The sequence below is a fragment of the Cervus canadensis genome, chromosome 4 (assembly GCF_019320065.1).
Source record: "Cervus canadensis isolate Bull #8, Minnesota chromosome 4, ASM1932006v1, whole genome shotgun sequence".
NCBI lineage: Eukaryota > Metazoa > Chordata > Mammalia > Artiodactyla > Cervidae > Cervus > Cervus canadensis.
In genome coordinates, this window is record NC_057389.1 from 68221532 (window position 1) to 68282479 (window position 60948).

General features: G+C 41.2%; 3 protein-coding genes, 1 non-coding gene and 1 pseudogene across 8 annotated transcripts; 2 read left to right on the top strand and 3 right to left on the bottom strand.

The window, feature by feature from the left end:
• Positions 1–821: 821 nt before the first annotated feature.
• On the top strand, positions 822–2202 carry LOC122439265 (annotated as a pseudogene).
• Positions 2203–7174: 4972 nt separating this feature from the next.
• Positions 7175–11161, bottom strand: PROP1 (PROP paired-like homeobox 1). Its single transcript, XM_043464355.1, has 4 exons — positions 10666–11161; positions 9262–9494; positions 7951–8310; positions 7175–7270 (listed from the first exon to the last, which is right to left on the bottom strand). Exons 1-3 carry the CDS (start codon positions 10772–10774, stop codon positions 7972–7974), a joined length of 681 nt encoding a protein of 226 aa, XP_043320290.1. The 5' UTR covers positions 10775–11161; the 3' UTR covers positions 7175–7270; positions 7951–7971.
• Positions 11162–32431: 21270 nt separating this feature from the next.
• Positions 32432–46759, bottom strand: LOC122440013 (small nuclear ribonucleoprotein E-like). The gene is made up of 3 exons (XM_043465712.1): positions 46755–46759; positions 33525–33527; positions 32432–32870 (listed from the first exon to the last, which is right to left on the bottom strand). Exon 3 carries the CDS (start codon positions 32867–32869, stop codon positions 32591–32593), a length of 279 nt encoding a protein of 92 aa, XP_043321647.1. The 5' UTR covers position 32870; positions 33525–33527; positions 46755–46759; the 3' UTR covers positions 32432–32590.
• LOC122441054 lies at positions 32919–33025 on the bottom strand. The gene has a single exon (XR_006269199.1). It is a non-coding gene; the product is annotated as a U6 spliceosomal RNA (small nuclear RNA).
• On the top strand, positions 35054–59799 carry ZNF354A (zinc finger protein 354A). 5 transcript variants are annotated; one of them, XM_043465708.1, is made up of 5 exons: positions 35054–35234; positions 36244–36331; positions 40427–40553; positions 41491–41586; positions 57667–59799. In XM_043465708.1, exons 2-5 carry the CDS (start codon positions 36299–36301, stop codon positions 59229–59231), a joined length of 1821 nt encoding a protein of 606 aa, XP_043321643.1. In that variant the 5' UTR covers positions 35054–35234; positions 36244–36298; the 3' UTR covers positions 59232–59799. The 5 variants fall into 5 exon arrangements, with proteins under 5 accessions (XP_043321643.1, XP_043321641.1, XP_043321644.1 ...); XM_043465706.1 differs by having other exon boundaries at positions 35069–35234; positions 35481–36331; XM_043465707.1 differs by lacking the exon at positions 35054–35234 and adding an exon at positions 35241–35666.
• The last annotated feature ends 1149 nt before the right edge of the window (positions 59800–60948 follow it).

Here is a 60948-nt window from a genome sequence, read left to right on the forward strand (position 1 = left end):
TCTGGGGCCCCCAAATCACTGTGGATGGTGACTGTGTTACTGAGTCCAGGCTTGCTCTGGACTTGCTCTGGCAAGACAGGCCAGTGAATCCAAGGGATGAGGTGTTGAGGCAAGGAAAATGACTTGAATCAAGAAGCTAGCAGACCAAGACAGCAGGTTAGTGCCTCAAAATAACCATCTTATTGGGGTCTGGATGCCAGGTTCTTTTATGCCAGAGAGAAAGAAGCAATGAGGAAGTAAAGTCAAAAGGCAGAATAGAGAGTGAGAGGCCGTGGGGAAGTAAACTGAAAGGGTCTTCAGTCTTCCAAAACATCTCCAAGAGAATGGCCAGCCTTTGGAAGGGGTGTGTTCATCTCTCCTGTTCACAGGTGGGCAGGTACAAACTATCTCTCCATGAGCTGAGCAGTGGCATTTTAGTTTACAGTCAAGCAGAGAGGCAGAGTCCTCCAGACAAGCCATTGATGGTGACCTGGAGAGAACTGTTTCTGTGTTGGGGGTGGGAGGGTTGGTATGGTGCGAGGGGAGGAGCCAGGTTATATAGAAGCTTGCAAAAAAGGGCATGTAATCCGAATATTAAAAGATTAATTAAGAAAAACTATAACTGGGAAGGGTTTTGAATTCATCCTGGCTTTGCTTCTGTGACTTTATCCCTTAGCTTGTCGCTTTTATTACTGTAGGCATACAAAACGGCCTACCTCAGGGAGATAGCCTGACCCTGCCTACCTGGGGTTTCCCAGGTGACTCTGTGGTAAAGAATCCACCTACCAGCTTTTTCTCAAGGACACAGGTGTTGTGAAAACCATCATTAAACCTAAGTGAAAATGGGAAAGGAAAAGACCCACATCAACATCACTGTCATTGGGCACGTAGATTCAGGGAAGTCTACCACGACTGGCCATCTGATCTACAGATGTGGCGGGATCGACAAGAGAACAATTGAAACGTTCGAGAAGGAGGCTGCCGAGATGGGAAAGGTTCTTCAAGTATGCCTGGGTCTTGGAGAAACTGAAAGCTAAACGTGAGCATGGTATCACCACTGATATATGCCTGTGGAAATCTGAGACCAGCAAGTACCATGCTACCATCTTTGATGCCCCAGGACACAGAGACTTCATCAAAAACATGATTACAGGCACATCCCAGGCTGACTGTGCTCTCCTGATTGTTGCTGCTGAGGTTGGTGAATTTGAAGCCAGTATCTCCAAGAACGGGCAGACCCACGAGCATGCCCTTCTGGCTTATACTCTGGGTGTGAAACAACTAATTGTTGGAGTTAACAAAATGGATTCCATGGAGCCACCCTACAGCCAGAAGAGATACAAGGAAATTGTCAAGGAAGTCAGCGCCTACATTAAGAAAATGGGCTACAACCCTGACACAGTAGCATTTGTGCCAATTTCTGGCTGGAATGGTGACAACATGCTGGAGCCAAGTGTTAACATGTGTGGTTCAAGGGATGGAAATTCACCCATAAGGACAGCATTGCTAGTGGAACCACCCTGCTTGAAGCTCTGGATTGCATCCTCCCACCAATTCAACCAGCTGACAAATCCTTGTGTTTGCCCTCCCAGGATGTGTATAAAATTGGTGGTATTGGTACTGTCCTTGTGGGTCGAGTGGAGACTGGTGTTCTCAAACCTGGCATGGTGGTCACCTTTGCTCCAGTCAATGTAACAACCAAAGTGAAGTCTGTAGAAATGCACCATGAAGCATTGAGAGAAGCCCTTCCTGGGGACAATGTGGGCTTCAATGTCAAGGACGTGTCTGTCAAAGATGTTCATCGTGACAAAGTGGCTGGTGACAGCAAAAAGGGACCCACCAATGGAAGCAGCTGGCTTCACAGCTCAGATGATTATTTTGAACCATCCAGGCCAAATCAGTGCTGGGTATGCACCTGTGCTGGATTGTCACACAGCTCACATTGCTTGCAAGTTTGCTGAGCTGAAGGAGAAGATTGACCATCATTCTGGGAAAAAGCCGGAAGATGGCCCTAATTCTTGAAATCTGGTGTTGCTGCCATCATTGATATGGTTCCTGGTAAGCCCATGTGTGTCAAGACCTTCTCTAACTATCCTCTCCCGGGCTGTTTTGCTGTGCGTGACATGAGAGATGGTCGCTGTGGGTGTCATCAAAGCAGTGGACAAGAAGGCAGCTGGAGCTGGCAAAGTCACCAATTCTACCCAGAAAGCTCAGGTTAAATGAGTATTATCCCCAATACCTGCCACCCCAGTCTTAATCAGTGGTGGAAGAACAGTCTCAGAACTGTTTGTCTCAATTGGCCATTTAAGTTTAATAGTAAAATACTGGTTAATTATAACAATGCATCTTCCTTCAGAAGGAAAGGAGAATGTTTTGTGCACTGTATGTTTTGTGTGTGGCAGTTTATTAGTTTTTAAAATCAGTGCTTTCTAAAGAAAACAACTTGATCAAAAATCTGTCACAGAATTTGAGACCCATTAAAAAATGTATGAGGAAAAAAAATCCACCTACCAAAGCAGGAAACACAGGAGATGTGGGTTCAGTCCCCGGGTTGGGAAGATCCCCTTGGAGAAGGATATGGCAACCCACTCCAGTATTCTTGCCTGGAAAATCCCATGGACAGAGGAGACTGGCAGACTGCAGTCCATGGGGTCTCAAACAGTCAGAGGCAACTGAGCATGCCTGTTCAACTCAGCCCACCAGTGAACAAAATAAAACTAACATATCCCCCTGCCTGAGGCTTGCAGCTCTAGAAGATACTTGCAAGAATTGAATGGTCTTTTTACTTTGTTTCCTCACCTCCTCTATCTCTGATCCATAAAAGAACCTGGCATCCAGGCCCCAACAAGGTGGGTTTTTTGAGCCTTATTTTGAGCCACTAGCCTGCCGTCTTCTTGGTCAACCAGTTCCCAGAATAAAGTGCCTTCTTTATCTCAACACCTCGTCCCTAGGATTTATTGGTCTATCCTGGGGTGAGCAAAGCAAACTTGGACTCAGTAACAAAACCAGATCTCTCGTGTTAAGGGATTTAGCACTCTGATGCTTAAGCTGAAGCTCCAATACTTTGGCCACATAATGCGAAGAGCCGACTCATTAGCAAAGACCCTGATGCTGGGAAAGATTGAGGGCAGGAGGAGAAGGGGACAGCAGAGGATGAGATGTTTGAATGGCATCACCAATTCAATGGACATGAGTTTGAGTAAGCTCTGGGAGATGGTGAAGGACAGGGAAGTCTGGCATGCTGCAGTCACAGAGAGTTGGACACAACTAAACGTATGGGAAAATGCAAGTGTCCAGGTTTACTGAAATCATTTCTTTCATATGTATCTCAGCTATCTGGAACCAAGTCCTGCTTTTTGATTGTTCTCATCCTTAATTCCTCATTTACCATAAGGGGTAGTGGGCATGGCAGTTGGCTGCCTCTTATGTTTCTCACACCCTACCCTAGGTCCTCAGCCCTGGCTGATGGCTGCCAGATAGCTGGTATTGTTTCACCTGGGCTCAGAAATTTACATTTGGAAGGCTGGAATCCCTGATGACTGTGGCATGGCTTTTTTATTAGTATAGCAGAAAATATTTTATTTCACAAAAATATTTCATTTCACAACCAGCAAGAGGCGAAAAGTGAGGGGGACCCCAGGTACATGCCAATGCTTGTATGATCCTGGAAAGCTACCAAGAGACCCAACTCTGGAGTACAGAACCAAGAATAGATTTTAAAACCATCAGTTCAGTTCAGTTCAGTTCAGTTGCTCAGTCCTGTCTGACTCTGTGACCCCATGGACTGTAGCACACCAGGCTTCCCTGTCCATCATCAACTCCCGGAGCTTGCTCAAACTCGTGTCCATCAAGTCAGTGATGCCATCCAACTATCTCATCCTCTCTCAGCCCCTTATCCTCCCACCTTCTATCTTTCCCAGCATCAGGGTCTTTTCCATTGAGTCAGTTCTTTGCATCAGGTGGCCAAAGTATTGGAGTTTCAGCTTCAGCATCAGTCCTTCCAATGAATATTCAGGACTGATTTCCTTTAGGATGGACTGGTTGGGTCTCCAAGGGCCTCTCAAGAGTCTTCTCCAATACCACAGTTCAAAAGTATCAATTCTTCAGCGCTCAGCTTTCTTTACAGTCCAACTCTCATTTCCATACATGACCACTTTACTGACTAGATGGACCTTTGTCAGTAAAGTAAGGTCCCTGCTTTTTGGCATGCTGTCATAGCTCTTCTTCCAAGGAGCAAGCACCTTTTAATTTCATGGCTGCAGTCACCATCTGCAGTGATTTTGGAGTCCAAGAAAATAAAGTCTGTCACTGTTTCCATTGTTTCCCTATTTATTTTCCATGAAGTAATGGGACCGGGTGCCATGATCTTAGTTTTTTGAATGTTTCTTATAGACATGTACATAAATCCCATCCCCTAGAGGGTCAGTTGACTTCCCTCCTCAACCAGGAGACAATTTTGCCTCCATTTACACATTGATTTCACTATTTCTTATCTATAATTATGTTTGTTCTTTGTCCTATGAATTGGCTTTGACATCTTTGTTATTCTTTGCCTTATTAACAATGAGTCAAATAAAATTTTCATATCTATGAGAGTCATGATTTTACCTTTTTTTTTTGAGAATTATCTTTTAATGAGACAACTGCAGCGACGTTTGTGGTGATAAAACAAAACAAAGTATCAAATCAACTGTGAGTCTCAAATGACAGGTGAGTGGTTAAGTGGCTCATAAAACTGCCAGTTAATGGAATGAAAACAGTAAAATCTATGTGATCCACTTGAAAGATGTTTTTATATCTATATCCACTTGTGGTAGGATCTCATTTTTATTTTTAAAAAGGAAAAAATTAGTGTGTGTATATCTATGTATTTTTCTATGAGTAAATTAAGTTGTGGACAGAAACACACTACTAATGTTGTTTATCTCATGTTGAGTTGAGTTTGCTTAACATGAGGCTTTGTGATTAATCCAGTTAATATATATAAATATATATTCAAGGTAATATATATTCATATATATAATATATATGTCTTATATATATATAAATCTTTCGAGTTAACTGTTACAAACAGCATACTTAACTTTTGTAATTTATAAAACTCCTACTAAGGTTCTTTTTATGGTATATGGGATCCAGAAAAATGGTACTGATGAAACTATTTGCAGGACAAGAATAGAGACTCAGACATAGAGAACAGACTTATGGACACAGATGGGGAAAGAGGGTGGGACAAATTGAGAGACTAGCTTTGAAATATATAAATTACCATATGTAAAATAGATAGATGATGGGAAGTTGCTGTACAGCACAGGGAGATCAATCTGGTGTCTGTGACAAACTCGAGGGGTGTGGTGGGCTAGGAGGTGGGAGGGAGGTTTAAGAGGGAAGGAACATATGTACACCTATGGCTGGTTCATGTTGATGTCTGGCAGAGCCCAACACAACATTTTAAAGCACTTATCCTCCAGTTAAAAATAAATAAGTAAATAAAAAGATTTGTTTTATGAAAAAATACCCAGAAGTTTCCTGAGGGACATAAGAAAAGGCTGGAAAAAAATGACAAGATTCACCTTGTATTTGAATAAGAAAATTTAACATTTTAGAGATATCAATAATCTTTACAATGTTTGATAATTAAGACGCTATGTAACTGATACCAGAATAGAGAAGCTAATTGGTGGAAAAGAATTAGGAGTCTACAACTGCCCCATATGAGAACTTAGTATGTGGAAAAACATTTTTACAAACCTGTGTTAGACTATTAAATAAATTATTTTGGAAAAACCAGTTAGCTGATTGAGGGGAAGTTAGATGACTATTTTACTGCACAAACTAAAATAAATTTAAGATGATTCAAGGCATAATATTTTGATCCAAATAATGAGGAAAATATGGGTGAAGCCAGGAAAAATAAGGGGAGATCTCTCACCTGTGGTTCCTGAAACACTAATAAAAGATGACTAGATCAGTACACAAATATACAAATAACTCAGAGAAGCAATGCAGAAGAGAAAAAAAAAGTAAATTGTCAATAAACATGAAACTATATTCAATTTTCACTAGCAATTGATTAATGAAAACTGAAAAAAAATAACCAGCAAGGAAACATCACTGTCAGGGAACAAATTTTCCAAAATGATCAATATCAATCATTTTTGATACTGATACTGATATTTTGAGAGGCATGCAAATCAGTATTATCTTTCTGGAAGGCAGTCTGGCCCAAGGGGGATAATTACATGGAAATGGAATTGTACATCACAGAGGTTTTGACATTTTTTGTGTAATATCAATACATATAAAAAACTGTAAAAAAAAAAATCCCTAGAGGCTTGTTTACTCAGAATTCTTCTATGGACCTACCAATAAGTGAGGTAGGCCTACATTTAAATAAATTATGAGTATAATAAGTACCTTATAAGCAATAAGGTATGTAAATGACATCACCAACTAGACCACACCATGTTTCTGTTGGGAGAGCTCAGACTAAAGCAATTCACCGGGAATGACCTCTTATGAGCCTCAAGACTCATGGATTGCTAATGGAAAAGTTTGCCCTTAATCAAATTGTTCCTTCTCTATCAGAAGCTGAAACTGACCCTCTCTAAAACTGAGTTCCTTTTTGTGAGTTTGTGATTAATCTCTCTATTCAAAACTTTATTTACTTTTATTCTGGCCTCAGTCATGTGTCAACCAAACACTAATCAATCAGAATCAGACAACTAAAATTGATGTTGTTTATAACATTGTTAATGTACTAAAATTGCTGTTGTAGGTATTACTATTAACACACAAACTCAGGTTTGTTTCTCCAGAGCAGGATAAGCTCACAAATGCCCCAGGCATGGACCACCTGACTAGAGAATCATAAACTAGAGATATTCTTATTTCCACAACTATGATTAAGAGATGTCACAGAAATGTCACAAGATGATGATTAATCTCAACTTATTTGTTCTTCTCCTTTAAAAACACCCCAAACTCAAAGACCAAGTTGGAGTGGATCTGACTTGCCTTCCATTCTCTTGCTTGGAGCCCTGCAATAAAACCTTACTTTGCTATAAAAATTCACTGTCAGAGTTTGGCTTTCTGTGCCACAAGAGCCTTTGTTCAATAACAAAACCACATGCAATTGACTTAAAAGCTAGGTTGAAAGTAACATTGAAGACTGTTACAGGCTAAGTATGTGTTATATCAGTTATTATTTATTTATTGTTTATAACACATTGGATAGCTATTCTTGTATTATCAGATGTGCAAGGCCTGTTGGAAGTGGGAAAGACTGGACCTAAGGGAACCAAGAAGGAGGATTAATTAGAAAATGTGGGCCAGTAAAAGCAAAGTGTCTGCTGGAATAGAAAGGAGAGGAATAAATTCAGGAGCTATTTTCAGAATGCGTGCGTGCTAAGTCCCTTCAGTCATGTCTGACTCTGCAACCCCATGGACTGTAGCCCACCAGGCTCTTCTATCAATGGGTTTCTCCAGGCAAGAATACTGAAGTGGGTTGCCTTTCCCTTCTCCAGGATTTTCAGAATAGAATGAACAAACGTTAATGACAGCTTTGGGTGGTAGTGATGGGGAAGGGATGTATAAGTAGACTTATACGTCAAATGCCTTACTGAAATCAGCTAGAAACAACAGGGATAAAGGTTCTCAGCTGTGATCTCAATGAGTGAAACCCACAAAGTTCTATATCCTACAACCATTTCCATTCATCAGCAGCAACCGTTGCTTCCCTCAATTCCACCCTTCCACTAGTCACCTACACTGGGGTTTTTTACCTACATCTTCCAGTAGTTTCACCTCCTTAAATTTACTCAGTCACCTCAGTGAGACTTCATCATAATCTCCCATTCCTACATTCCCAATCTATGTACTGCCCCTCACCATATTTTTACTTCACCCTTAGAAGGAAAAGAAATCACCCAGTTTTCTCTGTTTTGTGAGGGTCACAGATTGGGAAATTACCTTGTCAGTACTTGTTTAACTTTAGTTCCAGGACTTTGGTGGCTCAAGGTTGAGGGGAAGCATGGGTGGGGGTGGAGGGCAGGGCAGATGACCAGCAGGGGTTGGGTGCAAGTTGGGGTACCAGTCTTCAGACTGGTAGGGTCGAGGAAAGGAACTACCTGTGGAGGGCTGAGATGGAAGAGCATGGTTGTAGGGGTGAGGGAAGCAGGTCATTGGGGGAGGTGGTGTTGGGTAGGAGTAGGGACAAGAAGGGGGCTCGGGCAAGAAACCAGAGAAGGTGGCAGGAGACAGGTGGGCCAGTGGCTGGAGCAGTGACCGCTCTTGCTTCCTCTGCTTAGCTCTGCGGTTCTGGAACCAGACCTGAAGAGGGGGAAGAAGAGCCACATCAGAGCCTCTCTCTCAAACAGGTGGCATTATCACATGCACCCTCTCTCCTTGAAGTCTGAAGGTACAGAGCATAAAATTCCTCCACATTCCCAGAGGAGGCAAAGCTCTTGCAAAAGGTATAACTGATCCAGGCCTAGTGACAAAGTGAGACCACACCATTCCTCCAGTCCATGTCTAAATTTGCCCTGCTTCAATTTTGGGTGAGTAAGAAATGTCAACTTCCAACAGGAAAGAGACAAACATGACAAAATGACATTTCCCTTCCCCAGAGAATGGGAAACTTCCTCTAGGGTTATTCGAGTTTAAGACTATGGATGAGTTTAATTGTCATAGACCAGGTTGGCTTTAGGATATAGTTTATTCTAAAATTAAGATTCCTAAGATATGGTTTCCCGGTGGCTCAGATGGTAAATGATCTGCCTGCATTGCAGAAGACCTGGGTTCAATCTCAGGGTCAAGAAGATCCACTGGAGAAGGAAATGGCAACCCACTCCAGTATTCTTGCCTGGAGAATGCCATGGATGGGCTACAGTCCATAGGGTTGCAAGGAGTCAGACACAGCTGAGCAACTAACACACATACTCAAGATATGGTTAGAAATAAGGGAATATCAGGCTGATCAAGTTTCAAGGCCATGGTTAGAGACAAGGTTACATATGTGTAGGAATGGTTAGGACTGAAATTCTACTATTCAGATCACTATTAAGGTTGGGGGTCGATACTGGGGGTTGATGTTGGAATTCAAGTTAGATTAGGTTAGTGCCAGGGTTAAACTCAAGTGACATTCCTGGTACAGATGAGGTTACCTTGCCTGTTGGATAAGACTCTGTTATAATGCCCTGAGAATTTATGCCCCAGTAGTTCCCAAGCACTGAATCTGCATTTCTTCCTGGGGGGTGGAGGCGCGGAATTCTGGGCCATCACCTGGATTCTGGCCTCACTGAGGCCCGTGTCCTGAGCGAGACTTTCTCGTGCCCAAATGTCAGGGTACTGGTTCCTCCCAAAAGCTGACTCCAGCTGTTCCAACTGCCCTGGACTGAAGGTGGTGCGGTGACGGCGCCGGGAGTGTGGCCGACCCCTCTGTCCTCCTTGTGGGGAAAGCTTTGGTCTTCCCACTCTTAGACTAGAGAGGTTCCGGTAAGGCCGAGTGTTCATGTCTGAGGAGGAGAGGGGAGGGAGAGGTTGCTGCCGCAGAGCCCCATCCATCCATCCCAGACCACATATGCTGGAATCCCCAGAGTCTACTCGAGCCCAGTGTGTTGCTCATACACTCTGCCCCAACCAGAAATTCTTCAGCTTTCAGAAGCAGCTGAATCTATCTCAGCCTTGGCTCCACTTTGTTTCTGAGTCCCCTAACTCAGGCTGCCATCTCCAGATGAGGTCCACACCTCAGATTTATTTGTCCTGGGCATTCACGCTCTTTCTGCCTCACTTCTGCACCCTATGCCCCCTTCCTATTACATTCCCCCAGATGTGCCTGCATATAACGCATGCCCCTCCACAGCCTTCCACCTCTCTGAGTATACATACCACCTTCCTGGATCTTACCCTATGTACCTTATGTTCACTTTGACACCCTAACAAATTGCCCAGGTCTCTAAGACCCCTATTACTTGCTCCCTGCTCTCATGGCTCACATGCAACTTAAAACTTTATATTGTTCCCGTCCTATACCCTTCACTTGGGAAGATGAAACATCCCTCCCCCTTCTGCTCAGATGCACCCTCCCCGTTCATGCATTTCATCTTCTCCCCTATCCCAGTCCTGGCCCGGCCACCAGGCTGCAGGAACCTGAGCTCGTGGGAAAGGCTTGCCTCTTCTCCCTACAGGCTTACTAAGCCCCCACACTAATTAGTCTGAGAGCCAGTCAGGGAAGAGAGAACAGGAGCAAAACGAAACACCTGGAAGGCACTCACTGAAAAAAAGATGTCTGGAGTGAAGATCCCATCCCCGTGGGGATCCAGGAGGTGGTCCCCACCTGGTGCTCAATGTCCACCTCAGCCCCCTGCTCTACTCAGATCCAAAGCTCTGGTCCCTCCAGCTCTCTTCCTCAGAGAAGGCTATGCAGTCGGTGAACTCCAAGGTCAGGAATGAGGAGACATATTTCAGCTCTGCCTCTGCCTCCTCCTCAGGGCAGGACCTCAGTGACCCGACTCTGTAAAGCGTAAAGTTGTACCTCCCCATGTCTTCTAAGGTTCCCTTATTTTTAACATTCTAGGATTCTGGTTTTCTATTTCTCCTCTTCATCTTCCTCATGGCAAACAGTTACCCCATGGAGCCCACACACCAGCTGCTTCCTCAGGAACACCACCCAAAAGATTCACTCACCCACTGAGGAGGTCACAGTCTCAGCGGCTGGGTAGCCCTCAGGCCACAGGCTGCTGCAAACTTGCTCCTTTGTTTGCTTACCCTGCTCACTTCTCCCTTCTGCATCCATGGCTCACAAAAGAGACTAAAGACAGTCCAGTCCTGTGTCCTCAAGTCTCTGATTCTGAATCAGTCTTTCTAAGTTTCTGTTCCCCTCTATGCCTGGTATCTTAATTGTTCTCCCTCTATTTATACCTCTTTCTGTATCTCCCTAGGTAAATATAAACATAGATATAGATAGATATCTCTGTCTTTCTCCCTCTCTCCTTTTTTTCTAACTTTTGTTTCTAATTTTCCATTCCCTCACTTAAGTATGATCTCATTCTGTCTGTCTTGCCCTCACTCTTTTTTCTCTGTTTTAGTCTCCACTTTTCTCTCCCTACCCTTTCTCTCTGGGATGCCGTTCTCTCCCTTTGCTCTCAGCTGCCTACTTTCCCAGCTTGCAATCCCACACTACCTCTTTTCTCCCTGAGTCTTGGAGGAGTGACCTCCTCCTCACCCCTGTGGGCCCATCCAATCACTGCCTGGTCACCAAAACCCCCATCATCAAGGGAGGATCACAAGCCGGATGAGAGAAGGTGCTCTGTTGGAGGGTCCAGGGACTGGGGCCAAGAGCTCATATTCCCAGAAGGCCAAATTCTTTTGTCCTTTTAAATCCCCTCCTGGGAGCAGACAAGGGAAGAAGGAGAAAATGCATTCTGCCTGAGACCCCTCCTCAGAACCCCATCATGAGAAGGGAGAGGGGGTACAAATGGGGGCCAGGAGTAGGGCCTGCCTGGTATCTCATTATGCAGGTGATTCCCAAAGACTTCTTTCTAGGAAACTAAAAAGTTAAAAGACACAAGCACATTCTGATCCCTCCTAGATAACTTGATTCTCGGAATACTCTGGACACCCCCTCAGAACAACGTAAAGCATAGAATGAGTCTTCTGGCCAACCATAGTTCTCAAGTAGTCTCTGCTTTCCTTTCCCATATGTCACCTCCTTATTCACCCAGAACCCCCCAGGACTCCCTTAACTTCCAAGGTTGCCCAGAACTTCAGAGTACCCTGACCCTGAAGAGCGTCTGAATTCCAGGTACATCCTGATTCTCCCAGACCCCAAAACTCTGCAGAAGGCTGACATTCTGATTCTTCAAGGAAACCCTGACACACCCAGCCTCCCTGAGCAGTCAGGACACCCTGACACCTGCAATAGTCTGCTTCTTGAGATTACTTAGCTCCGGGAAGTACATTCTGACATCCCTAGGACATTCTGACCCTTTAAAGACGACTCTAGGGTCCTCTAGGACACACTGAAGCCTAGAACATTTCACCTCTACTAGGAGATAATCCCTGTCACCCGCCATGAAGTTTTGAAATCTCAGTATAGACTGAATCCATGAGAATACCTTATTAGTCTTGGAACACACTGTACCCATAGGATCCCCAATGTCATGCTAATCCTCCAAGCATATCCTTTAAAATCACAATTCAATTCAGAAAACATGGTAATCTTCTAGGACCCTTAAGATTACAATATGATCCAGGGATCAGAATAATAAGCAGCACACGAAAGCTTGTTAGAAATGCAAATTCGGGAACCCCACTTGAGTCCTACTGAATCAGAATCTTCACTGTAACAAGATCCCCAGGAGAACTGACTGTACAATTGTCTTCATTAGCTCTGGCTGCCATAACAAAATACCAAAGGATAGTGGTTAAAACAATAGATTTCCATTTCTCACATTTCCAGAGTCTGAGAAATCCAAGACTAAGGTGCTAGCTGATTCAGGTCCTGAGAGCCCTTTTCCTGGATTGCAGACAGCCACTTTCTGTATCTTCACAAGATGGAAAACTCAGTCCTGGTTTCCCTTCTTCTTCTTATAAAGATACTTATCTCATCTTGTGGTCTCACCCTCATGATCTCTCTCAACCCTAATCACCTCCCATAGGCCCACCTCCCAATACCATTATACCATATTGGGTTTAGGGCTTTAATATAAGAGCTGACTGCTGGGAGAAATATCAATAACCTTAGATATGCAGATGATACCACCCTTATGGAAGAAGGTGAAGAAGAACTAAAGAGCCTCTTGATGAAAGTGAAAGAGGAGAGTGAAAATGTTGACTTAAAACTCAACATTCAGAAAACTAAAATCACAGCATCTGGTCCCATCAATTCATGGCAAATAGATGGGGAAACAATGGAAACAGTGAGAGATTTTATTTTGGGGGGCTCCAAAATTACTGCAGATGGTGACTGTAGCCATGAAATTAAAAAATGCTTGCTCCTTGGAAGAAAAGTTATGACCAACCTAGACAGCATATTGAAAAGCAGAGACATTACTTTGCCAACAAAGGTCTGTCTAGTCAAGGCTATGGTTTTCCCAGTGGTCATGTATGGATGTGAGAGTTGGACTGCGAAGAAAGCTGAGCACCGAAGAATTGATGCTTTTGAACTGTGGTGTTGGAGAAGACTCTTGAGAGTCCCTTGGACTGCAAGGAGATCCAACCAGTCCATCCTAAAGGAGATCAGTCCTGGGTGTTCATTGGAGGGACTGATGCTGAAGCTGAAACTCCAATACTTTGGCTACCTGATGTGAAGAACTGACTCCTTGGAAAAGACCCTGATGCTGGGAAAGATTGAAGGCAGGAGGAGAAGGGGACAACAGAGGATAAGACGGTTGGATGGCATTACTGACTCAACGGACATGAGTTTGAGTAAACTCCAGGAGTTGGTGATGGACAGGGAGGCCATGTGGTTGCAAAGAGTTGGACACAACTGAGCAACTGAACTGAACTGAACTGAACTGAGAGGAGACACAAACATTCAACTCATAACAACATGATAGTCGAGAAGCAGTGGTCCAAGATGTGAAACTTCTCCCCCAACCCCAGAATATACTATGACCTCCTAGAGAAACCTGAGCCCCATGGCAGCTGAACCTCCCAAGATTCTTGTAGCTAACTTGGACCCACAAGCAGACACTGAATTCCGATACTCTTGCTGCCTCAAGAGACCCTAATCTTATAAGGAAACTCAGATTAGCCATACAGAGCAGCCTGATGATCCCAGGATACTCAGATGTTACAAAGAAATGCTACTACCCTGTTTCCCAAGGACACTGAGACATTACAGGTTTGACAACCAGAATACCATTATCTCTTAAGAGGCTGGGATGCCGAGAAGAGTTGGTTTTCCAGGGCATACTGTTTCTACTTCCAACCCTGACCTTCAAGGAAGACTGATACCCAGGATACTCTCACCGTACAAGAGGCAGGATGGTGTGATGGGGAAGAATACAGGTACTGGAGCCAGACTGCCCCAAGTTCTAATATTTACTAGCTATGTGATCCCAGGCTAGGCTCATTCCTTATATCTCTGCACCTCAGCTTTATCATCTAGGATTAATAATACAATCAATTCTCTTTATGAGAGGTAGTTATATTCAATGAAGTCATGATAAACACTTAATCAGTGAATACTGAACCACTGCTATTAGGAGAAATAGGTTCCTATGAACCTCTGCTTACACTGTTATTGGTCAACCAATCAATACATAACCTTGTTGTATGTGTGTTTCTGTTTAAAGACACCTTAATTAATATATATTTTGTAAATTCATTAACATTGAGCTGACAGCCAACAGCACTGTACCTGGTGCCTGAACAAACATTAGTTTCTCCATTAAACACATCATGGCCTTCCTGCACTTAGGAACAGTAGATATCATTGCAACACCATGCTTGGGAGCCATTTTGAATCGAAAAAGTGAGAGAGTTCCAGAAAAACATCTGTTTCTGATTTACTGACTACCCCAAAGCCTTCGACTGTGTGGATCACAATAAACTGTGGAAAATTCTGAAAGAGATGGGAATAACAGACCACCTGACCTGCCCCTTGAGAAACCTGTATGCAGGTCAGGAAGCAACATTTAGAACTGGACATGGAACAACAGACTGGTTCCAAATAGGAAAAGAAGTACGTCAAGGCTATATATTGTCACCCTGCATATTTAACTTCTATGCAGAGTACATCATGAGAAATGCTGGGCTGGAGGAAGCACAAGCTGGAATCAAGATTGCCGGGAGAAATATCAATAACCTCAGATATGCAGATGAAACCACCCTTATGGCATAAAGTGAAGAAGAACTAAAGAGCCTCTTGATGAAAGTGAAAGAGGAGAGTGAAAAAGTTGGCTTAAAGTTCAACATTCAGAAAACTAAGATCATGGCATCTGGTCCCATCACTTCATGGCAAATAGATGGGGAAACGTGGCTGACTTTATTTTGGGGGCTCCAAAAGCACTGCAGATGGTGATTGCAGCAATGAAACTAAAAGACGCTTACTCCTCGGAAGGAAAGTTATGACCAACCTAGACAGCATTTTAAAAAGCAGAGACATTACTTTGTCAACAAAGGTCCATCTAGTCAAGGCTATGGTTTTTCCAGTGGTCATGTATGGATGTGAGAGTTGTACTATAAAGAAAGCTGAGCCCCGAAGAATTGATGCTTTTGAACTGTGGTGTTGGAGAAGACTCCTGAGAGTCCATTGGACTGCAAGGAGATCCAACAAGTCCATCCTAAAGGGGATCAGTCCTGGGTGTTCATTGGAAGGACTGATGCTGAAGCTGAAACTCCAATACTTTGGCCACCTGATGGGAAGAGCTGACTCATTTGGAAAGACCCTGATGCTGGGAAAGATTGAGGGCAGGAGGAGAAGGGGACAACAGAGGATGAAATGGTTGGATGGCATCACCGACTCAATAGACATGAGTTTGAGTGGACTCCAGGAGTTGGTGATGGACAGGGAGGCCAAGCCACAGTTCATGGGGTTGCAAAGAGTTGGACATGACTGACTGACTGAACTGACCTGTAGCCTGTAGTGTTTTCTAGAGAAATCAGCTGATAGTCTTATAGGGGTTCACTTGTAATTAACTGTCTAATTTTCTCTTGCTGCCTTTAGGATTCTTTCTTTAATAGTTAGTTACCTTTATTACACATAATGTATCCTGGTGTAGGTCTTTTGGGGTTCATCTTGTTTGGGACCCTATGTGCTTCCTGTATTTGGATATGTTCCTTCTTTAGGTCTGGGAAACTTTTAGTCATAAAATCTTTAAATATATTTTCAATCCCCTTTTCTCTTTATTCTCCTTCTGGAATTCCTATTATGCTTAGCTTGGCTTGTTTTATATTATCCCATAGGTCTCTTACATTGCTTTTGTGTTTTCTTTTTTTAAAATTTGGCTCTCTGCTTCTTTGATTAGGCAATTTCCATTAGCCTATCTTCCAGGTCTCTTATCCTTTCTTCTGCATTGTTCATTCAGCTATTCATTGCTTTGAGCTCAGTTTTCATCTTGGAAAATGAATTTTCTAATTGTTTTGGCTTCCTCTTACAGTTTCTAGTTCCTTTTTTACAGTAATCTGCATTTTTTTTTCAATAGCCTTTCTTAATTCCTTCAGGATTTTCATTACCTCTCTTTAGGAGTGTTTGTTAGACTGTCAGTGTTTGTTAGACTGAGTTTGTTAGACAGTGTTTGTCAGTGTTTGTTAGACTGAAGAGTTCTGTTTCACTGCTCAGGGGAATTTTCTTGATCTTTTGACTGAGAGTGCATCCTCTGCTTCTTCATTTTGTTTGTATTTCTCTTATTGTGTGAGTTTAGGAGAAACAACTAGCTACTGAAATCTTGGAGGGCTATTTATAAGTGAGAGCATCCCTGTGTGGCTGGTGTGGGTCTAATATTTTTTTGGCATGAGGGCTGTTTTTGGTTTGGACACTTGCTGTGTCTTGCCTCAGCATGTGCTGGCTGATATCCCCTCAATAGGGGGCATGCAGGTATGAAGGCATACAGCTTATGCAGGTTCCCAGGAAGGGAGGGGCTGAGGCTGGCTCCCAGGCATGAGTCACTCTGCAGCAGCAGTGGTAGTGGTGGCAGATCACGCATGTGGTTGGCACCAGGCTGCAGGGCCCGTGGCAGCAGTGACAGGCCGTGTTGGCTCCCAGGAAGGTGGGGCAGTGGCCTGCAACACTCATAGGAGCCTTGGTAGTGGCACTGGCAGTGATCCACATCCACCTCTGGAGCTAAGATGGCACCTGCTCCTGAAGCACATGTTGGCATGCCCTGCCACCTGCAAGCAACTGGAGAAAATGGCTCCTATGGCAGGCCCACCCCTACTTGAGAGTCCCTCAATGGTCCCTTGTCTCCCTGGCCAGGCCCAGGCTTCTCCCCATACTCCCTCAGCTGTGGTGCATGACACCCTAGCTCCCTCAGGCTGTTTTCATGTACCTAACCCCAGTCTACTCCCCAGGGTTTGAGCTCCAAAGCCCAAGCCTCAATATCCAGTCCCCACCCAGCGCAGTGAGCCAGCGGACAAGTGTCTCAGAGTAATGAGTGTCGGTTGGCACTGACCCTTTGTGTAAATCTCTCTCTGCTTTGCCCTCTGCACACTTGTTTCTGTGCTCTTCGCTGAGGCTCCAAAACTCCCCCTCCATTCCTTATTCTCACCAGTGAGGGGACTTCTCAATGTGTGGAAACTTTTCCTCTTTTACAACTCCCTCCCAGAGAGGCATTTTGCTGTGAAACTAACATTGATCTAAAAAAACCAAAATCTATTAAAAACATTGGTAAAATTAACACTAAAGCTAACTAAAAAAACAAACAAACAAAAATGTTGGTTTGGACAAGAAGATGAAATATCCAATTTAAAACATACTAAGTTTGAGTCAAAAAACAAAACAAAACTAACACAGCACCAAAATCCACTCTCACCTTGTCTACTGCTTAAAGAGATCAAGCCCTGAGCCTTTGGAGTGGGAGCACTGACTCCAAGACCCTAGACTACCAGAGAACTAACCCTAGTGAGTATCAAGTACTGAGGATTCACACAAAGAAAGCCACTTGAATACTACACCTGGCATCACCCAAAGACCAGTAGCACCCTTTCCAGGACACCTACTCTAAACAACAAACAAAACAAAAAATACAAACCCAATCATCAGCAGGCAGGATTACCACTTCACTTAGCCTTGCCCATCAGAGGAAAAACAAGCAAAAACTCAGCACAAATCTCATCCTATATGAAACTTACACAAACCACTGGATCAACCTTAGGAGGGCAGAAATCAAAAGAAAGAAAGAGTTCAACGTTGAAACCTGGGAAAAGGAGACCTCAAACACAATAAGTTAAAAAAAAAAAACAACAAAAGGCAGAGAAATACTACACAAATGAAGGAACAAAGCAGAAAGACAGAAGTCCAAATAAATGAAGAGAAAATAGGCAAACTACCTGAAAAAGAATTCAGAATAATGAGAGTAAAGATGATCAAAAACCTTGAAAACAAAATGGAGAAAATTCAAGAATCAATTAACAAAGACCTAGAAGAATTAAAGAATAAACATACAGAGACAAACAACACAATTACTGAAATTAAAAATACTCCAGAAGGAATCAATAGTGGAATATCTGAAGCAGAAGAATGAATCAGTGAGCTGGAAGAAAAAATGATGGAAATAACTTCAGAAGAGCAGAATAAAGTAAAAAGAATGAAAAGAACTGAGGATCATCTCAGAGACCTCTGGGACAATATCAAATGCACCAACATTATGAGAAAATTTCTGAAGCGATTATAGTTGAAAATTTCACAACATGGAAAGGGAAATAGTCAATCAAGTCCAAGAAACACAAAAAGTCCCATACAGGATAAACCCAAGGAGAAACATGCCAAGACACATACTAATCAAACTAACAAAGACTAAACACAAAGAAAGAATACTAAAAGCAGCAAGGGAGAAGCAACAAGTAACATACAAGGGAAACGCCATACACTTAACAGCTGATCTTTCAGCAGAAACTCCACAGACCAGAAGGGAATGGCAGGACATATTTAAAGTACTGAAAGGGAAAAATCTACAACCAAGATTATTGTACCCGACAATGATCTCATTCAAAATTGATGGAGAAATAAAAAGCTTTTCAGACAAGCAAAAGTTAAGAGAATTCAGCACCACCAAACCAGCTTTACAGCAAATGTTAAAGGGGCTTATATAGTCAAGAAATACAAGAGAAGGAAAAAGATCTACAAAATCAACCCCAAACAATTAAGAAAATGGCAATAGGAACATATATATCAATAATTACTTTAAATGTAAATGGATTAAATGCCTCAACCAAAAGACACAGACTGGCTGAATGGATAAAAAACAAGATCCATATATATGCTGTTTGCAAGAAGCCCACTTCAGACCTAAAGACACATATAGACTGAAAGTGAGAGGATGAAAAAATACATTCTATGCAAATGGGAAGCAAAAGAAAGCCAGAGTAGCAATCCTCATTCAGACAAAATAGGGCTTAAAATAAAGAAGATTACAAGAGATGAGGAAGGACACTACATAATGATCAAGGGATCAATCCAAGAGGAAGACACAAAATTGTAAATATCTATGTACCCAACATAGGAGCCCCTTTATACATAAGACAAACACTAACAGACATAAAAAGGGAAATTGACAGTAACACAATAATAGTAGGAGACTTTACCACCCCACTCACAGCAATGGACAGATCATCAAAACAGAAAATTAATAAGGAAACACAAGTCTTAAATGAGGCATTAGATGAGATGGATCTCACTAGTATCTTCAAGACATTACATCCAAATGCAGAAGAATACACCTTCTTCTCAAGTGCACATGGAACATTTTCCAGGATGGACAACATCTTGGGTCACAAATCAAACCTGAGTAAATTTAAGAAAATTGAAATCATATCAAGCATCTTCTCTGACCACAACACTATGAGACTAGGTATCAGTTACAAGAAAAAAACTGTAAGAAACACAAACACATGGAGATTAAACAACATGTTTATAAACAACCAACAGGATATTGAAGAAATAAAAAGGGAAATAAAAAAATTTCTAGAAACAAATGACAATGGAAACACGACAACTCAAAACCTATGGGATGCAGCAAAAGCAGTTCTAAGAAGGAAGTTTATAGCAATACAATCGTACCTCAAGAAATAAGAAAAACAACCTAACTTTACACCTAAAACAACTAGAAAAAGAAGAAGAAAAACAATAGCAAGAAACACCAAAATTAGTAGAAGGAAAGAAATCATAAAGATCTGAGCAGAGATAAATGAAAAAGAAATGAAAGAAACAATAGTAAAGACTAATAAAACTAAAAGCTGTTACTTTGAGAAGATAAACAAAATAGGCAAACCTTTAGCCAGACTCATCAAGAAAAAAGAGAGAAGAATCAAATCAACAAAATTAGAAATGAACAAGGAGAGGTTACAACAGTCAAAGCAGAAATACAAAGGATTATAAGAGACCCAGAGGAATCGGGTGGAGAGGGAGGTGGGAGCAGGGATCGGGATGGGGAATACGTGTAAATCCATGGCTGATTCATATCAATGTATGACAAAACCCACTGAAATGTAAAAAAAAAAAAAAAGAGAGAGACTATTATGAACAACTGTATGGCAATAAAATGGATAACCTGGAAGAAATGGACAGATTCTTAGAAAAGTTCAATCTTATGAGACTTAACTAGGAAAAAATGGAAATTATGGAAAAACCCAATTACAAGCTCTGAAATTGAAGCTGTGATCAAAAATCTCCCCAAAAACAAAAGCCTAGGACCAGACGGCTTCACGGGAGAATTCTGTCAAACACTTAGAGTAGAGCTAATGCCTCTCCTTCTAAAATTCTTTCAAAAAATTGCAGAGGAAAGAACACTTCCAAATACTTCCCCATTCTATGAGGCCACCATCACCCTGATACCAAAACCAAATACAACACAAAAAAGAAAACTACAGGCCAATATCATTGATGAACATAGATGCAAAAATCCTCAACAAAATTTTATCAAATGGAATTCAGCAACAAATCAGAAAACGCATACACCATGATTAAACTGGGTTTATTCCAAGAATGCAAGGATTCTTCAATATATGCAAATCAATCCATGTGATACATCATATTAACAAATTGTAAGATAAAAACCATATGATAATCTCAATAGATGCAGAAAAAGCCTTTGACAAAATTCAGCACCCATTTCTGATTAAAACTCTTCAAAAAATGGGGAAGGAACCTACCTCAACATAGTAAAGGCCATATATGATAAGCCTACCACAAACATTATTTTCAATGGTGAAATACTGAAAGCATTCCCCTAAGATCAGGAACAAGACAAGGGTGTTCACGTTCACCACTGTTATTCAACATAGTTCTGAAAGTACTAGCTACAGCAATCAGAGAAGAAAAAGAAATGAAAGGAATCCAGATCATAAAAGAAATAAAGCTATCACTGTTTGCAGGTGACACGATACTGTACATAGAAAACCCTAAAGACAGCATCAGAAAATTACTAGAGCTAATCAGTGAATTTAGCAAAGTTTCAGGATACAAAATCAATACACAGAAATCACTTGCACCTCTATATACTAACAATGAAAAATCAGAAAGAGAAATTAAAGAATCAATCCATTCACCATTGCAATAAAGACAATTAAATATCTAGGAATATGGCTTCTCTGATAGCTCAGTTGGTAAAGAATCCGCCTGCAATGCAGGAGACCTGGGTTTGATCTCTGGGTTGGGAACGGCTACCCGCTCCAGTATTATGGCCTGGAGAATTCCATCGACTGTATAGTCCATGGGGTCACAAATAGTTGGACATGACTAAGTGACTTACTCACTTAAACTTACCTAAGGAGACAAAAGAACTGTACACAGAAAATTATAAGACACTGATGAAAGAAATCAAAGACAACATAAACAGATGGATAGATATTCTATGTTCCTGGGTAGGAAGAATCAATATTGTGAAAATGACTATACTACCAAATGCAATCTACAGAGTCAATGCAATCACTATCAAATTACCAATGGCATTTTCACAGAACTAGAACAAAAAATTTCACAATTCATATGGAAACACAAAAGACCCCAAATAGCCAAAGCAGTCTTGAGAAAGAAGAATGGAGCTGGAGGAATCAACCTTCCTGACTTCAGGTTGTACTGCAAAGCTACAGTCATCAAGGCAGCATGGTACTGGCACAAAAGCAGAAATATAGACCAATGGAACAAGATAGAAAGCCCAGAAATAAACCTATGCATCTATGGGTACCTTATTTTTGACAAAGGAGGCAAGAATATACAGTGGGGAAAAGACAGCCTCTTCAATAAATGGTGCTGGGAAAACTGGACAGCTATGTGTAAAAGAATGAAATTAGAACACTTCCTAACACCATACACAAAGATAAACTGAAAATGGATTAAAGGCCCAAATGTAAGACCAGAAACTATAAAACTCTTAGAGGAAAACATATGCAGAACACTCAATGACATAAATCAAAACAAGATCCTCTATGACCCACCTCCTAGAGTAACAGAAATAAAAACAAAAGTAAACAAGTGGGACCTGGTTAAACTTAAAAACTTTTGCACAGCAAAGGAAAAGACAACCCTCAGAATGGGAGAAAATAATGGCAAATGAAACAACTGACAAAGGATTAATTTCCAAAATATACAAGCAGCTCATACAACTCAAGGCCAGAAAAACAAACAACCCAATCAAAGAGTGGGAAAAAGACCTAAACAGACATTTCTCCAAAGAAGACTTACAGATGGCTAATGAACACATCAAAAGATGCTCAGCATTGTTCATTATTAGAGAAATGTAAATCAAAACCACAATGAGATATCACCTCACACTGGTCAGAATGGCCATCATCAAAACATCTACAAACAATAAATGCTGGAGAAGGTGTGGAGAAAAGGGGATGCTCTTGCACTGTTGGTGGGAATGTAAATTGATACAGCCACTATGGAAGACGGTATGGAGATTCCTTAAAAAGCTAGGAATAAAACCACCATATGACCCAGCAATCCCACTCCTAATCATATACTATGAGGAAACCAAATTTGAAAAAGACACATGTATCCCATTGTTCATTGCAGCACTATTTACAATAGCTAGAACATGGAAGCAACCTAGATGTCCATCGACAGATGAATGGATAAAGAAGTTGTGGTATGTATACACAATGGAATATTACTCATAAAAAGGAACACATTTGAGTCAGTTCTGATGAGGTTGATGAACCTAGAACCTATTATACAGTATGAAGTGAGTCAGAAAGAGAAGGATAAATATCATATTCTAATGCTCATATACAGAATATAGAAAAATGGTACTGAAGAATTTATTTGCATGGAAGCAGTGGAGAAACAGACATAGAGAATAGACTTATGGACATGGGGAGGGGGGAGGGGAGGATGAGATGTATGGAAAGAGTAACATGGAAACTTACATTACCATATGTAAAATAGATAGCCAAAGGGAATTTGCTGTATGGCTCAAGAAACTCAAACAGGAGTTCTGTATCAACCTAGAGGGGTGGGATAGGGAGGGAGACAGGAGGGGATTACAAAAAAGAGGGGATATATGTATACCTATGGCTGATTCATGTTGTGGTTTGACAGAAAACAACAAAATTCTATAAAGCAATTATCCCTCAGTTAAAAAAAAATTTTTTTTTAATTACTGAGTTTGAGATACCTAAAAGAGACACTTGTTGAAGGATGAAAATGATACTGATAATTCTGTCAATTAACATTGTGTTTGGTGTGTTAAATACTGTTATACTATTATTTGCTAGAAATTTTCCTATAAAAATATTATGGATACTAAATATTATTTTGATTAAAAAATCACCTAATTATTTAATAAGTAAATTGGTTGTCAGTGGCTCATTTTACAGTATAAGTCCTGCTAACCAAGTATATACTAACTTGTCTTCTTTTCTGTATTAAAAAAGCTAACAAGCGCATTATTGTACTTTTGTAAGTTTTGTAAGATGTTGACACTGGTGAAACATTAAAGTATACACAGGACCTCTGTGTGATATTTCTGATAATTGCATGTGAATCAATAATTATCTCAAAGCACAGTTTAATTATAAAAACAACCAAAGAATTAGGGGATAGGTTATAGGTAATAAGCTCAGGGAATCTTTTCTCTTTCTCTGATGAAGGAATTTGACCTTGCATTCTATTAATAGCTCTATTCCCCTGGTAACCAACCAAGAAGTATGTCTACTGTTTCTTTCTAATCAATCTTTTTTTTTTTCTAATCAATCTTATTTATGGTTCTGATTGCCTTGGTAACCTGTTCAAAAGAGTCATCAGTTGAATAATGAGGCAACATTGCTTAAGATAAAAATGACTCTTGATTGGCAAAGTGTATTTAGATTAGGTAAGTCTCTTGCAGGATCCCTGGAAACTAAGCTATGCTCATAGGTTGTTACAAGATACATTCGATTTGATGGGGCCTAGGGCTTCAAAGCCATCATGAGTCTTGCTTCCTTGTACTTGAGCTATCACCTGAAACATCCAAGGAGACAGTTACTGAACAGCTGTATGCACTTTGAAAAGACTATTCCCACTGAATGGAAATGTCTGACAAATACCAGCTGGCACATTCTGCTCCTTGTATCTATTCAAAACATAAATGGAACAATAAAGTGGTGTGAAGTCAGCTGAAATTATGGCTGCTGGGCCAGAAGAGGTGTCTGGATACTTGGTCAGGATAATGGCCCTAAAATTACACCTATCTAACCTTAACTATATATTCTTGGATAGAAGATACAAGATCTAAACTTTTCTGTATGTTAAGCTGTATGGGTACATTTACTAATCATAATTATCAACCTTTCCTATTGGGATAGAGAATGCTCACTTCAGCCAAGAGACTGTTTCTCAGATTTGTCCTTCTGTGTGGGCTCATTTTTACCTGGTGTCTGGAGGCCTTTAGAACACACAGAATCACATGCCTTATGAGCATACTGCTTTGGGCACAGGAAGAAATCTGTAAAGGGTATCTTGAAATCTTTACAAAATATATGCTATGGTACCAAGAGATTAACATGCCACAGTTTGCTGCTACTTGATGTTTGCTAAACAAGTTATTGTCACTTGATTTTTGTTAATGAAGGGAACTCAGACTCTATGAATTTTTCTTCTTTAAAATATTATTCTTGTATCAAAAAAAGGTAGCTAAGGTTGAAACGCTGCCACTCATAGGTTACTAGAGGTGATTTAAGACTAGAATTGTTAGTTGATTTTGCACCACTAAGTCACATTTCTTGGGCTGGTGTATTGCTGAGCTGAGAAATGAAAGAAAGTATTAATGTAATGTCATCAATAACCTGAATGAGAACAGAAAAAGTGTGGATTACTTGTCAGAACTTGATCAAGTGTAAATGTTTCAAAATATGTGCACCTTAAACCAACCAATAATTTTTGCTGAAGCTCCAGTATTTTGGTCATCTATGCGAACAGCTGACTCACTAGAAAAGTCCCTGATGCTGGAAAAGCTTGAGGGCAAAAGGCAAAGAGGGTGTCAGAGAATGAGATGGCTGGATGGCATCACCAATACAATGGACATGAACTTGGGTAAACTTTGGGAGATGGTGAGGGACAGAGAGGCCTGGTGTGCTGCAGTCCATGGGGTCATGAAGAGTCAGACATAACTGGGTGACAACAACAACAATAGGACAAGATTAGATTTGTATTTCAAAGTTATTAACTGGTATAGGTATAAGGCAGAAAGCAAAGAGGAACTAAAGAGCCTCTTGATGAAGGTGAAAGAGAAAAGGTGAAAAAATTCGCTTAAAACTCAACTTTCAAAAAAACTAAGATCATGGCATCCAGTCCCATCACTTCATGGCAAATAGATGGGGAAACAATGGAAACAGTGACAACTCTATTTTCTTGGGCTGCAAAATCACCATGGATGGTGACTGCAGCCATGAAATTAAAAGACACTTTCCCTTTGGAAGAAAAGTTATGACAAATCTAGACAGCATATTAAAAAGCAGAGACATCACTTTGCCAAAAAAGGTTCGTCTAGTAAAACTATGGTTTTTCCAGTAGTCATGTACGGATGTGAGAGTTGGACCATAAAGAAAGCTGATGCCAAAAAAACTGATGCTTTCAAACTGTGGTGTTGAGGAAGACTCTGGAGAGTCCCTTGGACTTCAAGGAGATCAAACCAGACAATCCTAAAGAAAATCCAGTCTGAATATCCATTGGAAGGACTGATGCTGAAGCTGAAGCTCCAGTACTTTGGCCACCTGATGCCAAGAGCCAACTCATTTGAAAAGACCCTGATGCTGGGAAAGATTGAAGGCAGGAGGAGAAGGGGATGACAGAGGTTGAGATGGTTGGGTGGCATCACCAACTAAATGGACATGAGTTTGAGCAAGCTCCAGATGATGAAGGACAGGGAAGCCTGGTGTACTGCAGTCCATGGGGTCACAAAGAGCCAGACAGGACTGAGTGACTGAACAACAATAGGTATAATGATATACAGTACTGATTACAGATATATGTTGTTATGTTATAGGCAATTCAATAATTAAACCTTATATAGAAAAATTTTAAAGATGATGCAAGGATTGGAACCATGAGGATGATGGGCAGTGTGATCCCTAAAGTCTACTGATAGAATGAGCAGGGTGCTGCCAACTGGGGTCATCTGAAGACACAGGCTATGCTCAGGCACACAGCTGAGCAATGATGAATATAGCATATAATGAGAATGTAGAGTCTCTGCTCAGGATAAATTTCTTAACACCATGAAATAACTGAACTGAGTTGATAAGTTTTGATATCAATTTTTATCAATCTGAGTTAGAAACAATTCAGCCAGGCCTTTCAGAGGAATTCCCTACCTACATAACCATTGTTTGACACAACTAAATTTACCAGGGGAAGTTTAAGAGCAGCTAAATTAAGTTAATGTGATCAAAAGACTAAGGGACAGTTTATGTTTATACAGCATCTAGAGGTTTAATAAAATTTAATTTATGGCTGGGAAAATAAGAAAAATAGCTCTAATGGAGCACATTCCACATCACTGCAATTCCTATCTCCCCTCAGACCTGCTTGTATCCTTTGGTACCAAATAAATCATATTTCACAAAGTCCTTGAAAACTGCGATTGTGACTTCAAAGAGACTTGAGCAGATATTTCACAAAAGAACATATAAAAATGGCCCATGAGCACCTGAAAAGGGGCTCAAATCATAAGTCTTCAGGGAAATGCAAATTACAAGTACAATGAGATGCCATTAATACTCAATAAAAAGGCAAAAACAAAAGAGATGACAGTACCAAGCATTGGTGAACTTGTGGGACAAGTGGAACTCTCCTACATTGCTCCTGGATGTATAAAATGATACAATCACTTTAGGAAAATATTTAATAGTTTGTTTTAAAGTTAAACATTCCCTATTGTTATATTCTAAATGTCTATGTCCCCCCCAAATTCATATGTTGAAGTCCTAACCCCAATGGGATGGGATTTGAAGATGAAGCCTTTGGGAAGTAATTAGGGTTTAGATGAAGTCATGAGGGTGGGGCCCTCATGATGGGATTAGAGCTTTTATAAGAAAAGACACTAGACAGCTTGCTCTCTTTCTCTTTCCTACACTCACAAAGAAGAGGTCACATGGCAACAGCCTTCAAGCCACGAGAAGAGGCCTCAGAATAAATCCACCATGCTAATGCCTCAATCTTAGACTTCTCAGATCAGAACTCCCCAGGACTTTGTAGCCTCCAGAACTGTAAGAAATAAATTTCTGTTTTTTAAAGCACTCAGTCTGTGGTATTTTGTTATGGCAGCCCAAACACAGTAATACCCCTACCCCACAATCAGTTGTTCTGGTCTTAGGTATTTACTCAAGAGAAATAAAAGAATGCCCACCAAAATATCTGTGATCCAATGTTCATGGCAGCTTTATTCATAATAAGTTGTTATTGTTGCTGTTCAGTCACTAAGTTGTGTCTGACTCTTTGTGAACACCAGGGCTGTATCTCGCCAGGCTCCTCTGTCCTCCAGTATGTCCCAGTTCAGTTCAGTTCAGTCGCTCAGTCGTGTCTGACTCTTTGAAACCCCATGAACTGCAGCACACCAGGCTTCCCTGTCCATCACCAACTCCCGGAGTCCACCCAAACCCATGTCCATCAAGTCGGTAATGTCATCCAACCATCTCATCCACTGTTGTCCCCTTCTCCTCCTGCCCTCAATCTTTCCCAGCATCAGGGTCTTTTCCAATGAGTCAGCTCTTCCCATCAGGTGGCCAAAGTACTGGAGTTTTAGCTTCAACATCAGTCCTTCCAATGAACACCCAGGACTCATCTCCTTTAGGGTGGACTGGTTGGATCTCCTTGCAGTCCAAGGGACTCTCAAGAGTCTTCTCCAACACCATAGTTCAAAAGCATCAATTCTTCAGTGCTCAGCTTTCTTTATAGTCCAACTCTCACATCCATACATGACCACTGGAAAAACCATAGCCTTGACTAGATGGACCTTTATTGGCTAAGTAATGTTTCTGCTTTTTAATATGCTATCTAGGTTGGTCACAACTTTCCTTTCAAGGAGTAAGTGCCTTTTAGTTTCACTGCTGCAATCACCATCTACAGTGATTTTGGAGCCCAGAAAAATAAAGTCAGCCAATGTTTCCCTATCTATTTGCCAAGAAGTGATGGGACCAGATGCCATGATCTTAGTTTTCTGAATGTTGAGCTTTAAGCCAATTTTTTCACTCTCCTCTTTCACTTTCATCAAGAGGCTCTTTAGTTCTTCTTCACTTTCTGCCATAAGGGTGGTGTCATCTGCATATCTGACGTTATTGACATTTCTCCCTGCAATCTTGATTCCAGCTTGTGCTTCATCCAGCCCAGCATTTCTCATGATGTACTCTGCATAGAAGTTAAATAAGCAGGGTGACAATATACAGCCTTGACGTACTTCTTTTCCTATTTGGAACCAGTCTGTTGTTCCATGTCCAGTTCTAAATGTTGCTTCCTGACCTGCATATAGGTTTCTCAAGGGGCAGGTCAGCTGGTCTTGTATTCCCATATCTTTCAGAATTTTCCACAGTTTATTGTGAACCACACAATCAAGGCTTTGGCATAGCCAATAATGTCTATGTGTATGTCCCAGAGTTTGCTCAAATTTACATCCACTGAGTCAGTGGTGCTACCTAACCATCTCATCCTCTGCCACTCCCTTCTCCTTCTGCCTTCAATCTTGCCAAGCATCAGGGTCTTTTCCATTGAGTCGGCTCTTTGCTTCAGGGGGCCAAAGTACTGGAACTTCAGCTTCAGCATAAAGCCTTCCAATGAATATTCAAGGCTGATTTCCTTTAGGATTGACTGGTTTGATCTCCCTGCAGTCCAAGGGACTTTCAAGAGTCTTCTCCAGCACCACAATCTGAAAGCAATCCAAATGTCCATCAACAGATGAATGAATAAACATTTTACATTTGTGCAATAAAATACTATACACTAATAAAAAGAAATATCAATACACAGACAAAATTATACAAAAGAATTAAATTCAAATTAATTAAATAAAATTAATACAAAAGAATTAATTTCATAAATATCATGTTGAGGGAAAGAAATTAGACACAAAAAAGTACATACTACATGGTTCCATTTATATCAAGTTTTAGAACTGGCAAGACTAATTTACAGCAAAAGATATCAGAACAGTGTTTGCTTCTGGGTGGGTCATTTTGAGTGGGAAGTAGTTTGAAGGAACTTCCTGGGATGATGAGAATGTTCTATGTTTTACCTGGGGTCAAACAAATTTATCAACATTTATGAAAATGTACATGTAAAAATCTGCATTTAAAAAAGAGAATAGATAAACTAAGAAGTATCATTAACACGACTGCTGAAAGTTGCTGCTTTGGCTAGTTTGTGATATTGTGATTTATAAAACAAATATATATATACACATGATCTTCTTCCATTTTCCCAAAACCCTTAGGATTTCCTAAGTGATAAGAGTGATAATCAAATCCCGCTGACCTTCAAAGTCAGATTCACTGGGGATTCCCAGTCTCTTTCCCAGATCCCCAGGTTGGGAAGTCTGTTGTGGGGCCTAGAATTTTCCCAGCAGTGCAAGAACCTCTTTGGTGTAACTGTTCTCCAGTTTGTGGATCATCTGCCTGGCGGCTCTGTGGTAGGGCTAATGACGAACTCCCCCAAGAGGAGTTATGCGAGAACACCACACCTCCCAGGATTGCTGCTGTCAGTGTCTCTGTCCCCACAGCAGGCCACTGCTGACCCATGCCTCCACAGGAGACCCTCAAACACTCACAGGCAGGTCTGGTTCAATTTCTCATGGGGGTCACCTCTCCTTTCCCCAGATCCTGGTGTGCACAAGATTTTGTTTTTGCCTCCAAGAGTCTCTGGCAGGTATGAGGGTTGATTTTAACAGGACTGTGCCCCTCCCACAGTCTCATTTCGGCTTCTCCTTTGTCCTTGGATGTGGAGTGTCTTTTTTTCAGTGGGTTCCAACATCCTCCTGTCAATGGTTGTGTTGCAGGGAGGAAGCCAATTCTGACTCCATGTTGGAAATTGTTTCTTTGACTTGCTTTTCACTGCTTTTATTATTATAGTTCATACTCAATGGCTTGCCTGGAGGCCCCTGCCTCTCTGCTTGACTGTAAACTAAAGTTCAGCTCATGGGGACAGTTTGTCCCTGACCACCTGTGAATACAGGAGATTAACACACCCCTTCCAAAGGCTGGACATTCCCTTGGAGATGTTTTGGAAGACTGAAGACCATTTCACTTTACTTCCCCCACTGCCTCTCCATCTCTATTTTGCCTTTTGACTCCAGTTCCTCATTGCTTCTTTCTCTCTGATCTATAAAAGAACCTGGTATCCAGACCCCAATAAGATGGTTATTTTGAGGTGCTAGCCTGCCATCTTCTCAGTCTGCCAGCTCCCCGACTAAAGTCATTTTCCTTGCCTCAGCACCTCCTCGCTCAGATTCACTGGCCTGTCATGCAGCAAGCAGAGTGAGCTTGGACTCAGTAACAGCAGTTCAGTAGCTAGTTGCGATTTTGGTGTTCTTGCAGAGAAGATGAGCACACATCCTTCTACTCCTCATACTGTGGACAGTGACTCCAGCCATGAAATTAAAAGTGGTGTTGCAGAAGACCTTTCAGAGTCCCTTGGACTGCAAAGAGATCCAACCAGTCAATCCTAAAAGAAATCAACCCTGAATATTCATTGGAAGGACTGATATTAAAGCTGAAGTTCCAACACTTTGGCCACCTGATGTGAAGAGCCGACTCATTGGAAAAGACCATGATACTGGGAAAGATTGAAGGCAGGAGGAGAAGGGGGTGACAGAGGATGAAATGGTTGGATGGCATCACTGACTCAATGGACATGAGTTTGAGAAAACTTCGGGAGACAGTGAAGGACAGGGGAGCCTGGTGTGCTGCAGTCCATGGGGTGGAAAAGAGTCAGACATGACTGAGTGAGTGAACAGCAACAACAAAAAAGAGTGATAAATGTGTCTTTTGATAGCCATAACACCCCCTTTTCAACCACACCAGACTTTATGTTCTGGTGCTTCTCTGGTGGTTCAGATGATAAAGAATCTGCCTGCAATGTGGGAGACCCAGGTTTGATCCCTGGGTTGGGAAGATCCCCTAGAGAAGGAAATGGCAACCCACTCTAGTATTCTTGCCTGGAAAACCCCAAGGACAGAGTAGCCTGGTGGGCTATAGTCCATGGGGTTGCAAAGAGTCAGACACAACTGAGCAACAGCAGCAGACCTTATGTTAATGAGGTAATTTCTGGAAAACACCTAAGGATGGGGGCTAACTGCCAGAGAACAAAACGCTATTAGAGGGTTGAAAGTAGCCCCACCCCATTCTCAGGGGAGGGAAGAGGGGCTGGAGATTGAGTTCAATCACCAATGACCAATGATTCAATCAATTATGCCTATGTAATGAAAGCTCTATAACATCTCAAAATGACTAGGGTTCAGAGAGTGAATCTGTGGAGGTGCTGGAAAAGTGGTCCTCAGAGACAGCAAGAAATCTCTGCATCCTTTCCCCATACCTCATCCTATGAATCTCTCCCATTGGGCTGTTTCTGAGTAATACCCTTTTATAATAAACCGGCTAGTAAGTAAAATGGCTTTCCCAAATTCTGTGAGCTGCTCTAGCAAATTAATCAAACTGGAGGAGGGGGCGAAGAAACTTCTGATTTACAGCCAGTATGTTAGAGCCACAAATAACAACCTAAACTTGAGATTAGTGCCTGAATTGGGGCTGGGGCTTGGGATGTGGGACAGTGTTGTGGGACTGAAGCCTTAACTTGTGGCATCTGATGCCATCTCCTGGTAAATTCAGTTCAGTTCAGTCGCTCAGTCATGTCCGACTCTTTGCAACTGAACTGCAGCACTCCAGGCTTCCCTATGCATCACCAACTCCCGGAGCTTGCTCAAAACCAGATCTATCAAGTCGGTGATGCCATCCAGCCATCTCATCCTCTGTCGTCCCCTTCTCCTCCTGCCTTGAACCTTTCCCAGCATCAATGTCTTTTCCAAGGAGTCAGTTCTTCACATCAGCTGGCCAAAGTATTGGAGTTTCAGCGTCAACATTAGTCCTTCCAATGAATATTCAGAACTGATTTCCTTTGGGATGGACTGGTTGGATCGCCTTGCAGTCCAAGGGACTCTCAAGAGTCTTCTCCAACACCACAGTTCAAAAGCATCAATTCTTTGGCACTCATCTTTCTTTATAGTCCAACTCTCACTTCCAGACATGACTACTGGAAAAACCATAGCTTTGACTAGACAGAACTTTGTTGGTAAAGTAATGTCTCTGCTTTTTATTTATTTATTTATTTTGATAAAAACAGTCCCACAGCATTTATTGTCATCTGGTAATAACATAAGGGTGAGCAGAACAATATGAATACAAGTTTTAGAACTACATCTCTAACAAAAGACACCTAAAAAACGCAACGGTATTGCCAAACAATTTCTCACTTCATCTATCACTTCTAGTTGGAGACACTTTGGAGCAGAATGATGTTATCTCCTTTTAGCATGATCCGACCCAGTTGTTTTCTTGACTTTGTTTTATAATGAATCTCTTCTGCATCATCTAATACAAGGTTCATATACTCATCAAAACCAATGATACAGCCTTCTATCCGCATAGTCACTTGCTCATAAAGCCACATCTGAATCCGTGATCTATTTTGCAAGTATCTGAAGATGAGATTGATGGGCTGCACCATCACCTTCTGCACCTTCTGGCCCTGGCCCCGGTACGCCATGCTGGACACTCAGAAGCACCACACTACTCCACACTGTCTCTCAGAAAGCAAAAATATGGAACGCTTCACGAATTTGCATGTCATCCTTGCGCGGGGGCCATGCTAATCTTCTCTGTATCGTTCCAATTTTAGTATATGTGCTGCCGAAGCGAGCACTGTCTCTGCTTTTTAATATGCTGTCTAGGTTGGTCCTAGCTTTTCTTCCAAGGAGCAAGCGTCTTTTAATTTCATGGCTGCAGTCACCATCTGCAGTGATTCTGGAGCCCAAGAAAATAAAGTCTGTCAGTGTTTTCATTGTTTCTCCATCTATTTGCCATGGAGTGATGGCACTGGACATCATGATCTTAGTTTTTTGAATGCTGAGTTTTAAGCCATCTTTTCACCCGCCTCTTCCACATTCATCAAGAGGTTCTTTGGTTCCTCTTCACTTTCTGCCATAAGCATAGTGTCATCTGTGTATCTGAGGTTATTGATATTTCTCCCAGCAATCTTGATTCCAGCTTGTGCTTCATCCAGCCCAGCATTTCTCATGATGTACTCTACAGACTCTTTGTGACCCCATGGACTGTAGCCTTCCAGGCTCCTCTGTTGATTGAGTTTACAGCTTGGTGGGTGTTATTAAAAAAAAAAAAAAAAGACAGGTCTGACATTTAACATCCTCTCCTGTAGATGAATATTGAGCAGAGCTGAAGACAAAGTTGACATCAATGAGTAAGCTCATTATGGTTCTCTGGTTGGCATACATTTAGAAATATTTTTCACATCATCTCTTGCAGAAGAACAATGCTTGCTTTAAAAAAAAAAAGTGGGTATGTGCCATTTTAAGCACTCAATATTGTCTTTATCAGAGCCCTCATTGTTTTGTTCTCACCATTCACTCTTTCCCAAAAGCAGTGCATTATTCGACAGTTTGTTGGCTAGATGAAAAGTGAAGTGAGGTGAAAGTTGCCCAGTCATATCCGACTCTTTATGACCCCATGGACTATACAGTCCATGGAATTCTCCAGGCCAGAATACTGGAGTGGGTAGCCTTTCCCTTCTCCAGGGGATCTTCCCAACCTGGGGATCAAATCCAGGTTTCCCACATTGCAGGCGGATTCTTTACCAGCTGAGCCACAAAAGAAGCCCAAGAATACTGGAGTGGGTAGCCTATTCCCTTCTCCAGTAGATCTTCCTGACCTAGGAATTGAACCAGGGTCTCCTGAATTGCAGGTGGATTCTTTACCAACTGAGCTATCAGGGAAGCCCCAACTAGATGAGAAGGCACTATTGAATTACCACCATTACCAAACTGTTGAAGTATCTGGTTCCAGAGCCTGCTTAGGGCCTGCTGCTGCTGCTGCTAAGCCACTTCAGTTGTGTCCGACTCTGTGCAACCGCATAGACGGCAGCCCACCAGGTTCCTCCGTCCCTAGGATTCTCCAGGCAAGAACACTGGAGTGGGTTGCCATTTCCTTCTCCAATGCATGAAAGCGAAAAGTGAAAGTGAAGTCGCTCAGTCATGTCCGACTCTTAGGGACCCCATGGACTGCAGCCTACCAGGCTCCTCCATCCATGGGATTTTCCAGGCAAGAGTACTGGAGTGGGGTGCCATCACCTTCTCCTGCTTAGGACCTGTAAACCCCGTTTTTAAGAGAAACATGACTGAAGACAGGGAAGTCCCATATGTAGGATCTTTCAGTAATCAGGGAAGAAGTCTTCCTAGAAAAGATTCATTTCAGTATTCCTAGATTGTGGAACTCCAGAGAGTTTAACACCATTGGGCACTGCATAATTTTAAGAGTCCTCTAGTGACTGGGAAGAGGGCTGTTTGAAGAGAATTAAAAGAGAAGAGGACCTTCCTTGCTCAGGAGAACAATGGAAACTGCAGCCTAGACATTAATTCCCTTACAGCTAATTAAATAGGTTTGTTCTTTGCGGTGGTCTACTTGACCTGACTATCATTTACACAGATGCAGAGCTACAAGACACTGTCCTCGATGAACGTCCGTTTCCTCTCAGAAGAACAAGGAACCCAGGAGTCAGCAGCCCATAGAGCGCGACGACGAATAGGGGTCTGGGTCTGGGCGAGTGAGGAGCTCAACGGGGCCTCTCCTCGCAGACAAGGGCAGCGAACTACACGTCCCAGTATCCTTGGGTTCTCGCGTGAACTACATTTCCCAGAGGGGTATAGCGACAGCCCCTGCCCCGCCCCTCCTGTACCTACTTGGGGTGCCTGGCTTCTGCAGCTGGCGTGAGCAGCCGCCTGGCCTGAGGTTGGCCCAGGCAGCACCTCGGGCGAGTCCAAACCCGAAGCTGCTGTCAGGCTGTGGCAATTCCGGAGCCTCCCGCCTGCAGCCCACGGAACCCCAGAGGCCTCGGTGAGGTGAGCGGCGGAGGGTCGGCGGGATGCGGGAGGGAAGACCCGGCCTCGGGAGGATGCGGCGTCGGGGCGCCAGACACAGGCCCAGCATGAGCGAGCTGGGCCTTTGTGGGCGCCAGCGGGCCGAGGGCCGGGCATCCGGGCTCCGTCCACCTCACGCCACCGCCTCCCACAGACGTGCCCTGAACGCCACAAGTCGGACACTTCTTCCCTTTTGGCCGGGCTCAGCCATCCTTCTGCTTCCTCCAGATAGGTTCCCAGCGCGCTACCTGCCTGGCTCCTTCCGGCGTTTGAATTGCTCTGGGCCGGCAGTGAACGTGAGAAAATAATTTCCTTCCCCTACCGTCGCCGCTGCTCTCCCTAGTGACAGGCTTGTTTTGCCTGAGAAGTGAATCGCCGGCTTCCCCCAGTGGCAGAATCAGGACTGGAATCCAGGTCTCTGGTTGTCTGTACCTCGTTTCTCAAGACAGCAGCCTCCTCCGCTATAGGAGAACTGATACTTTCCCTTTCCAAAGCAGTTTTCTCTAAAAATCTGGACATTGTTTCCTTGCAAGGAGGAGGACGAATTGGGTGGGAAGACTCGAAGTGCAGAAAAGTTGTCACATATGCACGCAGGGAGTTTAGAGCAGATGCCAGCCTCCCTGGCTGTGTGGACTGGGGCAAGTTGCTCCCACTCTGCCCTCAGTTTCCTGATCCATAAAATGGGGGCTGACAGTGTCAACCGTGCTCAGTAATGCACGTAGTGCCTGGCACTTAATGAGGCTCAAGGAGTTGCTGCTGCTGCTGCTGACTGAATCCTAGGACGTTTTTCACTGAGCCAGGGAAAGAGCTGGGCCTGGAACAGGATGACCCAGCCCTTCTGTCTGGTCCTGTCTACCCCTGGCTGCTTCTGACTTCCTTCTCTGAGGGCACTTGGCATCATTCTCAGGGAGTGTAAATGATTCAGAGCTGCTGATTCAGAGGGGTGGAAAACAGAAGGGGCTTCCTCCTGGCTCGCTTTGTCTTCCCTCAGATCTGGCCTCTGGAGACTTCACCCATCCTCAGGGGACACTACCCAGAAAGAAGACATGGCTACTGAACAGAGGGAAGCAAGGTCTCAGGTGAGTTCATTGTCCTCTCAAGTCTTAGGGACAGGTGGGGTTTTTCACCCTCAAAGTAAAATTCTGTACCCAGTACAGTTTTCGCCAGGATTTGGAGCTCAAGTCCTTTTCTCTTGAAAGAACTCTTACACTGGTGGATGATGGGTTCTGTAGAGAATATTTGCCTTCCCGCTCCCCACCCCACCCTCCCCCATCCATGTCTAGTGTTTCTCTTTTTTTTTTACCCCTAATAGGTGCTCTTTTAGTCATTAACCTCAACTTACTGTATGATTACTGGTTTGAGAAGTAAGATACCACATGTCTTACACCACTTGGGGTCAGAACAAACAAACATACACCCTTGGCAGAGTTCCTTTCTGACATACTGCCTTTGCTCACTCATGTCCCCCTCCCTACCCTTGGCCAGAATGCTTTTCTTTTTCTTTCCACCCCTGAGAATCCTCATGATACTTTCCAAGGCTTTGCCCAGTCCATAGTTTTTCATTTTTTCTCCTTCTTAACTTTCTGGATCATGTAGCTTGTTTCCATCACTGCCTTGAAAACTGCTCTTGACCTGCCGTTTTCATCTTTATGCTGTGAAAGTGAGAGTGGGACCCCATCCCGCTGAGCTAGTGTGCAAATAAAGGATAACCATGTGGGAGGGGACGTAGATGAAGTAGTCTCTTGACTCCAAGAGTAGAGAGAAGACTCCTCAGGAAGCAGCAGTGAGAGTTCCATAGGATATTGGTAGTGGAGAGCAGGGTATACAGTGATTACTGAGTGGTTCTTTTGAGCCGGATGGCCAGGTTTGTGCCCATCTTCTCTGTTGCTGTTAATGTGCCTCAGTTTCTTCACCTGTGTAAAGAAAACATCCATGCCTACCTCCTAGCATAGATGAGAGGATCCTGGGAATTAGTGCGTGGAAAAAGTTTTGATCAGGGCCAGGCGCATAGTAGATATTCAGTATGTGATGGTTGTGGCGGCTGAATGATATTAATATAATATATGATACTATTATTGTTGGTAGATAGAAATGACTGTACAGTGTTCGTCTTTTACTCATCCTCATCTAACCATAATAGGTAATGTTACTAGGGAATATCCCGAGGGCTTTAGCTTTATTCTCACTGTTATAGCAAAGTAGAAGTTATTACCGGGGTTGCCACTGAGGCTCAACAAAGTCAGGTAATCTGAAATCAAACCCAGGTTCTAAGTTTTCGTGTTGGTTATCGTCCAGTCATTCCTCTTTTACCTCTTTTCAGAACACAGGGCAAGCCTAACCCCCAAGTTACCAGAGCTGTCTGCAATGGGATATTGTATATTTTCTGAACCCATGAAATGTGGTGGTTGATCTTCTGCAGCTATGGCTAGTACCTGCCTTTGCACATTTGGGTTGCTTTCTTCTAAGGCTTTCACATTCCATTCCAGTAAAGCCAAGCTGCTCTCTTGCCCCAAATCTTCTCTGTCCCTGTGTATGAGTCCTATATGACATTTCTCCCTGACCTCACCTGCTGTATGTACATCAGTCCTGTGTGGACATGTGTATAAAATTCAGTGACAGGACGTTTAAGACTAGAGAGTGAATATACCCACCAAGTGCTGGGTTAAAAGACAACTTCAGTTACTGTCTTGTCTCTGCCATGGATAAAGTAGTATGTGCCCTGGATCTTATGTTCCTCATCTCTAAAATGAGGATTAAACTAGGAAATGGTATATAGTCTTGTCCAGCAACACTTTTTTCTTTCATTGCTCAAATTATTCATGCATTTTTCCTGTCTACCAATTGGATTGTTACTTCTTTTGAGGGCAGAGATCATTTCTTATATCCCTCCCCTGTGCCAATAAATTATCTTATTATATGGCACTGCATGTTAATGTTAAAAAATTCAGAAAATAAAAAATACATATATAAAAAAGAAAGTAAAATCACTCTTACGCCAGCATCCCCTGGACAAAATAATGGTCATTCCTTTGGTATGCAGCCTTCAGAATAATTTTCTATATACCTTTATTTATTTATTATTTATGTACATATATATGTGTGTATTTTTCTTTTCTTTGCATTGTTCACTTAAGAAGACTTTCTTTTCTCTCCTTGCTATTCTCTGGACTTCTGCATTCAGCTGGGTATATTTTTCGCTTTCTCCTTTGCCTTTCACTTCTCTTCTTTTCTCACATTTGTAAGGCCTCCTCAGACAACCACTTTGCCTTCTTGCATTTCTTTTTCTCGGGGATGGTTTTAGTCGCCCCCTCCTGTACAATGTTATGAACCTCCGTCCATAGTTCTTCAGGCACTATCTACCAGATCTAATCTCTTTTAGTTTTTCATTGTGATAATATATACATAAGATTAAATTTACCACTTTAACCATTTTTGAGTATATAATTCATTGACATTAAATAACATTCACATTGTTGTGTTACATCATTACTGTTTATCTTCACTGTATGGATTATCTCATTTATTTCTTAACCCTGTGAGGTAGGCTTTGAGAGGAAGTTTTGCAGAGTGGTTAAGTATGAAGCCTTTGATGTTCCCTGGATTGGAATTCTATCTCTACCACTGACCAGCTGTGATATTGTGACTTATAATATGAAGTATATATTAGGTCTTTGTCCTTGTTTCTGGCACATAATTTCCCAAACCCTTGTGATTTTCTAAGTGATTAGTAATAAATGATTTTTATCCCTGAAATTACTTCAGAGCAATGAAGGCAAAATGGATGTGCTTTGTTATTCATAACAAGGCCTTTCATTCACACCAGAGTTAATTTGGTGACTTTTGGACCCCACCTAAAGATGGGGACTCGTTGCCAGGGAAGCTTGATTAAAGGGTTGGAGCTTTCAGTCCTGCCCCCTATACCCATGTTACCCACCCACCACCACCCTAAGAGATGAAAGTTGAATCAGTTGCTAATGGTCAATTATTTAATCAATCATGCCTATGTAATGAACCCTCATAAAAATCCAAAAGGGTTCAGAGTTCTTCCAGGCTGGTGAACATTTAACGAGTCAGAGAGAATGGCAAATCCATAGTGCACCCCTTTCCTGTACATCTCTTTCATCTACCAGTTCCTGAGTTACATTCTTTTTATCATAAACCAGTAATCTAGTAAGTAAATGTTTTCCTGAGTTCTGTGAGCCACTCTGGCAAATTAATCAAACCTTAGGAGAGGGCTGTGGAAACCTCCAGTTTATAGCCAGTCATTCAGAAACACGGGTAACAACCTGGACTTGTGATTGACATGGAAGGGGGGCCAGTGTTGTGGTACTGAGCCTTTAAGATGTGGATCTGACACTACCCTCAGTGTCAGAATTGAGTACCAGCAGGTGTTGCACAATTGCCTGGTGTATGGAAAACCCCCCACATCTGGTGTCAAAAGTGAAATAGTACTGTGTTAAGGGTCAAAGAGACTTACAAGAGGAGTGATTTTGCCTTCATACCAGCTGTGTGACTTGGATAAATTTCTCCTTTGCTTTCTCATGTGTAAAGGGGAGATAATTTCATAGGGTTGTTGTGAAGACAAAGATTTACACTAAAGATTAATATAAAGCTCTAAGAATAGTACTTGGCCTGAAAAAAGCTTTCGATAAATGATAGGTGTTTTACTTTCCATTGTTACTGTCTTCAAATTTCAGGGAGCACAAATATAGCGCCTTAAGTTATGTAAACTAATCCCTCTCAGTGATTATTTCTGTTTCCATTTCTTTGCTGTTAGTAGGACGATGATAAACATCCATTTATGTACATTTTTGTCCACTGTTCATTATCAAACAAATACAGTAATTGGAGCATTAAAGAATATGCACATTTTAAAGCTTGTAATGTGTGTTATCAAATCACCATCAGAAAGATTATTCTAATTAACACTCCCACTAATGGCATTAATACCTCCACACATCTTTTGTAGTGGTTAACAGGGTCTGGTTCATACTTCATGCTACTCAGTATATATTTGTCACAGGTCAGTTGTTCATTGAACAAATGACCTGGAAGTTTCACAACCCAGAATAGTATAGAAGCATTTCATGGTAGCGCATCTACTACCCACTGCCACCTTTTTCACCCTGTGTGATGGGTGGTCCTGGCTGAGCTGGGATGGCTTGTCTCTACAGGTGTCAGTGACGTTCGAAGATGTGGCTGTGCTCTTTACACGGGATGAGTGGAGAAAGCTGGCTCCTCCTCAGAGAAACTTGTACCAAGATGTGATGCTGGAGAATTATAGTAATCTTGTCTCATTGGGTAAGGAAATTTCCCCTGTAGATACAGAATTCAGAAATCTGGATACCTCAGTACCTGATTCCCTGGATAAAAGCCCTGGGTCATTTAAAAACTTTATCTGAGTTTTTTTTTTTTGTCTTTTTGCCTTAGCACTGTACAAACTGGATCTCCATAAATAAATCAGAAAAACTTTTTCCCCCTCATAGGCATGGAATTGCCCCATGGATGGGACAGTCTACAGAGCTGCACATTAGAAATTCCCTCATTATAGGCACTTCCCTCATTTTCCCTCTAAGACTGAGCTATGATGTGTTTGCTCATCTCTTAACAGAGTATCCCTCAACCCTCTTCTTTGACCCAACACTTGCTTTTCTCAATTATCTTTTACGGGGGTCAGCAAACTTTTTCTTTAAAGGGCCAAGGAGTAAGTATTTTAGGTTTTGTGGGCCATATATGGTCTCTGTAACATACTCTTTTTTTTTTTCAACCGTTCTTTGCTCAAGAACCATACATAAACAGATGGTAGTCTAGACTTGGCATATGAGACCCATAGTTTGCTGATTGCTGCCATCTTTCAAAGGGGTCAGATAGTGTTTTCTCATTTTAAACAAGCTTCTTGATACATAATCCTTTGCATAGATACCTGTTACAAATGTTAATTTAGTCTGTATATGTAACATGCATTTAACAGTGTATGCATATTCCCTCTTGTATAGGAAACTGTTTTTCCGTATTAATCAAGGCTGCACATTTATCACGCCTCACTGACATACAACTAAATGTTGCATTGTCCCTTGCCTTTACCCTAACATACCCCCTCACATCATGGGGTCACAATTTAAGCACCCCACAGAAGTTCTTTGTATCATCCTTTGAGTTTTCTACTCAGATTTCAGATTCTTTTTTGCGTCAAGGCAAAATCAAGTCTTTTTGTTTTCTTTTTTTGCTCTATGAGCAGGACTCCTATTTCCCAAACCCAAAGTGATCTCCCTGTTGCAGCAAGGAGAAGATCCCTGGAAGGTAGAGAAAGAAAGCCCTGGAGGCACCTCTCTAGGTGAGTGGGTGGGGAATCTCTGCAGGCAGCAGTCTGGTAAATGAGTGGGTGTGTGACTTGAAGATGTTGGTCAGGGAAGTTTTTCTGGCTTCTCAGTGCTCAAGAAGTGGTAGAGAAGGGATGCTAAGGCCCCCATTTGCAAGCTTCCTCTTTTTCTCTGATACTTCACAGGTGACTCTCTCAGGATCTTTTTTCTTACTCTTTCCTGTTGGTTCAGAGGAGAGCTGCATTTTCAAGTATTCATTCAGCAAGCTTAGTGTATTGAAGGAACTGCAGCAGATTCATTCTGACTGAAGCCCAGGGTCATGGGAAAAGAAAGAGATGAGGAAGGAAATAGATTAGAAAGCCAGGTGGGGGGTCACACTATGAAGCGCTTTGGTTCAGTTCTTAGGGATGGGAGCTGTCCATGGTTGACTGGAAAAAACTCAAGGATTTTAAACTGAAGAATTATATGGTCCTTGATATTCTAGAAAACATGGCCTCAGTCTGAGATACTATAGATAACCTTCAGTAAAATCATACCTAAAGAAGCCAAGCACACCTACACTGACAACACCACAGTCATAAAGAAGGAGCACTGGTGGAGGCAGAGCTCCAAGGCATGTAAGGGACTAAAAAGCAAATTGTGGAGCACGATTATGACATGTCACCATTTATGTCTAGAGAAACTTACATGTATGTTTGTTGGTATGCATACTAGGTGTGTAAGTCCTGAGAGAAAAGTCAGGGGACACCTAACCTGGTAACCAGTTCCATTTGGATTAGGATTGAGAATGGGCATGATGAAAAGTGACTTTATTTACATGTAATATAATTAAAGTTTTCACAGAGAATGTATTAATTAAGTCCTTATTTTGTAATTTGAATTTAATAAGAATAGTCACTTCAAAAACATTGTTGGGCTTAGATTTCAAGTGAGGAGAAACTAGAGGTGGGAACCTTCTGGAGATTATTGCATAATGTAAGCAAGACATTACCTAGAAGGCACATGCAGTGGGTTCGGAAGGAAAAAATAGGGGCCCCTTTTTTTAAAGATATAGGACAAGTTTGGTGTGGGATGGGTTTCACTTGAGATGTGAGCAAAATATGGGTACAGGCTACCCGTAAACAGCTGTAGAAGAATTTATGGGTTGGAACTGAACAGGGAGGTCAGGGAGGCGTCAGTGCAAAGGTGGCATTTGAAGCCTTGAGCTGAGCAGATAAAGGAATAGAGGAGCAGACAAGAGTCCCAGGAACCCTCAGTGTTTATGAGATGGATTAAGAGGGAAGAATCTGTGATTGAGCCTGAGAAGAAGTCACCAGCAGATGGACTGCAGGACAGGCCATATCCATCCCTAAAGCCCACACACCTTTAGGAGAATGCTTTCTTCCTAAGGTGAGATCATACAAGGTGAGATCTTTTGAGGTGGAGACCACACTTTTTCTTTGTTTATATTTTTTAACTGTCATTTGGGAGAAATACACTAATTTTGTCGGAATTTCTGGAGACCACCACAGAGTAAACAGAGAACTCAGGCAGCGAGAAACCAGTAGAGAGTTAGGAAGAATGTCAGTCCCTCTGTCAGGTATGGGCTGAGTCTGGCATGAAAGGTCAGAGGAAGAAAAGGAAGAATTGTTCCCTTTCCCTTCACCTCAGGAGACTCTGATCCATGAGTCCCCCTTCCTGAGTGAAGTATTAGTTGGATTAAACTGAATAGAAAGTATGACTGGAGTCCAGAGCTGTCCAGAGAGACCCCAAGGCCACCTAGCAGAGATGTGGCGTCCTTCTCAGGTTTGGGAAATTGAAGGAAAACGCTGGGTGTCTGGAGGAAGTAAAGACGTCAGAGCCAACCAGCGTGTGCATTTCTCTTGACGCAGTGAACTTCCTCTCTTTGGTCGAAGGTGACAGTCAGATGGGGTGTCCTGGGGGTGCTGGCATGCGCTGTGTCCTCCTGCACCCCTGGCGAATCCCCCATCTTCCTGGGCTAAAGTACCCTCGGAACAATTTCATTCCAAGAGGAACTCACTTCCCAGTGTGCTCAGGTGAAGGACCTGGATGTTCTTGGAAGCACTTCGATTATTAACTCTAGACCAGAGCCAAAAACCAACCCTTTAAACAACCAGTGACAGAAAAGCTTATGCTTCCAAGGTAGGACTCCTAGGATCTTTAGTTGCCTCCAAATATGTTTTTTAAAATATTATTTCCACTTCAAAACTACTCACAAATAGGAAAAACAAACAAAAAGGGAAAACAAACTGTCATCCCTAGATCCATATGTTTTATATTGAGAGATAGGAGGGAATGGCTCAAAAGGTACACAACTCATCTGAGTCTCGTACTTAAGAAATGAGTCCAAAGTCTATAATCAGTTTTCTGGAATATTATGTATATTATATGTGTGTATATGTATATAATTGTTCAGTTGCTCAGTCGTGTCTGACTCTCTGTGACTTCATGGTCTGCAGCATACCAGGCTCCTCTGTCCTCCACTATCTCCCAGAGTTTCCTCAAACTCATGTCCATTGAATCAGTGATGCCATCCAACCGTCTCATCCTCTGCCACCCCCTTCTCCTATCCCTGCAGTCTTTCTCAGCATCAGGGTCTTTTCCATTGAGTCAGCTCTTTGCATCAGGTGGCCAAAGTATTGGAGCTTCAGCTTCAGCATCAATCCTTCCAGTGAATATTCAGGGTTGATTTACTTTAGGATTGACTAGTTTGATCTCCTTGCAGTCCAAGGGACTCTGAAGAGTTTTCTCCAACACCACAGTTTGAAAGCATTAATTCTTTGGTGCTCAGCCTTCTTTATGGTCCAACTTTCACATCCATACATGACTACTGGAAAAACCGTAGCTTTGACTATATGGGCTCTTTTGGGGAAAGATATCTCTGTTTTCTAGGTTTGTCATAGCTTTCCTTTCAGGGAGCAGTCTCATTAGATTGTTGCTTTAGCATGCAGTGGTTTATATGGCATGCATATGGTTTATAAATATATAAACCAGGAATAATGTGATTAAATCAACTTGAACATCTCATGAGTTTGGTTTACACCCAATGTAAAAACATTCTTTAATTCAAAAATTTAAAAACCCAATGATGATTTGGGTAAACAATTCCCTCCAGTGAGAAAGTGCTTTTCTTTGTCTTTCTCTCTTCCTTTGTTGTATTTATGCGAGAATTCAGGGCAGACTGAACCTGGCAGGATGGTCAGCTGAGCAGTCACTTGTGGGCTGCCTTCAACTTGCTGAGATTTGTTGGAGCTGCATCTGCACAGAGAGTAGGGATCTTTTTCTAATTTGCAGAGAAGTGCTGTAGGGGATATACCAGCAATCTAATGAAATAGCATGCAGTAGTTTTAAACAGCAGATTTCTTACAAGGTGAAATGTGTTTAACATGTTTAAGTTAGTCTTGTTCTTTCCCCCTGCCTTCCCCTCCTGCCACCAACATCTTTTTTTCCTTGTAGCTGCTAGAATGGTCTATTTAAAATGTAGATCAGGTTATCTCACTCTGATGCCCAAAGCCTCTAGTGGCTTCTGCCACATGGAACACAATATAAAGCCCCCAGCATGGCCCTCAGAGGCCTTTGTGGTCTGGTTCTGGCTACCTTTTCACCTTCATCTCTTTCCTCTCTGCCCTTTATTGGAGAACTCTAATCACCCTGGTCTCCTTATAGTTTGTCAGGCAGGCCAAATAGGCTCCCACCGCAGGGCCTCTGCACTTGCTTTTTCCTCTCCTGGACCATTTTTCTTCCTGGCAGCCAGGAGCCCATATGACTCACTTCCTTGCACTATACAGGTTTCTGCTCAGTTGGCACTTTATCAATTAGTCACAGCTCATCTGGACATGGTCTTTTGTCCTCCACATTCTTTATTCCTTCACCATGCTTTATTTTCTCTGAGTACTCGTCACTGCAAAATAGTACATATTTATTATCTGCTCTTACTCTGGATTGTAAGTTCCCTTATGCTGGATTGTCTGTTTATTTGTTCCCACCTCCTCAGTACCTAAAGTAGTGCTTGGTTAGAGTGAGCTTCCAGTTAGTGAATGCATGAGTGACTTGGTCAGGTAGTGGTGACAGAGCTAGAAAAAAGGGAACCAATTTCAGAGGTATTTGGCAGATGAAAGCAGCAGGACTTAGAGATGGATCAGATATAGAAGATAGAAGAGATGGAGTTGTCAAGGATGCTTCACTTGGTTTGTGGCCTGTTCTGAGATGGACAATGATATCATTCACTGAGATAGTGGTGCTAGGAGATCAGATTTGGGGGTTAGTATAAATATGGTTTTAGATGAATTAAATTGAATTGTCTTTTGGTTGATCCAGTTATTCAAGTGAAGATGTCAAATAGCCTGTTAGGTTTAGAGTTCCATCCCTCACAATATAAACTGAGCATTAAATGTGAAGACTCTGTCACTAAAAGATAGTTGAAGCATTGCTTGAGTTTGAGTTAACCTGTAGAGTGGATTCAGGGTACAGCAAGAGCAAGAAAGAGGACAGGACTCAATCCAGAGAAACTCTGGCATTTCATGGCTAGGTAGAGAGAAATGAACCTGTAGGGATGCTAAAGTGTACTACAGACTAGTGTCATTGAAGTCAAGGCTTATAAAGGACGGTATCAGTAGGGTAGGGAAAATTAAATGAATTTGAGACTTACTTAGATGTTAGAAGAAACAAGCCTTGGTAATCGATTAACTGAGGGAGAAGTATGAAGGGTGCCTTTTAAAGTTTTGATTCAGAACTGGTGCCATTTATAGGTTATACAGGTTGGAGGGAGGGAATAGTCATAAATTCAGTTTTAGGCATGTTGAATTTGAGCTGTCTTTGAGACATCTAATTGCTGTTTTGAGTTGGAAGTTGTATAATTAGGTATGGAGAGTAGCGAAGTCTTGCCTAGAATGTTTGTAGATGAACCTGGCCTGTGGAAAGGGTACCGAGTGGAAAGAATTGGGGGCCTAGGACTGAACCCTGCAGAACTCCAAGGATTAAAGATCAGGTAGAGGAGAAGGAGTGCACAAAGGAGACTGAAAAGCTGCAAAGGAAATTGAGGCTGGTGGACCATGAGAAGAATGTGGAGGCGAGCTCAGGCAGAGAACTCCAGCAGCTGCTTACTGTAGCTTAGGCAAAGAACTTCTCAATGAAAAGGAGGAGTCACTATTGGATGCTGCTAAAATGTAAGTTAGGCGAGGACTGAAGAGCACATCTTGGTTTTATCACATGGAGGTCATCGTTGCCTTAAAGAGAGTGGTGGTAAGAATAGAAGCCAAAAATGAGCCCATGAGAGGTGCATGAGGAAATGAACACATGTGGGATACTGTAGAAGGTGAGATGTGATGAGAAGGCAGCAGCAGCAGCTGGCAGAGCTCTTATTTGCAAATATAAATACATATTTCTTTTTTTCCTTTGTCCACTCCAATTATATTATACAGCATACGTTATTCTACCCCTTTCACTTGGTATATATTGAAGCTCTGTGCATGTCATTTCATAGAGAGCTTTCTCACTTAAGGAATAGTTCTATGGTCTTCAGCTGACTCTCTTCCAGGCAGAAGAGGTGGTTTTGGATTGTATGTGGCTTTGTGTAATGTTAACCCAGTTAATCCAACTGTCCATCAGAGAAATCTGCTTTAATAAACTGGGTACATTCTCACCAAGAAATTCTTTGCAACTGTAAAAAGGAATGAGGGGAGATCTCTGTAAATTCCATTGTGAGATGATAATATTACTAAGCAAGGAAAAGTGCAGATAGCAAAGAAAAGAGGAGATACCAAAAAAGAAAAAGTGTGTATTTGCTTGTATTTAAAAAAAAAAAAAGAAAAGCCAAAAAAAAAAAAAAAAGGATGAAAGCAGATCAATAAAGAACCCAGCTGCCAATGCAGGAGACACAAATTCCATCCCTGGGTTGGGAAGATCCCCTGGAGGAAGGCATGGCAACCCACTCCAGTATCTTGCCTGGAAAATCCTATGGACCAAGGAGCCTGGCGAGCTACAGTTCATAGGGTTGCAACAAGTCAGACATGACTGAAGTTACTTAGGATGCACACACATATCAATAGAAAAGGTTACCTGTAAGGTGAAAGAAGAAAAACAAAAAGGATTAAGAGAATGCTGCTGCTGCTGCTAAGTCACTTCAGTCGTGTCCGACTCTGTGTGACCCCATAGACGGCAGCCCACCAGGCTCCCCTGTCCCTGGGATTCTCCAGGCAAAAACACTGGAGTGGTTTGCCATTTCCTTCTCCAATGCATGAAAGTGAAAAGTGAAAGTGAAGTCGCTCAGTCGTGTCCGACTCTTAGCGACCCCATGGACTGCAGCCTACTGGGCTGCTCCGTCAATGGGATTTTCCAGGCAAGAGTACTGGAGTGGGATGCCATTGCCCTCTCCAGATTAAGAGAATAAGGATAGAATTAAATAAAACTGGAAAAGTGTTCCATAAATATTGAAAGCAAAATGAAACAAATGACCCTAATAGTATATCATATTGTTGGCTTAGTCACATAGAAAAGAATTATCTCAATTGCCTTTAAATCACAGCAGTTTAAATAAAGATCCTTAGTGGTTTAGATCAATATTATGATTTATAATAAAAAATATATATTTGGTGCATGAGTGCTCAGTTGTGTCCAAAACCCCATGGACTGCAGCACACCATACTCCTCTATCCATGGAATTTTCCAGGCAAGAATACTAGAGTGGGTTGCCTTTTCCTACTCCAGGGGATCTTCCTGACCCAGGGATCAAACCTGTGTCTTCTGCATTGTCAGGAGGATTCTTTACCCCTGAGCCTCCTGAGTACAGTTCTTAAAATCCATGGCTGATTCATATCAATGTATGGCAAAAACCACTACAATCTTGTAAAGTAATTAGCCTCCAACTAATATAAATAAATGAAAAAAATAAACAATTTTTAAAAAAAAAATGGTCTATAAGTTATTCTATGACACACCTTAGCTTTTTTGTTCTTGAGGCTTTTTGTTGCTAAATAACATGGGATGTGGGAAGAAAAGAGGCGAGCGGATGGTCTCTTGGTGTGGTCCCAATTGTGTCGACTGTATTCCTGGTAGGGAGCTTTGTAGTTTCTGTTACGATGTCCTTCAAAATAAATCAAGCTTAATGTCTGCTGGGTCCAGATGGTACCTGTAAAAATAATCTTGTTTTCAATTCTGACTTAATTTTTAATAAAAGTTCAATAGGAATGCCATCTGTCTCAAAATTAAAAAAAAAAAAAACCCTGGGAAATCCTAGGTGATGAGAGCCCCAAAGGTGTCTTTGTTATGTTAATGATGTTTCTCTTGGACCCTGCCTTACAATGGGATTTGGTTTCCAGGACCAGTCATGTGATGAAAGGGTTGAAACTTTTAATACCACACCAGGGAGGGAAGGGGGCCTAGAGGTTGAACTGGTTGCCAGTGGCCAATGATTTAATTAATCATGCCCATGTAATAAAGCCTCCATAAAACCTCAAAAGGACAGATTCAGAAAGCTCCTGAGTTTCTGAACATGTGGAGATTTGGGGAGAGTGATTCACTTGGGGAGGGCCTAGAAATTTCATGCCCTTTCCCCATACATTGCCCTGTACATCTGTTCCATCTGGTTTTTCTCAAGGTATATCCTCTTATAATTAACTGGTGATCTAGTAAGCAAAAGTGAGTTATGAGCCACTATAGCAAATTAATCAAACCTAAGAAGGGGGTCATGGGAACTTTTGATTTGTAGCCAATTGATCAGAAGTATAGATGATAACCTGGGCTTGTGACAGATGTCTAAACGAGGCAGGGGGAAGTCTTATAGAACTGAGCCCATAACCTGTGGGATGTGATACTATCTCTAGTTTTTAGTAGGAAATGGCAACTCACTCCAGTATTCCTGCCTGGGAAATTCCATGGACAGAGGAGCCTGGTGGGCTATGGCCCATGGGGTCACAAAGAGTTGGATATGACTAAGCATGCATACTAGGTATTACAGATAATGTTAGAGTTGGATTGTAGGACACCCAGTTGGTATCCAAGAATTGCTTATTGATGTTTTAACCATCCCTGAGAAGCACATTGGAACTGAGTGAGGAACATTTACTATCTTACAGGCAAAAATAAGTTCAAACAATTATGTTGATTTTGGTGGATATAGTAAAAGTATGTGGTTGTGTTTACAAGTGGAATTTTATATTTGATAAATGTGTTCTGAAATATTGATAAAATGATATAATAGGGCATTAGCATACTTTAGCATACTCTAATGGAAGAGATATAAGGGAGTTATTTTGGGTTTGCCAAAAAGTTCATTTGAGCTTTTCCATAACATCTTACAGAAAAACCTGAGTGAACTTTTTGGCTTTCTCAGCCTGTTCCAACAAAGTACCACAATTGTGTGGCTTTAAGCAACAGAAATTTATTGTCTCACAGTTTCGTGGGACCATGCTTTCTCTGAAACTCCAGATAGGGTTCTTCCTTGCCTCTCCCTACCTTCTCGTGGTGACGAGCAGTCCTTGTTCCTTGGGTTACAGCTGCGTCACTCCAGTCTATGCTTCTGTTGTTATTTGGTGTTCCCAGGGGTATCTTGACATGATCTTTGTGTGCTTGCCTGTGTCCAGATTTCCCTATTATAAAGACACCAGTCATGTTAGATCCCACCGTAATCACCTCATCTTAACTTGATTGAATCTGTGAAGTTACTATTACCAAATAAGGTCATATTCTGAGTTACTGGGAATTAGGACTTCAACACATCTTTTTGGTGATACAATTCAACCCATAACAAGGTAATAAATGTAACAGCATTAGTAATTGTTGATGCTGGCTTGGCCATTCATTGTACAACTCACTCTACTTTTGTACATGTTAAACATTTTCTGTAATACGAAGCTTTAAAAATTAGAATTACAAACACAAAATTTTTAAAACAGCATTTCTCTTTTTCATCAACATATAATCATTATGGAATACATTTTCAGGTGTGTAGTTCTATCCCCATTGTGGTGTTATGTATAATTCTCAGCAAATAGCTCCCTCAGTTCTCTGACTGTGGAAAGTCTTGAGACTGCAAATGCATGTGACATTTTTATAGGAATAATTTTGAATCTGACCACCTGTAGAATAAGGCGGGAAAGGATATAGGTCTGAAAAGTTGACTTGGGTTCAAAGATTTTAATGCTGCCTTTAGTCTTCACACTACCCTATCCATCTAATCTATGGCTAAGCCTTTAAAATCCCATTTTAGACATTTCTTCCCCAAACTTTTGACCACACCTGTATGCCTTCCCTCCTTGCGCTCACTACTATCTGAGGGTAGTTTGGATGCTGTTCTAAGCCCACATTTGTATCCATTTCTGTCTTGTGTTTTTGTTGTATAAATTATCACATTGCAATGTGATTGCCTACTCCTTTTTTCTCTCTAATGCAAAACAGTGAACTCCTTAAAGAAGTTAACTGTTTCTTTTCATTACCAGATCTGGAATGTCTTGTGGATCATGTAACTAGGATAGAGCCTAACATATTGTAGGTGCCTTTTAAATATTTGAAGAATGAGTTAAATACAGTACAATCAATGCTTTTTGAAATAAGAGTTCTGTATAGAAAGAAGGTTAAATTTGGTAGGAAGTAATATTGGAAAGGTGAGAAACAGATCAAAGGATTAAATTGAAGGTCAATAGCAATAGTCACTATAGAGTAAGAAGGTCCCGAACTTGGATGTATTAATGATGGTTGTTAGAAACATCTTAGTGGTACAATTTAAGGGAATTTGATGACTGACTAGACATGGAATGCAGGAGAGAGAAGGTTCTGAGATCAAACTAAGAATTTATGGCAAAGGAGCTGAGGAGGTTATGATATAATTCAGAGCTAGGAAACACAGAAAGAAAAGTTTGAAAGAAATGTACTGGTTTCAGATTTGGACAAACTGAATTTGAAGAAAAATACACAAATGGAAAATCTAGCAGGCAACTGGAAATAACTCTCTAAAGTGTTTTGAGAGTTAGTATAGTCATTGACATCGGAGGTATGGGAGTGGATGAAATCACGTGGGAAGAGAAGATTGAAGAGAGACTCACAGAGATTCATAAGCACCGAGGGAAGAGAATCTAGACCTAACGACAGGTTTTAGTTGGGGTGGTAGTCATTGACAAAATCACCTGGTCTCTAAACTTCTGACCGAAGTTATAGCCTTGTTTATGACATAACTCAGGCTCAGGCTTGATTCTGAGAAGAGCAAAAGTTGAACTGCACTTATGGAGACACCTCTGTGGACTTACCAGAAACTTTAAACAGATCACAGGGAAGAGTTAGGATGTCCACAATCCGGGACTCATGTCCCCTTCAACACGCAACATGAATTTTGGACTACGCTATTGGCACTTGAAGTAGAGTGAAATGAGTTTCCCGTTATTGGTATGGAACCTTGTAGCTGTAATTACTTCCATTAAAAAATTAAAACTGCCCAAATCCTGTTTCTCTATTCTCCTTTAAACAAAACTTTTCAAAAGCATTTCTATACTTGATGTTTCTCCCAGTGTTTCTGTGCACTCCAGTGGGGCTTTATTCCTGTTCCATGAAAAGTAGTTCCATGAAAAGTCTCCATCTTGGCACAATCAGGGTTAAGTTTTTAGTTCTCAACAAACACAGTCCACTAGCGATTCCAGTTCTGTTAATAGGTGATAAGAATGCAGTCACCATATACTTCTACCTTCTTTCTCACCTACTTAACTACAGGAACCTCATAATCTTCCCTGTTTCCTGCTTCTACTTGTGTGTCAACACTGTTCTCTACACAGTAGCCAACTTGAGTGAGGATGTAATTGCCTGTGACTTCCCAGCATACACAGAATAAAATTCCAGAGTCCTTACATGACCTGTTAGGCCTTATATGACTTGCCTATACCTATTGCTTCAATATTATTTACCATTTTCTCTCTTGCTCAATGCACTCTAGTAGCCACACAGCCTCTTTGCTGTATCTCAGAAGTCACCACACTTTGATATTTGCTGTTTCCTTCACCTAGGAAGCTCTTGCTTCACACATCCATATGGTTGTTATTTATTTACTTATTATTTGTTACACCTTCCCATGCACACACACACACACACAAACACAAAACCAAGGTAAAAGCTCCTTAAAGACTGAAATTCTTAGTCATCACGTTCTCTACATTCCCTAGAACTTTACCTGGCCCCTAGTAGGCACTTAAGTATTTGGGAATGGAAAGGATGTCTGCAGCATATGCAAAGATAACACACACACACACAAAAACAAAAATGTAGGGCTCTGGAAATTGCATATAGTTCAGCATACCTGGCAGGAAGCCAGGGAAAGGAGATGAGTTCCAAGCTGAACAAAGGTTAGATCATCACATACTTTGTTCACCCTGTTAAGTACTCTATACCTTATAAGTTGAAGATAAGTTGGACAATCTTAAGTTTGCAGCATGGTAAAATGAGAATTTTAGAAAGATTAGTCTGTTACAGTGTGGAGACTGAATTGGCAGAGAGCAAGACTATACAAAAAAATCTTCATGAACCAGATAACCATGATGCTATAATCACTCACCTAGAGCCAGACATCCTGGAATGAGAATTCAAGTGGGCCTTAGGAAGCATCACTACAAACAAAGCTACTGGATGTGATGGAATCTCAACTGAGCTATTTCAAATCCTAAAAGATGATGCTGTGAAAGTGCTGCACTCAATATGCCAGCAAATGTAGAAAACTCAGCAGTGGCCACAGGACTGGAAAAGGTCAGTTTTCATTCCAGTCCCTATGAACAGCATTGCCAAAGAATGTTCACACTACCACACAATTACACTCATCTCACACGCCAGCAAAGTAATGCTCAAAATTCTCCAAGCCAGACTTCAACAGTATGTGAACCATGAGCTTCCAGATGTTCAAGCTGGATTTTAGAAAAGGCAGAGGAACAAGAGATCAAATTGTCAACATCAGGTGGCTCATCGAAAAAGCAAGAGAGTTCCAGAAAAACATCTATTTCTGCTTTATTTATTACATCAAAGCCTTTGACTGTGTGGATCACAACAAACTGTGGAAAGTTCTTCAAGAGATGGGCATACCAGATCACCTTACCTGCCTCCTGAGAAATCTGTATGCAGGTCAAGAAGCAACAGTACCAGACATGGAACAATGAACTGGTTCCAAATTGGGAAAGGAGTACGTCAAGGCTGTATATTGTCACCCTGCTGATTTAACTTATATGCAGAGTACATCATGTGAAATGCTGGGCTGGATGAAGCACAAGCTCGAGTCAAGATTGCCAGGAGAAATATCAATAACCTCAGATACACAGATGACACCACCCTTATGGCAGAAAGAGAAGAAGAATGAAAGTGAAAGAGGAGAATGAAAAAGTTGGCTTAAAACTCAGCATTCTAAAAACCAAGATCATGGCATCCAGTCCCATCACTTCATGGCAAATAGATGGGGAAACAATGGAAACGGTGAGAGACTTCATTTTGGGGGGCTCCAAAATCACTGCAGGAGGAGAAGGGGACGACAGAGGATGAGATGGCTGGATGGCATCACCGACTCGATGGACATGAGTTTGAGTAAACTCCGGGAGTTGGTGATGGACAGGGAGGCCTGGCGTGCTGCGATTCATGGGGTCACAAAGAGTTGGACACGACTGAGTGACTGAACTGAACTGAACTGAACTGAAAATCACTGCAGATGGTGACTGCAGCCATGAAATTAAAAGATGCTTGCTTCTTCGAAGAAAAGCTGTGACCAACCTAGACAGCATATTAAAAAGCAGAGACCTTTGCTGACAAAGGTTTGTCTAGTCAAAGCTATGGTTTTTCTAATAGTCATGTATGGATGTGAGAGTTGGACTCTAAAGAAAGCTGAGCCCTGAAGAATTGATGCTTTTGAACTGTGGTGTTGGAGAAGACTCTTGAGAGTCCCTTGGACTGCAAGGAGATCCAACCAGTCCATCCTAAAGGAGATCAGTCCTGGGTGTTCATTGTAAGGACTGATGCGGAAGCTGAAACTCCAATACTTTGGCCACCTGATGGGAAGAACTGACTCATTAGAAAAGACCCTGATGCTGGGGAAGATTGAAGGCAGGAGGAGAAGGGGACAACAGAGGATGAGACGGGTGAATGGCATCACCAACTCAATGGACATGAGTTTGAGCAAGCTCCAGGAGTTGGTGATGGACAGGGAAGCCTGGTGTGCTGCAGTCCACAGAATCACACAGAGTTGGACACGACTGAGCGACTGAACTGACTGAAGTCTAGAGGTGGTGATAGTTGTTGTTAAGTTGACCAATTGTGTCCAACTCTTTTGCAACCCCATGGACTGTAGCCTGTCAGGATCCTCTGTCCAAGGGATTTCCCAGGCAAAAATACTGAAGTAGGTTGCCATTTCCTCCAGAGGATCTTCCCAACCCAGGGATCGAACCCACATCTCCTGTATTAGCAGGCGGACTCTTTACCACTGAGCCACCAGAATTAGGAGACTATGGTAGAACATTAAAGCGTGAGAAGCAGAGTACCATTTAGGTACCCGAGTTCAGTGCTCAAGAGCTCTAGTAAACTTGTCGGTCATAAAACAGCAGTCTTTACATACAGGCCTACATAAAGGTATAGGTCTCTAGCGAAGGCAGGATCTCTAACTTTACATTATAACTGACAATCCACAATTTTGGAATCTTTCTTTTTCCCGGCACATGTAGCCTGCAACCAATGACTGGTGTTCACAGGGAAAGTACTCCAGTTTTATGACTGCCTCCCACTCTTCTACCCAAATAATGTTATTGAAAGTTGATCATTTAGCGAGATTTAGATGGACAAGGAACTTGGAAGGTATTAACAGAAAATTAAAAAAAAAAAACCTCCTCTTTCCGTAACAGTAAATAGGAAAGATGAGAGAGATTTTGAAACAGCATAAAGATTTTGTGATTGGCTAAGTGAAAAGAAGCTATTACACTAAATACACACTGTGTGCTTTTCCAGAAGATGTGGTCCCTAATTGAATGAATGATTTATTGATATTTAGGTGTTTTTTTTTTAATGAGTGTTATTCTCACTTGCCCTGCATGGCAAATACCAGTGCCTTGAAAAATAGGAAAAGAAATAGTAAAGATGGGTGCATATAAAATTAGTCAAAGAGAATGTGTAGAGTGAAGGGAAAAAATCCCAAACTCTAGAGAAAGCAATTTTTAAAGGGGGAATAGAAGAAGTTACCCATGAAGGAAACTGAGAAGTTAACTCTGGTAGAAGAAAAGACAAAAGCAAAATATATTATGTTCACCAAGCAGAGACAATCTGTACACAGATTATGAATGTCAAGTAGAAATGTCAAAATACAGTAAGATGCAGAGGAACCCTTAAAATGGTTACTGTAACTCAGGAGAAAATAAATAACTATATGTATACTTGTTCCCCTGGCAAATTTTAATATTCAATTAATTGCATCCTTACCCAATTAAAATTTATTTAACTTAATGCTGTTCTTTACCATGTTATCATGTTAGCCCTTTTTACCTTTTTTATATTTGATCTTTGACTCTTTTATATGTTGCTTGCATAGCCTCTCTTGCTTGATGCATTAGCAAGGTTACTTTCCTATCTTGCAACCTTTGGTTTCAGGCCTACCTGTTGTTACCTCAGTAGATTAATCTAATTCCTTCCTGTTTGAAGTGGCTCTGAGACTCCTCATTACTTGTGTAATGTACTGTCCTGGAGGCAACTGCTACAAGTGTTTGAATCATGTGTGTGTGTGTGTGTGTGTGAAATTAATATATAAGTAATTGAAAGTATTTGACATTGTTCAAAAATTTATATATAAATTGTTGAGGAAGATTAGTAAAACATTTTGTATATAATTCAGATGCCATTAGGAGGATCTTCAGGTTAAAAGGGCATGCTGTCTGCTTGCAAAGAATATTTAGGATAGAAAAGGAAAGTGAAATATATTTAGATATAGGTAGATAGATAGGTGTAATTACATGTGTAGAATATATATATATGTTTTTTAATACTGTGATGAGTGCCTATAATAAGAGGAATGGACTGTGTAAACTCACAGTACCCCTGTGTTCACTATTTACAATAGCTCGGACATGGAAGCAACCTAGATATCCATCGACAGATGAATGGATAAAGAAGTTGTGGTACATATACATAATGAAATACTACTCAGCCATAAAAGGAATGCATTTGAGTTTGTTCTTATGAGGTGGATGAACCTAGAGCCTATTATACAGAATGAAGTAAATCTGAAAGGAAAAACAAATTTCATAATTAATGCATATATATGGAATCTAGAAAAATGATACTAATGAACCTATTGTCAAGGCAAGAAGAGAGATGCAGACATAGAGAACAGACTTTGGACACAGCAGGGGAAGGAGAAGGTGGGACAAATTGAGAGAGTAGCATTAACATATGTAAATTACCATGTGTAAAATAGCCAGTGGGAAGTTGCTGTAGGCACAGGGAGCTCAACCTGGTGCTCTGACAACCTAGAGGAGTGGGATGGGGTGGGAGTTGGGGAGGAGGTTCAAGAGGGAGGGGACATGTGGGTACTTACGGCTGATTCATGTTGTTGTATGGCAGAAGCCAACACTATTGTAAAGCAGTTATACTCCAATTAAAAATAAATATTATTATTTTCTACAAAACAATTAGAAACACTCAGTTAACTTTTGAATGGATTCTGAATGATACAAAGGAATTTGGCATGAGGGAAAAGGGATGAAGACTTTCCAGATTATGAATGATTATACAAATAAGAGAAATGTCAAGAAGATAATTTAAAATTCTGTCATGGGCTTTGGACTCTCATCCCAGACTGCCATTTTCAATTTATGGTTCCTCTTTTAATCCTTCTTCTCCATTTTTCCATTAACTGATTCTCCTGGTCACTCTTACACTCACCCTCTTTAAATGGGTTTGTTTAATCTTTTCTCCACTCTCTTGTTCTCAGCTTGTGTTGTCTTATTTCTCTGTACTGCTTAATTAAATCTCCTAAGTTTTTCTTATTATCTTTTGGCCAAATAATGAGACCTTATTTGAATACCATAAATATTCAGTCTATACATTTAGTAGCCAAATGCTGTATCACATGAAACATTTTCAGTTTTTTCTTTCCTCTCCAGGATGGAAGAACAGTTATAAAACCACAAAGTCAACTCAAACACAAGGTCACTCATTTCAGGAACTGATAATGAAAAGATCCAAAAGGAGTGGACCCGGGGACTTCAAATCAGAAAAACCCTGCAGATATGAAGGCAGATTAGAGAAAAAGCAGGAGAAAAAAGAAAGTTTACAGATAGTTTCAGTCACTCACAAAAAAATCCTCACTATAGAGAGGAAACATAAAAATACTCAATTTGGCCAAAATTTGAGCCCAAAGTCAGTCTTTTTTAGGCAACAGGTGATCCCAAGAGAAAAAACCCCAACAAAATGTGAAATACAAGAAAAGAGCTTCAAACAAAATTTCAGTTTATTTAATCAACAAAAAACCAACACAGCTGGGAAACGTTATAAATGTAGTATGTGTGAGAAAACTTTCATTAATACTTCATCCCTTCGTAAACATGAGAAAAACCACAGTGGAGAGAAATTATTTAAATGTAAAGACTGTTCAAAAGCCTTTAACCAAAGTTCAGCACTTATTCAACATCAAATAACTCATACTGGAGAGAAACCCTATATATGTAAAGAATGTGGGAAAGCCTTCACTCTCAGTACCTCCCTTTATAAACACTTAAGAACACATACTGTGGAGAAATCCTATAGATGTAAAGAATGTGGTAAATCCTTCAGCAGAAGATCAGGCCTTTTTATACATCAGAAAATCCATGCTGGAGAAAACCCCTATAAATATAATCCAGGTAGGAAGGCATCTAGTTGCGGTACATCCCTTCCTGGATGTCAGAGAATTCATTCCAGAAAAAAGTCCTACTTATGTAATGAATGTGGTAATACCTTTAAGTCTAGCTCATCCCTTCGTTATCATCAGAGAATTCACACAGGAGAGAAACCTTTTAAATGTAGTGAGTGTGGGAGAGCCTTCAGTCAGAGTGCATCTCTTATTCAACATGAAAGAATTCACACTGGAGAAAAGCCTTACAGATGTAATGAATGTGGAAAAGGCTTCACTTCTATTTCACGACTTAATAGACACCGAATAATTCATACTGGTGAGAAGTTTTATAATTGTAATGAATGTGGTAAAGCCTTAAGTTCCCACTCAACACTTATTATTCATGAAAGAATTCATACTGGAGAGAAACCATGTAAATGTAAAGTGTGTGGGAAAGCCTTCAGACAAAGTTCAGCTCTCATTCAACATCAGAGAATGCACACTGGAGAAAGACCCTATAAATGCAATGAGTGTGGAAAAACATTCAGATGTAACTCATCCCTTAGTAATCATCAGAGAATTCACACAGGAGAGAAACCATATCGATGTGAAGAATGTGGGATATCTTTTGGCCAAAGTTCAGCTCTTATTCAGCATCGGCGGATTCATACAGGAGAGAAACCCTTCAAATGTAATACATGTGGGAAAACTTTTAGACAAAGCTCATCACGTATTGCCCATCAGAGAATTCATACTGGAGAGAAACCCTATGAATGTAATACATGCGGGAAACTTTTCAATCACAGATCATCCCTTACTAATCATTATAAAATTCATATTGAAGAGAACCCCTAGGAAGTAGATATGCATGTGTGAAGTTCTGAAACCAAAGCTCACCAGAATACATGAGAGTGATGTAATAAATGTAATGGATATGAAAAGCCTTTCTATAGTTTAGTCCTCATCAGATAATAAATCCTAAGGACAAACCTATGTAATGCATATTGAGGAAGCCTGTCAGACAGTAGTAATAACCTAAAATGAAGAATCCCTGACTGGAGACATTGACTTTGGGCATTTGTAAACTAATTGTTCTCTCTACAGCAGTGTAGACTACCTGTCATATGTAATTGTTACAAGCATCTGGGTGATGAGGGGAGGTGTGCACTGGATTTCCCATTGAAATAAATGTTAATGCTTTTTTAAATAACTTGACATTGTTATGTATGCTATTATATGTAATAGCATATAACAGATGTGGTTAAAGAAATTATACATTTTTAGAAAAAAGGACCAAATAAAAGATAAAAATGAACTGTAAACTACCTCTCAATTTCTGGGGTTAGTCCTTTTCCTGAGTTGCTGTCAAACTTTGTGCATGGATTTCATTTAAAAATAGAAATAAAAGTCTGTTCTCTTCTTCTTTTGTTCTTCTAGTAATTGCTATAAATTTCAAATTTTCTACTCAGAATTTTTTTTCTTTTTTTGCTCTGAATTAATTTATTACGAAAGTATACTTGCTAAATACTGTGAGCTGTAATCTTAGGGATATTAAATGGAAAAATAAGCAGTTTTCAAAGCTATTTAAAGTATTTAATACAGTATTGAAAAAAAAAGTAATACAGTATTGAAAGTTATTAAATGTTTAATATATATGTATTTAATAATATAGATTCTAATATCACACCAGAAAGGCCTGTCAAAAGTAGTTTAATGAATCTAGCATATATGCCAAAATGTTGAAAGGTACATTGATCACGTCATGAAATAGAGTATGTTTTTCCTTCTTGGTGTTTTTAGTATCAAAACAATTTCAGGAAAACAAAAGGAATAATTATGAACAACTCAGTGGTTTGTTTTTCTCCTAGCCTTGGGGCAGGTACTGTATTGCACACTGGAAACTTCAATAAAAAAGTCACAGACCTTTAAGAAGCTATGAATGAAGTAAAGGGAATAGAGTTGAGGAGCTATCAGATGAGTAAAGCAAATTATGTCAGTGTATACAAGTGTGGTTGTTTTAACAGGCAAATAGATTGTGAAAATATTTTGCAGTGCAAGAACATTGTAGCAATTTGGACATGAAGAAAGAGATTGAACCTAACTAAGGAAGCCTGATTACATCAGAGAAAGTTTTCCAGAAGCAACGATCCCTGAGTCAGGTTTTGAAAGAATAATAAGAGCTCTCCAGAGGTTGAGATAAGCCTTCCAAATAAGAGGAAAGGTAGAGGTGGTTAATACTGTGACATCTCTCTGGAAATTGAAGTATAAAACTAATGATCAGGAGAATGGCAGATGTTAGTTTGAGTAGAAGGCAAGAGACCAGATAACAAAAGCCCTATTTGCCATGCAAGGAAGTTTAGATTTTATCCTGAAACTGATAGTCAGTTAAAAATGTTAAGCAAGGGACATTGTTTTGGCAACAGTGTGTGGAGAATGTATTTAGAATTTATTAAAGCTGTGTAGACTGATGCCTGGAAATCTGAGCTATGATAATTCAAGTGATAGATAAATCAAGAGTCCAAACTAAAACAGGAACAGCACATTTGGAGAATAGGATACAATATAGTAAAAC

Coding starts and splice junctions, on each gene's coding strand:
- PROP1 (XM_043464355.1), bottom strand. CDS start 10,774: ATGGATGCAGAAGGGAGAAGTGAGCAGGGTAAGCAAACAAAGGAGCAA. Junction 9,495..10,665: donor GACTGTGACCTCCTCAGTGG/GTGAGTGAATCT, acceptor TCTCCTCCTCAG/ACATGAACACTCGGCCTTAC. Junction 8,311..9,261: donor TCAGTGAGGCCAGAATCCAG/GTGATGGCCCAG, acceptor CCCCCTCTTCAG/GTCTGGTTCCAGAACCGCAG.
- LOC122440013 (XM_043465712.1), bottom strand. CDS start 32,869: ATGGCGTACCGGGGCCAGGGCCAGAAGGTGCAGAAGGTGATGGTGCAG.
- ZNF354A (XM_043465708.1), top strand. CDS start 36,299: ATGGCTACTGAACAGAGGGAAGCAAGGTCTCAG. Junction 40,554..41,490: donor TAGTAATCTTGTCTCATTGG/GTAAGGAAATTT, acceptor CTCTATGAGCAG/GACTCCTATTTCCCAAACCC. Junction 41,587..57,666: donor CCCTGGAGGCACCTCTCTAG/GTGAGTGGGTGG, acceptor TTTCCTCTCCAG/GATGGAAGAACAGTTATAAA.